The 68,994-nt window shown below is 38.9% G+C and overlaps 3 protein-coding genes and 1 long non-coding RNA gene across 4 annotated transcripts; all 4 read left to right on the top strand.

Annotated features, from left to right (window-relative positions):
* Positions 1–36,090: 36,090 nt before the first annotated feature.
* LOC138868380 (uncharacterized) lies at positions 36,091–38,762 on the top strand. Its single transcript, XM_070145930.1, has 2 exons — positions 36,091–36,243; positions 38,298–38,762. The coding sequence occupies exons 1-2, from the start codon at positions 36,091–36,093 to the stop codon at positions 38,760–38,762; spliced, it is 618 nt and encodes a 205-aa protein (XP_070002031.1).
* A 777-nt stretch (positions 38,763–39,539) lies between these two features.
* LOC138868379 (uncharacterized) lies at positions 39,540–39,848 on the top strand. The gene has a single exon (XM_070145929.1). The coding sequence runs from the start codon at positions 39,540–39,542 to the stop codon at positions 39,846–39,848; it is 309 nt and encodes a 102-aa protein (XP_070002030.1).
* A 7,158-nt stretch (positions 39,849–47,006) lies between these two features.
* Positions 47,007–49,161, top strand: LOC104225759 (pectinesterase-like). Its single transcript, XM_009777623.2, has 2 exons — positions 47,007–48,009; positions 48,386–49,161. Exons 1-2 carry the CDS (start codon positions 47,070–47,072, stop codon positions 49,084–49,086), a joined length of 1,641 nt encoding a protein of 546 aa, XP_009775925.1. The 5' UTR covers positions 47,007–47,069; the 3' UTR covers positions 49,087–49,161.
* A 9,378-nt stretch (positions 49,162–58,539) lies between these two features.
* Positions 58,540–59,824, top strand: LOC104225760 (uncharacterized). The gene is made up of 2 exons (XR_011407520.1): positions 58,540–58,758; positions 59,337–59,824. It is a non-coding gene; the product is annotated as an uncharacterized lncRNA (long non-coding RNA).
* The last annotated feature ends 9,170 nt before the right edge of the window (positions 59,825–68,994 follow it).

Genomic DNA, 68,994 nt, shown 5'->3' with positions numbered 1-68,994 from the left:
ACCTCTCGGTTTCACTTCCAATCCGCTTATATCTAGTCATAATTTACTTAATAACATCAACAAATGCTAAATAAACCAATTCTAATGCATGAATATAGATTTCCCAATGTTTTTCCCAAAAAGTCAAAAATCGACCTCGGGCCTGCTTGGTCAAAACTCGATGTTCGAACAAAACCCGACTAGCCATTTACCCACGAACCCAAATATGCAATTGGTTTTGAAATCCGACCTCAAATTGAGGTCCAAATCCCCAAATTTTGAAATTCCTAATTTCTACCCAAGAACACCCAATTTCCCATGAAAAATCCTAGATTTTGAGACGAAATCATGTAAAAAGATGAAATAGATTGAAGAAAAAGAGTTACGATTCATTTACCTATGATTTGGGGAAGAACTTGCTCTACGAAAATCGCCCCTTGGAGTTTAAGTTTTGAAATTTTGAAGAATGAAGTGAAATCCCGTCTAAAATCTCACTTAACAGGCTGCAGTTTGAATTTACTGCTACCTTCGCATTTGCGACACATATGTCATATTTGCGACTTCTGGGGCCTTCGAAAGTTTCACATTTGCGAGGTTGGCCATCCCAAGTCTTCTTCGCATTTGCGATAATATTGTCGCATTTCCCAGGTCGGCAGACTTCGCATTTGCGAAGCCTGATCTCGCATTTGCGAGATCAAAGTACTGTGCAAAACACCAGATGCACAGCTGAATTTTCTTAAGTTCTAATCACTCCATGGCCTATCCAAAACTCATCGGAGTCCTCGTGACTCCAAACCAAATATGCACGCAAATCTAAAAAATACCATACGGACTTGCTCGTACGATCAAATCATCAAAATAACATCAACAACTACGAATTTAACCTCAAACTCATGATTTTCCTCAAGAACACTTCAAATTTACTATTTTCACAACCGAACGTCCGAATCACGTAAAATCAACTCTGATTCTTACCAAATTCACAGATACGACTTAAATATTATATTAATTCTGTACCGGACTCCGGAACCAAAATATGGGCCCGATACCATCAAGATCACACACAATTTCATTTCCAAAAGTCCTTATATTTCCAGCAAATAATTTTCTTTAAAAATTCTTTTCTCGAGCTAGGAACCTCGAAATTCGATTCCGAGCGTACGCCTAAGTCCCATATTTTATTACGGACCCCACGGGACCGTCAAGTCATGGGTCCGGGTCCGTTTACCAAAAATATTGACCGAAGTCAACTTTAATCAATTTTAAAGGCCAAATTCAATATGTTTCTTAAATTTCACATAAAAGCTTTCCGAAAATGCGTCAGGACTGTACACGGAAATCGAGGAGAAAGAAAAATGAGGTTTTCAAGGCCTCGGAACCTGGATTCGGATTCTAAAATACAAGATGACTCTTTGGGTCATCATAGACAGACAAGTCATTGTGAGCACGTGATTTTTGTTTTAAGAGACAATCGCTCCAAAAGAAATAAAATAATAACAAATGGCCCTGCTGTACAATTTTGGATTTTACATGGTACTTTGTTAATTATTTATGATTTTTGCCCATTTTTATTAAAACAAAATACAAAAAAAGTATGTATCATGCGTAATTTGAACCGTAATCCGGTTGTTAAATGGAAAATCACAAAATACGCATTTTTTGTCCTGATTTGTTGCCTTGTTTAATTTTACCTACTTTTAACATTTTTATGCATGTAATAAATACGTTAAGTGTTAATTAATGGTGTTTAGTTTTATTTAATTAGGTTGTGTGTTTAAAAAAAAATTTAGAAATAAAGAAAAAGAGTTTAAAACTTGTTTCAAATGAATTTGGGCCAATTCCCATTTTTCAAAATCGAAGGCCCAAGTGAACACCCTAAGCCACCAGTCCGAACAGCCCACCCCAGGCCACAAAACGACGTAGTTTAACACCAAAACTACGTCGTTTCAATGTCAATCCATCACGACCGTTCAAACCAAGCTGATCCAATGGTCCGAATCTCTCACCCATAACCCCCATTACCCGACCCGTTACCCGAACCAATTCTGACCCCTACTAAGCCAAACGACAACGTTTTTTTTAAGCCTTCAGATCCAAGCCGTCCATCTCGCCTCATCCAACGGTTGAAATCAATCCACCTATCCCATATAGAAGGTCCATATCATACCCTGCCCCCCTATCCAAGACCCCAGCCTTCGTCCTCATCCCCTTCCTCTCCAAACCCTAGCCGCCCTTGTATTCTTCACCATGAAAGCCGGTGGCATGAACGCCGGTGGCCTTCACCTTAACACCATAGGACCATCTCACCCCCTGAACATGGACCTGTTGACCGTTTAGTTCAAATCATCCTCTAGGTCCTCGAATCTTCATTTGAAGATTCGAGCAAAACTCTATCTACACCGATCTGCTCTAGATTCATACCAGACAATCCCCGGACCCCCCTCGTGACCAAACCATACTTGGTTTGGTCCGAATCTAACCAAGAAAGCCCAAAACCCAAATCTGCCCTCTAGAACCCTATGTTTCCTCGTGCCTGTTCCGTGCCTGTTCGAACCAAGAGATTAGGGTCTAATGGACTTTAGGTGAAGTGTTTCTGATTTGAGAAACACTTCGATTAAATTCCGTTCAACCTTGAGAAGGGTCTGTTCAAACACGAGTTGATTTTTCTGTTTTCAATGTTTTTAAGGTAAGTTTGTTTTCTCTTTGTTATTCAGTACGTGTGTGGTTTAAAGGTCTGTTCGTATGGCTGAATGTCTTATGTAATTTGTGTCTTTGAATTTTTATCAACTGTTGATTGTCCACCTTACCTGAACCTCTATGTTTGATTGAGTCCCTCTTTTATTTTTACTGATAATGTGTATATGTGTGTGTTGTGCAATTAGTCGAACCTCAAATTTTACTGATCAACTGATTCCCCAGTACAATTCTACTTGATCAGTATGATTCGAGTCATGTGTTCGATACTGTTAAATGTCTGATTTTGGCTTCGATGTATGTGTTTTAACTAGTATAGTCGAATCGATATACGTCGTCAATCGGTTTCATGTTAGAATGGTAGCAATTTGACTCAGGCTTTTGTAATTTACTGAAGCATTGTTGAATCAGATTAGTGTTGTTGCCACTCGGTATTAATTTGTTTAGACAAATCAGAAAGACATTTAAAGGATTGATTTATTAGCTAGGTTTCAGATTTTAATAGCATTGTTTACTCATCTCTCAGCCTTGGGAAGCATGTGCATTACAAAGTAATGGACAGCATGTGCTGTCAGAACACACCCCTGCTGTCCATACCCTGCTTTAGTTTAAGAAGTATTAAACCTCACTTAAAAGAGTAAGACTGCCAGGGAATATCATGGGGGGTTTGTTTATACTTAAATAGCTAAGTGGAATCTGAAAAGAGGATAGCACATGGGAGGGGTGTTCTGATTGTCGAACAGGCTGTTAAAGGGTTGATTTTAGGCTTATAAAAGGGAGGGACCTCCATCAGTTTAGGGGGGATTTTTTTTGGGATAACAACACAGAGGGGATAATACACAGAGAGACATTGATAGATACAGAGATTTTGATATACACACACACACACAGATAGACATTGATAATAACAGAGGGAACTGAGAGGGAACATTTGAAGGAGAATTGAGTTCTGAAAAACAGAAAACTGGAAAAGAATTCTTCTGGATAGCCAAAATAGATTTCAAGACTGAAATTGGAGATTGGATTTTGAAAAGAAATAGATAGTAAGAGGGATAAAGATACATAAGTCAGAAACTGGTTTTCTTCCTGCTTTTGTTCAATGTTTAGCCTGCTCAGCCTATTCAGTCAGCTTTCTTCTTTCAAGCATCAGCTAAAAGTGTTAGTTTGGTTTGCCTTGGTTGATTCTCTTGGAATTAGATTGTCTGGATCTCTGTTTCTATACTGCTGGTCATTGATGTCATTCTGTCATTTTTCCATCGGCACTGGTTTCCTTTTGCACTGGGATTTTGTTCAATTGGTCCTGCTGCTATTTATCTGTTACTGCTGCTGTTTCATTTACACTGCTACTCAACTGACCCACCTGCTTTCTTCATTGTAAGCATCTCCTCAGGTACACATTTCGAACCTATTTGATATTGCAATGAAAGTTGAATCGAAAGAACTGAATGAGTTATAATCATCTGTTGCATTGCTCACAAGTTTCCTTTTATATAAATGTTGTTAAGCTGTGTAAGTTCTAGTCTGTGAGCCTAATAGAGATACATTAGTAAGGTTGTATTTAATTAAAGTTTATGCCAATCTGAAACTGTAACATTTGACTCGTTTAGTCGTATCCAGGATGTAAATATAATTAATGAAATGTGCAGCTATTTAATACGATTGTTAACTTAAACTCGCTCTTTTAGCATGCTTTGAATATGTAAGGGCGAATGGTTGTTAAATCTAGCCAAAGTTAATACAGTTTTTGAATTACCCAGTTTCGACTTCTTTAGGCAGTTTATAGGACGAGTTTTGAACATCATCAGTAACATCCTTTAATAAGGAACTCTATTAATCATGCTTAAGCAATTTAATTTAAACTCGACTTAAGGATGTTGTTCGAATTAAGTGTTGCATTTCTTCAATCTCATATGTAATTTCTTTGTCCAACCAAAGCATTTTCGTAAGGTATGACGTCTCTTCACTTTATAAGTAACCAATCAGAAATTGATAAGAATCCGGTTTAGGCCAAAGCATATACTTCAATTAGCATACATTTTTTTTCTATTTCTGGAAACAAACATAATAGAAATGTAGTCGCTTTTGGATATCCTTTTTCTAAAATAATGAGACGAGCCTCGCCAAATAAAAATGCAAATTGCGGGGCCCTCAATAAATAACCATAATAAATATCTAGAATTCAGGACAGGCCGTTTAGCGAATTTTACGGCCTTCCCAAAATAACAATACGCTAGTTGCTTTAGGCGCACCTTTAATAATTTAACCTTCTTAAACACGGGTGCACATTGATGTGACCCAAATCCGAATCTCAACGGAGTCAAAATGTGTCGACGACCACGGGTGCATTGATTGTGACGTGGTTCGAGATGCATTTTCACGACGTTGCAATTCTATAAAAATAAATGATAATAATAAAAGCGGTTTAAACTTAATAAAAGCACATAAGTCACAACATGTATTTAAATCAGATATTTAGCCATTATAACAATTTAAGCGACCGTGCTAGAACCACGGGATTCGAGGGTGCCTAACACCTTCCCTCGGGTCAACAGAATTCCTTACTTAGAATTTCTGGTTCGCAGACTTCATTTGGAAAAGTCGAAATTTCCTCGATTTGGGATTCAAGATAAACCGGTGACTTGGGACACCAAAAGCCAAACCTTTCCCAAGTGGCGACTCTGAATTAAATAAATAATCCCATTTCGAATATTGTCACTTAAATTGGAAAAACTCCCTCGCGCATTTAACCCTTCGGGGCGGGCGCGCAAAAAGGAGGTGTGACAGCTCTGGCGACTCTGCTGGGGAATTAACCCAGAACCACTGGTTCAGGGTTCAAGAATTCGAGCTTAGAATAATTGTTATATTTGGATTTATTATCTGATCTTTATTACATGTTTTTGCATAACGTGCTAAATGTTGTCTTTTACCGCTTTGATATTATCTGAACTGTATATAAACTGTGCCGAAACCCTTCTCTTCTTACCTCCGGGGAGAAGCTCGCTGGTCGAGACTCCCTATTCTGTTAGTGTCAATACCTGAAATAAGAAAGAGGTCGGACAAGTTACAAAGCCGGACGATCTCGCGGGTCCCCGGTACGTAGCCCCCTCCTCGACTCGAGTTGTCCGCTCGGGTACACAGTCTAGAACAAATACCCAGGTTACGAACCTAGAATAACTTGACTTCATGTCGGATCCCTAGTAGGAACGCTTATTTGCATCATGTTGCATTTGACTTAGGGGACTCAACACAGGGGTTGGGTCCGTCTAGGACAGGCAACCTGAAATGAAAAGACCACCATGCTGCATCCTATTTGTTTTGCGCATTTATTTGCTTCGGTTCCGCATGCTGACCGGTTTCTAAAAAAAAGAAGAAAAATAGCAGCGTAGGGAGATAATTACTTCTTTTGGAAAAATAAAACCAATGTCCAAGTAGTGTCAAAACCTCGCCGGAATTTTTCTAAAAAAAAACAGAATAAAACCAAAAGTTGTCTTTTAGTTTGGAAATTCATCATTCAAAAAAATATGTTGTTTCTCTCGTAGTATCTCTTTTATAAATTCAGACTAATAGTCTAAATACTTCCTAAAAAAAATTTTTTTTAGTCTTTATCTCTTTTCGAAAGAAAATAATAAAAAAATATTCTTGCTTTCTGGGTTTAATTGATTTTCTCTATTCATGATGGGCCGAACTACGCCGGTTTGATTCTCACCGGATGTGAGATACGTAGGCAACCCTCGTCGGGTTCAACCCCATTTTTGCTAAAATAGCCAAAATCAATAAATAAATAAAAAGAAAAAAAAGGACGTGTCAAATTTTAAAAGAGTCATAAATAAGTCAGGTGATGCTGTTTTGTCATAAATAGCCGAATGTTCCCGAAAGGGACGCCGGAAGGCTGACTTTGCATAAACAGCCACCTTTGAGTCATTTTTCAAGGTTTGATCCAGTTGACCCACACAGCCTTAAAATCTTCGTCACCGAGGCGTTGAAAGGCCGTGTTGGCAATATTTGAGTTTTCTAATTTGAAAAACTATAAAAAAGTCATAAATAAGTCAGGTGATGCGGTTTGTCATAAATAGCCGAATGTTCCCGAAAGGGACGCAGGAAGGCTGACTTTGCATAAACAGCCACCTTTGGGTCTTGTTTAGTATTTTTGTCCAGTTGACCCACACAGCCTTAAAATCTTCGTCCCCAAAGTGCTTAAAGGCCGTGTTCAAAACTTGATCCCCTTTGTAAAATATTTTTGAGTCAAGTCATTTTGTTAAAATCACCTTAATAAATGTGCAGGATGAGCACGATGCAAAATGAACATTTTTCAATAATGACCAAAATCCCTGTCAAGTTACGGCTATGGTGGAATGATCTAGGTGTTGAAGGACAAAATGAGGTTAAGAAATATCTGAAAGGTCTTGTGGGTCTGTTGGAAATCCAGCCTCGGGGAGATATCATAAGAGCTTTGGTTACCTTACTAGGACTCGGCGCACAATGTTTTCCATTTCTCTGATTTTGAACTCACCCCGACTTTGGAAGAAATGGCTGGGTACATCGGGAATGCTGAACTTCCGTTGAGGCAAAAATACTTGGTCGCCCCAAGAGTTGTCACGGTACATCGGTTCCTAGATTCATTGAAGATACCCAGAACGGTCCACAACCCGGATCTGGCAGCCGGATTTTGTACTCCATGCTTCATATATGATAGGTACGGTCATGAGGGGGATTCAATAATCCAATCAACAAACTGTGCAGCAAAGGTGTTCGTCAGAAGTGGGACAAACACAGACGGGTAGCTTTCATGATGATGTTCCTGGGCCTTCTAGTATTTCCAAGGAAAGACGGAAACATTGATTTGAAGATATCCGGGGTCGTCAGCACTTTACTCACACAAAATGACAGTACTCTTGCACCTATGGTGGTATCTGACATCTTTCGAGCTCTTACAGCTTGTAAAGCTGGGGGAAATTTCTTCGAAGGTTGTAACTTGCTCCTACAAATATGGATGACCGAGCACATCCGCCATCATTCCGAGATTTTGAGCCATGGTTCCCCGGAAAAGACTTGCATAGAAGAATTTTACACGAGAACCAAAAAGATCAGTTTGCCCAAAGGAGTCCTGGCATGGACCTCGTTCTTTCAAGCTCTTACTGCCAGCCGAATACAATGGACGCTAGGATGGTTTCCTGTTGATGAGATCCTATATATGTCGGCAACTAAAACTCATCTCTTACTGATGGGGCTTAAGAGCATTCAACCTTACGCACCCTGCCGAGTTTTGAGACAGTTCGGAAGATGCCAGACAGTACCTTATGAGGAAGATCTTAGCACTCAAGCAGTTGAGATAAGTCCTAACGGACAATTCCCAGAAGCAAAGATTCGCCAAATCTGGAATGAGTGTCAATATTTGAAATCAGATACTTGCGTGCGGGATCGAGCCAAAGGAGAGACGGCGCCAGGTTACCTTGCATGGTATAGAAGGGAACTTGAGCATGAAAGGCCGGCTAAGAGACCCCACATCCGGAATTTCACCGAATCATCGCAAAGGCAGTGGGATTGGTTAGAGAAGGAAAGAGGCTATTGCGCCGAAATCAGCAGGTTAAAGCAACAAGTGGAAAGCTTGAAATATGAGCACAACATGCAAGTTTCTACCAATCTGGGAGAGCGGAACAGGTTAACTCAGGAAAACGAAATGCTTAAAGCCCAGATCAAACGGATAAGGGTGGATGCGGATAAACAGCCAAGGCGTCGATCAGACGAGCAGCTTATAAAAAGGCTAAAAAGTGAAATCAGGGAATGGCAAGATGGTTTGGAGAAATCTGAAAATGTCATAGCCGAGCTCAGGGCACAGTGGGATACAAGAGCAGGTAAGCATCGCCGATACTTGAATCAATTGGAAGGCGACCACGAGAAAACTGTTGCTAAAATGAAGAGAGAGATGGCTACACTTGAGATCAAAGCAGCTAATCAGGCCAAGGATCTCCAAATTGAGAGCAGATACTGGTACGACTTGTTGGCCCGAATGAAGTTAGAAGTACGGCAACTGAAGAATCAGCATATTCAGGATGCTCAGATATTCAAGATGTGCAGCGATCAGATAAAATGCCTACTTATAGAGAAGAAGCAAATCAGAAATAGGATCAAGGCCATTGCCCATGCCATCACCAGACGATGTCTACGATGTGAGAACATGACCAGCGTTACCGTCCTCTCGGCAGTGATGAGTTATGTCAAGCAGACTATGCATGAGCTGGAACAACTCGAGAGGGATCTCACACCTAGGACCGTGGCGAGGCCGAACGATGCCCCGCGGACACCAATTCTCAAAACCATAATGTACTCATAAGTCAAGTCTATATCTTAGCATCTTCTACCTGTTTTTCCGTAAGAGTGATTTTAGTCTGTTTTGAGTCTAGGTTTATTTTCAAAGTTTGTTTTTCCTTTTGCAAAATATAGCTTGTAATAGACCATTTTAACAATAAAAGGTGTGCTGCTTTCTACACTCATTTGTGTGTTTCGAACTACGTAATGATCTGATTCACGTAGGCATCGTGATACGTAGGCAATCCTCATCGGATCCGGTCGCATTTCTTTTACTGCAAAATATAAAAAAAACATAAAAGAAAAACAAAAAAAAGAAGAAAAAGAATAAAAGGGGAAAAATAACTAATAAGAGGAAAAATGTCGGAATGACGCATGCTCTCGTAGCAAACATGTAGTAATCTACTTAACTATATAGGTGCATCATGCCCAACGTGAGATTGACTATCTGCTATTTGCTGCAAATTAACCGTGCGTTTGTCGTTGAGTATTTCAGGGTTTTTGGAAAAGACAGTTGGTTTGGTGAAAGTCTGGCCTCGCACTCATACTTCACGAGGTCAAGAAGAAGTGTTCAACTACCTGTTGTTAGGACCAGAAGCAGTACTCACACTTACTTCACCAGGTCAAAAGGAAGTGTGGAAATGTCTTCAGAAATTCCATTGCAAACAATCCCTGTTTCCGAGGAGAGCTCGATCTCAGCCGTCCTCACACCTGAATCCGCGACTGCGGAGGAAAATAGAATCCTACGGCTCCGCATGTTGGAAATGCTGGACGACTGGAATAATGGGAAAGAGCCGCCAAGTGTCGTCCCCGGATTCCCTGAATTATTCTCCAGGTCAAGTGGGACTTCTAATGTCCCCATAAATTATCCTGCTACCCCATTCGGGTACCCAGCCACCTCAGCCTTCTCTGCTGGATCGCCTTCTGAGCCTCATCCCCGAATGTCATCCACTGATGCAAGCATGAACATCTTTACTGCATCGCCTTGCCCGATTACGGCACAGCCTACCACGTACAGACTCATCCTCTTTTACATTCCAAGCACCATCATTCTCAATGGAACCAACTAGGTTCACTACCAGCACTAATCCTCCACTGCCTCAGTGCGAGCTTGCACCCGGGAAGGATCAGAACCCCAGAATTGCAGAACAAAATGAGATTGCCAAGAGAATGAGAAGCCTTGAACAAAGTTTGAAAAACATGCAAGGATTGAGCGGGCAGAAGAGCGTCTCTTACGCCGACCTATGCATGTTCCCTCACGTGCATCTGCCAGCGGGTTTCAAGACCCCAAAGTTCGAGAAATACGATGGGCACGGTGACCCCATTGCACATCTTAAGAAATACTGCAACCAATTGCGGGGAGCCGGCGGAAAAGAAGAACTGCTAATGGCATATTTTGGGGAAAGTCTAGTAGGGATAGCCTCGGAATGGTATATGGACCAGGAAATGTCTCGATGGCATATATGGGATGATCTCGCCAGAGATTTTGTGAAACAATTCCAGTATAACATCGACATTGCGCCAGACCGAAATTCTCTGTCGAATTTGAAGAAGAAACCTTCAGAAAGCTTCAGAGAATATGCTATTAAGTGGCGTGAACAGGCGTCAAGAGTGAAGCCTCCCATGGATGAAGTGGAAATGGTCACTACCTTTCTCCAGGCTCAAGAGTCTGACTATTTCCAAAACATGATGTCAGCCATGGGTAAGCCATTCGCGGAAGCGATCAAGATTGGAGAGATGGTGGAAAATGGTTTGAAAACAGGTAGGATTCTGAGTCAAGCAGCCATAAGGGCGACCTCCCAGGCCGTCCAAAGCGGGTCCGGAGGAACGACAAGGGGGAAGAAGAAGGAAGAAACGACCATGGCAGCCTCGGAAGCAAGGGAGTATCGTCATCCCAGGCCCCGTTTTCTGGAAAGAACCCCACAACACTACTACCCCCACTCAAATTTGGCATGCGCTCATCAACCTTATATGGTCATGAATGCCCAGCCTTACGCCCATCCACCACAACAAGCCAACCGAGGCCCAGCTCCACCTCCCAGAAATCAGCCTCCTTACCGCAACCACTATAACCCACAACCCCCGCAGAATAACTTCCGCCCTCAGGAGCCACCCCGAAGGCGGACTTTCACGCCCATCGGTGAACCATACTCAACTTTGTTCCCGAAGCTAGTCCAGGTGGGTTTCTTGCAACCAATCCCTCAAACAAAGCAAAACCCGACGTCACCTTCTTACAAAGCTGGAATCAGATGCGCCTATCATTCAGGAGCCGAGGGACATGATACAAATGACTGCTGGTCGTTGAAAAGAGTGGTCAAAAATTTGATAGAGCAAGGGAAAATAGTGCTAAGGGACGAGGAGATCCCGAATGTAACTAACAATCCATTACCTGCTCACAATAATGGGCCACTGATCGGAATGATTTGTGAAGACAAAGAGTTCGACCCTGCTCTGAAAGCCATAATTTCCATTGTCGACACGGGGAAGAGGCCCGAGACAGACCAGAAACCAGAAAAGGGGGAGGAGGCCAAAGCTATAAAGAAAGAGCCTGAAAAGAAGGTGGAGAAGAAAGTGGTACCGGTAAAGGATGGAGTTCTTCACATACCACGAGGTCGAGCTGAGAAGACGCAAAACTTCGGAATCAAAAAGACAAAACCTATGTACGTGCCAAAGGGGCCTATGTGGTCCGGGGGACGATTCAACCACCTCGGCTGAATGAGCCAGTGGTTATCGGACGCGTGCCACAAAAGCCAATGACCAACCCGTACACAGTGCCGTGGAATTATCAAAAGACTTTGGTAATGTACAAAGGTAAAGAGGTCATGGGAGAGCTTCCAGAAAATACTTTCATTGGAAGGTATTCAAATACCCAAGAACTGAACAACGCCACACAAAGGCGCTTCCCGCCAAAGAAGCCCGTAAGCGTTGAAGAAGCGGAAGTGTTCTTCCAACAAATGAAAATGCCGGATTACGAAGTGATAGATCAACTGCGTAAGTACCCCGAGCAAGTGTCCATGCTATCATTGTTGATGAGGTCGGCCGAGCATCAAAAGATCTTACTAAAAACCCTGAATGAAGCATATGTGCCAGTTGAAACCTCGGTTGAACAATTAGAGCAGATGACAGAAAGATTCTTCGCCGTCAACCGAATCTCTTTCAGCAAGAACGATTTACCCCCGGAAGGAGCGGCACACAACAAGGCCTTGCATCTGATAGTTAAATGTGAGGACTATTATGTCAAGCGGGTAATGTTGGATGGGGGTTCAGGTGTTGACATTTGCCCGCTCTCCACGCTGCAAAGAATGGAAATTGGGACCGGAAGAATCCGACCCAACAATGTCTGCGTAAGAGCTTTCGACGGCATCAAGAGAGATACCATGGGGGAAATAGACCTGTTGTTGGTCATAGGACCAGTCGAGTTTGAAGTAACCTTCCAGGTGCTCGACATGGACACATCCTACAATTTCCTCCTCGGCAGACCTTGGATCCATGCGGCATGAGCTGTGCCTTCCACTCTTCACCAAATGGTGAAGTTTGAGTACAAATACCGAGAGATCGTGGTCCATGGAGAAGATGAGCATGCTATCTATCGGGACCCATCCATCCCATATCTTGAACCGAGAGAAGGGAGCGAACATACGGTCTATCAAGCTTTCGAGATTGTACTGGCAGAGCAGCACGAAGAGGGAATACCCTGCCCCCAGCCTTTCTTGTCTAACGCCTCGGTTATGGTGGCCAAAGAGATGATCCGGCACGGATTTAGGCCAGGGAAAGGGCTTGGACGAACCCTTCAGGGAATAACAGAACCCATTACCTTGCCAGTCACCAAGAAACCTTTTGGACTAGGCTTCAAACCCACTCCAGCAGACGAAGAGTGGGCAAAGAAAAAGAAAAATGAGGGTTGGAAGTTACCTCGACCACTGCCGGATTTATATGCAACTTTCATCAAGCCAAGGTACGCCGAAGAAGAAGATGATGAGGTCTTCACAGCTGAGGAGGTCGAGGAGATATGTGGGGCGATGAGAGAGATGCTCTACGAGGTCCACATGGTTCAACCAGGTGAAGGCACAAGCACTGCTGAGATGATGTACGTGGGGCCGAACGCCAAACTTCAAAACTGGGAGGCCACGCCATTCCCGACTAGACGGAAGTCCGGGTAGACCTGTCCTGCCACCTTTCCTGTGTCACAAGTTGTCTCCAGGACATAACTTGAACGTTTTCTTCCTTTCAATTGTTGTTTTGAATTCCTAAGTTGTAAACATTGTTGTCTTCCAACTTTCCAAAGAAAATAGAAAAAAATCATCATTGCTTTCCCATTCTTTCTTTTGTTCTGATTTTTGTTATTTTTCCTTTTATCTTTCCTTTCAGTTATAATAATGCGGCTTTAAATATGACATGCTTGCGGACTTCACGCCCAGATCACAACGAGCTATTTAACTGTGAATTAATGAACCCAGAACCAGAATATGATGAGGAAGAAGCTTTTAGGGAAATAAACCGAGAGTTGGAACATTTTGAGAATAAACCTAAGCCAAATGTGAATGACACCGAACCGGTTAATTTAGGAACTCCTGAAGAAATCCGGGAGACCAAAATAAGCATTCACACGGACAAGAAAACGCGAGATGCGATAATTCAACTTCTTCTGGAATTTAAAGACGTGTTTGCTTGGTCATATGATGACATGCCGGGATTAGGTGTTGATCTGGTGGTTCATAAATTGCCGATTCATCCTGATTGTCCTCCAGTTCAACAAAAGCAACGAAAGTTCAAAACTGAGGTCAGTGACAAGATTAAAGAGGAGATCACCAAACAACTAAAAACGGGAGTGATTCAGGTGGTCCAGTATACGACGTGGTTGGCAAATGTGGTTCCAGTACCGAAAAAGGACGGGAAAACTCGGGTATGTGTAGATTACCAAGATCTGAATAGAGCAAGTCCTAAAGATAATTTCCCACTGCCCAACATCCACATCTTCGTTGATAATTGCGCCAAACACGAAATACAGTCTTTCGTAGATTGTTACGCTGGGTATCATCAGGTATTGATGGATGAAGAGGACGCCGAGAAAACTGCCTTCACCACACCTTGGGGCACCTACTGTTATCGGGTCATGCCGTTTGGTCTGAAGAATGCCGGGGCTACTTACATGAGAGCCATGACTGCCATTTTTCATGACATGATGCATCAGGAAATAGAGGTGTACGTGGACGACGTGATAGTCAAGTCCAGGACGCAGGATAATCACATTCAAGACTTGAGGAAGTTTTTCGAGAGATTAAGGAAATATGACTTGAAGCTGAACCCAGCCAAATGTGCTTTCGGAGTTCCGTCGGGCAAACTTTTGGGCTTCATCGTAAGCAGGAGAGGTATCGAACTAGATCCAACTAAGATAAAATCTATCAGAGATCTACCTCCCCCGAGAACGAAGAAAGACGTGATGAGTTTGTTGGGCAAGTTGAACTACATCAGTCGATTTATTGCCCAGCTGACAAGCATGTGTGAACCCATATTCAAGCTGTTAAGGAAAGACGCGGCGATCAAATGGACAACTGAGTGTCAAGAAGCCTTTGATAAAGTCAAAGAATACCTTTCGAATCCCCCAGTTTTGGTCCCTCCAGAGCCAGGAGACCCCTTTTCTTGTATCTGACAGTCTTGGAGAACTCTTTCGGTTGCGTCCTCGGGCAGCATGACATAACCGGAAAGAAGGAGCAAGCAATCTACTACTTGAGCAAGAAATTCACTGGCTACGAGGCCAAATACACTCTGCTGGAAAGGACATGTTGCGCTCTGACGTGGGTTGCTCAAAAGCTGAGACATTATCTCCAAGACCACACTACTTTCCTCATAAGTAGGCTGGATCCTTTGAAGTATATATTTCAGAAACCGATGCCTACTGGGAGACTGGCCAAGTGGCAAATCTTGCTTACTGAATTCGACATAGTCTATGTCACTCGCACAGCAATGAAAGCCCAGGCGCTAGCAGATCATTTGGCCGAAAATCTGGTCGATGAGGAATACCAACCATTGAGTACCTACTTTCCAGACGAAGAAGTAAACACCGTAGAAGTGGTCTCGGAGGACGCTCATGTTTGGAAGATGTTCTTTGATGGAGCCGTGAATGCCAAAGGTGTAGGGATCGGGGCAATTTTGATCTCGCCTTCCGGTCAGCATTATCCCGCCACAGCTAGACTGCGTTTCTTTTGCACAAACAATACAGCTGAGTATGAAGCCTGTATCATGGGCATGCATATGGAGATCGATCAGGATGTCGAATACTTACTGATTATGGGAGATTCTGACCTGATTATCCGGCAAGTCCAAGGTGAATGGGAAACTCGAGATGTCAAACTTATCCCTTACCGACAGCATGTGGAGGACCTCGGCAAGCGCTTTACATCAATAGAGTTCAGGTATATCCCGAGGTGTCACAATGAACTGGCAGATGCACTTGCTACTCTGGCTTCAATGCTACCCTACCCGGGCAACGCCCACGTCGATCCTTTGGAAATCCAAATCAAGGAAAGACACGGTTACTGCAATGTAATCGAGGCGGGACCAAATATGCAGCCTTGGTACCATGACATCAAGAGGTTCTTGAAGACGCAAGAATACCCCGAGCATGCTACTGGAGATCAAAAGAGAACCATTAGGCGACATGCAAGTGGTTTCTTTCTGAGCGGTGAATTGTTGTACAAGAGAACCCCGGACCTTAACCTATTAAGATGTGTCGACGCCGAGGAGGCGAGGAAGATCATGCACGAAGTACACGCAGGTGTGTGCGGACCTCACATGAATGGGTATGTCTTAGCGAAGAAAATCCTTCGAGCAGGTTATTACTGGATAACCATGGAAAAGGATTGTTTTAGCTTCGTTCGGAAGTGTCATCAGTGTCAGGTGCACGGTGATCTGATTCATGCACCTCCCACAGAACTGCATCCCATGTCTGCGCCTTGGCCATTTGTCGCCTGGGGCATGGATGTCATTGGACCAATCGAACCAAAGGCTTCGAATGGACACAGGTTTATACTGGTTGCCATAGACTACTTCACAAAATGGGTAGAGGTTGTCACTCTCAAGTCGGTCACTAAAAAAGCTGTAGTGGATTTTGTACACTCAAATCTTATCTGTCGTTTTGGTATTCCTGCGACTATCATTACAGATAACGCAGCCAACTTGAACAGTCACTTGATGGGAGATGTATGCGAGCAATTCAAAATAACGCATAGGAATTCTACTCCTTATCGGCAAAAGGCCAATGGCGCTGTAGAAGCGGCAAACAAAAACATCAAGAAGATTTTGAGGAAAACCATCCAAAGTTCCCGACAGTGGCATGAGCAGTTACCATTTGCATTGTTGGGGTATCGCACTACGGTACGCACATCAGTAGGAGCGACTCCTTATCTTCTGGTTTATGGGACCGAGGCTGTAATACCGGCAGAGGTAGAAATTCCTTCGCTTCGAACCATTATCGAAGCAGAAATCGAAGACAGCGAGTGGGTCAAGACTCGGTTAGAGCAATTGACTTTGATTGATGAAAAGCGAATGGCCGCGGTTTGTCACGGACAGTTGTACCAACGAAGAATGGCCCGTGCTTACAACAAGAAAGTCCGACCCAGGAATTTCGAAGTAGGTCAGCTGGTACTGAGGCGTATTCTGCCGCATCATGAGGAAGCAAAAGGGAAGTTTGCTCCAAATTGGAAAGGCCCATACATCATAAGGAAGATATTGCCGAGAGGAGCATTGTATTTAGGTGATATCGAAGGAAATGACCCCGACACAGCAGTAAATGCGGATGCAGTCAAGAGATACTACGTCTGAATTATACTCCAATAGTCTTGACACATTTGAAATGATGAAGGTTTTATTCCCCACTACTCCCCAAACACTGCCCAATTCTCTCTACAAACCTTTGAGCCGCTTACAAAAAAAACAAAAAAAAAACAAAACAAAACATTGATTGAGGCCTGAACTACGTTTGACTTGATTCCGAAAGGATACGTAGGCAGCCTCTCCCTGAGGTTTAGTCATACCAACAATAAAATCCCATTCACCCTGAAATTGAAACCGGGGCATGTCGAGCAGTTTAGAAGTTAGTATCATCTACCTCTCTTTACCAAGCACAAGCCTTCAAATCAATTACCAAAGATAGTGGGAAACCAATAAGCGTCACAAATGGAGACCAGCACACTCTGAATTGAGAGAGATAAAATGAGAGAGTCTCGTCGGTGAAAACCTTCGGGCACCACGAGGCGACGGGAGTAGAGAAACCAAAATGAGAGAGCTTGTTTAGTAAAAACTCACAAAGAGTGCTATCAAGCGATGACAGGAAGAGAAATGAGAGAGGTCAGCCGGCGAAAACCCGCAAAGGGCGCTGTTGGCAAAGTTCCACCGGTTTGGAATCACAGATCCGTTCTGGTTCAGGGAAACGCAAGTTCATGGAAGGTCAGGCGTCCAGTCCAAAGAGCATGTCATGTCATTTAAAGCCAGCGTTATCTTCCTCAGATAAGTCTTTCTCGTCCCAAAAGGGACACTCCCTTCCTGAAATTTGTTTTCTCCTTTCTTTGTTTCTCTTCGAATCCCTTTTATGTTTTAACCCCAAGTTCAGGATACACCGGAAAGGGCAGGTGGCAGGTTTGTTTTCACGGAATTCCGTTTCATGAAGGAAAACACCCCGTTTCGTTGGTACGTCTGTCCAAACTTGATGAATCATGATGTTTGATGGCGTTCGAAGTAAAGAGGAAAAAGAGAAATTTCCCCCAGCAAGTCCGCCTTCGGACGAATCCCCACAGAGTCTCCCCTTGTACAATCCCCCACAGAGTCTCCCCAATATATATATAAAAAAAAATCCCCGTTGGAATTTCCCCAGCACATCCCCAGCGAGTCCCTTTGTAAAAATTCCCCAACAAGCTTACCCCAACAAATCCTAGAAAGCCCGCTTCGAAACAAATCCCCAGCATGCCCCATTGTACAAAAATCCACACAAAGAATCCACTTTGTAAATATTCCCCCACAGAGCTTCTTTTTGTACAAATCCTCACAGAATACCTCCAATAAAATCCCCGTTGAGAATCTCCAAGCAAAACGGGACAAAAAAAAGAGAGAAAAGAAAAAAAGAACCTTACGAGGCAAATCATCACAGAATCTGGAAATAAAAGCCTGAGCAGTCTAAAGGATTTCGACATATGAATCAAATCAATGGCGGGACTTCGCAACAGAAATGAAGACGCAACAAAGCAACTGGGAACGATCAAGGTCACCGAACCGACCGTCATTTCCGAACTAACAATTGTTCTTTGTCTGAAAAGTTGAAACAGGTATGATCCAAGACAACCGTGCAAGAAGCAGGTGTCGCCCAAAGAATAAGGTACATGGGTACAAGAAATATTTCGGCAATAAGGAACTCACTCGAAAGGTAAGTTTCCACGAGACTCCCTTTTATCTTCTACAAAAACAAGAAAATCCAAAAAAAGGGGTTAGCTAGCATTCTCGAACTTTACCCCCAACCAGTCAACATTAGGGTTTTAAACCCTAAACTGAACTTTTTCATTTCAGCCAGCATTAGGGTTTTAAACCCTAAACTGAGCTTTTTCCATGCAGTCAGCATTAGGGTTTTAAACCCTAAAATGAATTTTTCCATTAGTCAGCATTAGGGTTTTAAACCCTAAACTGAACTTTTTCCATTCAGCCAGCATTAGGGTTTTAAACCCTAAACTGAGCTTTTCCATGCAGTCAGCATTAGGGTTTTAAACCCTAAACTGAATTTTCCCTTTAGTCAGCATTAGGGTTTTAAACCCTAAACTGAACTTTTTCCATTCAGCCAGCATTAGGGTTTTAAACCCTAAACTGAGCTTTTCCATGCAGTTAGCATTAGGGTTTTAAACCCTAAACTGAACTTTTTCATTCAGCCAACATTAGGGTTTTAAACCCTAAACTGAGCTTTTCCATGCAGTCAGCATTAGGGTTTTAAACCCTGAACTGAACTTTTTCCTTTAATCAGCCTTAGGGTTTTAAACCCTAAACTGAACTTTTTCCATTCAGCCAGCATTAGGGTTTTAAATCCTAAACTGAGTTTTTTCCATGCATGTCAGCATTAGGGTTTTAAACCCTAAACTGAACTCTTTCCTTTAGTCAGCATTAGGGTTTTAAACCCTGAACTGAACTTTTTTCTTTAATCAGCCTTAGGGTTTTAAACCCTAAACTGAAGTTTTTCCATTCAACCAACATTAGGGTTTTAAACCCTAAACTGAGCTTTTCCTTCCAGTCAGCATTAGGGTTTTAAACCCTAAACTGAACTTTTCCTTTTAGTCAGCATTAGGGTTTTAAACCCTAAACTGAACTTTTCCCTTTCAGTCAGCATTAGGGTTTTAAACCCTAAACTGAACCTTTCCCTTTCAGTCAGCATTAGGGTTTTAAACCCTAAACTGAACTTTTCCTTTCAGTCAGCATTAGGGTTTTAAACCCTAAACTGAACTTTTTCCTTTCAGTCAGCATTAGGGTTTTAAACCCTAAACTGAACCTTTCCCTTTCAGTCAGTATTAGGGTTTTAAACCCTAAACTGAACTTTTTCCTTTAATCAGCATTAGTATTTTAAACCCTAAACTGAACTTTTTCCTTTAATCAGCATTAGGGTTTTAAACCCTAAACTGAATTTTTCCTTCCAGTCAGCATTAGGGTTTTAAACCCTAAACTGAACTTTTCCTTTCAGTCAGCATTAGGGTTTTAAACCCTAAACTGAACTTTTCCCTTTCAGTCAGCATTAGGGTTTTAAACCCTAAACTGAACTTTTTCCTTTAATCAGCATTAGGGTTTTAAACCCTAAACTGAACTTTTCCTTTAGTCAGCATTAGGGTTTTAAACCCTAAACTGAACTTTTTCCTTTCAGTCAGTCTTAGGGTTTTAAACCCTAAACTAAACCTTTTTCCTTCAGTCAGCATTAGGGTTTTAAACCCTGAACTGAACTTTTCCTCTTAATCAGCATTAGGGTTTTAAAACCCTAAGCTGAACTTCACCCTAGTTGTTCGGTATTAGAGTTTCAACTCTAAAACTGAACTTCTCCCCAGCTAGTCGGTATTAGGGCTCCAACCTTGAACTGAGCATTTTTATCTTCCTTCATCAATTTTATGAACTTCCTGGCGAATAATTCACGAAATTTTCCTAGTGAAACCGGGGCAGAAAATTTCGTTCGTCTGTTTGTTTTCTCCCGCAGGTCTAACCTCGAGCCACATGGATCAAAACGACCCACGAAATGAGTCTCACCTCAGAATCAAAGAAGAAAAAGACAAAAAGAAGATGTCCTGAGATATCGGAGTAAACGGAAGGCGGATCGACTCCAACATTTGATTAAGATCCAGAACTCGGCCAGTCACGCCTCGCTCAGCATCCCAGAGAATAACCAAGCACCTACAACTCGCAAGCATCAAGGTTCGGATCAAAGTCTACAAGCAAAATCAGCTAAGACCCAAGATCAAGTCGCAAAAGAATCATAGATAGGGATCTTGTAACTAGCAGTTGACATGCATATAAGTATTTAGTTCAGTTTCAATTTTCCTTTGGTTGTAATAAGGCGGTCAGTAAAGCAACGGTGACAACAGCAACAGCAGTAACAGCAAGCATTGCAGTCCCATGGTAGTCCCAGCTACCAAAACTTCCCGAACTACATTGACCTGATTCCTGTTTAGCCCAGGATATGTAGGAAATCTTTGGAGCAAAGATTCGGTCAAATCTTTCAAAAAACATGCTTCACACGGAGTAGTCCATAGGCAAAAATCACTCATATCCGCTCACTTTATCTTTGCACAAAAACTCTTCGTGTTTCCGAACAAAGAGGGGCAACTGTGAGCACGTGATTTTTGTTTTACGAGACAATCGCTCCAAAAGAAATAAAATAATAACAAATGGCCCTGCTGTACAATTTTGGATTTTACATGGCACTTTGTTAATTATTTATGATTTTTGCCCATTTTTATTAAAACAAAATACAAAAAATGTATGTGTAATGCATAATTTGAACCGTAATCCGGTTGTTAAATGGAAAATCACAAAATACGCATTTTTTGTCTTGATTTGTTGCCTTGTTTAATTTTACCTACTTTTAACATTTTTATGCGTGTAATAAATATGTTAAGTGTTAATTAATGGTGTTTAGTTTTATTTAATTAGGTTGTGTGTTTAAAAAAAAATTTAGAAATAAAGAAAAAGAGTTTAAAACTTGTTTCAAATGAATTTGGGCTAATTCCCATTTTTCAAAATCGAAGGCCCAAGTGAACAGCCCAAGCCACCAGTCCGAACAGCCCACCCCCAGGCCACAAAACGACGTAGTTTAACACCAAAACTATGTCGTTTCAATGCCAATCCATCACGACCGTTCAAACCAAGCTGATCCAACGGTCCGAATCTCTCACCCATAACCCCCATTACCCGACCCGTTACCCGAACCAATTCTGACCCCTACTAAGCCAAACGACGACGTTTCTTTTAAGCCTTCAGATCCAAGCCATCCATCTCGCCTCATCCAACGGTTGAAATCAATCCACCCATCCCATATATAAGGTCCCTATCATACCCTGCCCCCTATCCAAGACCCCAGCCTTCGTCCTCATCCCCTTCTCCTCCAAACCCTAGCCGCCCCTGTATTCTTCATCATGAAAGCCGGCGGCATGAACGCTGGTGGCCTTCACTTAACACCATAGGACCATCTCACCCCCCTGAACATGGACCTGTTGACCGTTTAGTTCGAATCATCCTCTAGGTCCTCGAATCTTCATTTGAAGATTCGAGCAAAACTCGATCTACACCGATCTGCTCTAGATTCATACCAGACAATCCTCGGACCCCCTCGTGACCAAACCATACTTGGTTTGGTCCGAATCTAACCAAGAAAGCCCAAAACCCAAATCTGCCCTCTAGAACCCTAGGTTTCCTCGTGCTTGTTCCGTGCCTGTTCGAACCAAGAGATTAGGGTCTAATGGACTTTAAGCGAAGTGTTTCTCATTTGAGAAACACTTCGATTAAATTCCGTTCAACCTTGAGAAGGGTCTGTTCAAACACGAGTTGATTTTTCTGTTTTCAAAGTTTTTAAGGTAAGTTTGTTTTCTCTTTGTTATTCAGTACGTGTGTGGTTTAAAGGTCTGTTCGTATGGCTGAATGTCTTGTGTAATTTGTGTCTTTGAATTTTTATCAACTGTTGATTGTCCACCTTACCTGAACCTCTGTGTTTGATTGAGTCCCTATTCTATTTTTACTGATAATGTGTATATGTGTGTGTTGTGCAATTAGTCGAACCTCAAATTTGACTGATCAACTGATTCCCCAATACAATTCTGCTTGATCAGTATGATTCGAGTCATGTGTTCGATACTGTTAAATGTCTGATTTTGGCTTCGATTGTATGTGTTTTAACTAGTATAGTCGAATCGATATACGTTGTCAATCGGTTTCATGTTAGAATGGTAGCAATTTGACTCAGGCTTTTGTAATTTACTGAAGCATTGTTGAATCAGATTAGTGTTGTTGCCACTCAGTATTAATTTGTTTAGCCAAATCAGAAAGACATTTAAAGGATTGATTTATTAGCTAGGTTTCAGATTTTAATAGCATTGTTTACTCATCTCTCAGCCTTGGGCAGCATGTGCATTACAAAGTAATGGAGAGCATGTGCTGTCAGAACACACCCCTGCTGTCCATACCCTGCTTTAGTTTAAGAAGTATTAAACCTCACTTAAAAGAGTAAGACTGCCAGGGAATATCATGGGGGGTTTGTTTATACTTAAATAGCTAAGTGGAATCTGAAAAGAGGATAGCACATGGGAGGGGTGTTCTGATTGTTGAACAGGCTGTTAAAGGGTTGATTTTAGGCTTATAAAAGGGAGGGACTTCCATCAGTTTAGGGGGGATTTTTTTTGGGATAACAACACAGAGGGGATAATACACAGATAGACATTGATAGATACAGAGATTTTGATATACACACACACACACACGGATAGACATTGATAATAACAGAGGGAACTGAGAGGGAACATTTGGAGGAGAATTGAGTTCTGAAAAACAGAAAACTGGAAAAGAATTCTTCTGGATAGCCAAAATAGATTTCAAGACTGAAATTGGAGATTGGATTTTGAAAAGAAATAGATAGTAAGAGGGATAAAGATACAGAAGTCAGAAACTGGTTTTCTTCCTGCTTTTGTTCAATGTTTAGCCTGCTCAGCCTATTCAGTCAGCTTTCTTTTCTTTCAAGCATCAGCTAAAAGTGTTAGTTTGGTTTGCCTTGGTTGATTCTCTTGGAATTGGATTGTCTGGATCTCTGTTTCTATACTGCTGGTCATTGCTGTCATTCTGTCATTTTTTCCATCGGCACTGGTTGCCTTTTGCACTGGGATTTTGTTCAATTGGTCCTGCTGCTATTTATCTGTTACTGCTGCTGTTTCATTTACACTGCTACTCAACTGACCCCCTGCTTTCTTCATTGTAAGCATCTCCTCAGGTACACATTTCGAACCTATCTGATATTGCAATGAAAGTTGAATCGAAAGAACTGAAGGAGTTATAATCATCTGTTGCATTGCTCACAAGTTTCCTTTTATATAAATGTTGTTAAGCTGTGTAAGTTCTAGTCTGTGAGCCCAATAGAGATACATTAGTAAGGTTGTATTTAATTAAAGTTTATGCCAATCTGAAACTGTGACATTTGACTCGTTTAGTCGTATCCAGGATGTAAATATAATTAATGAAATGTGCAGCTATTTAATACGATTGTTAACTTAAACTCGCTCTTTTAGCATGTTTTGAATATGTAAGGGCGAATGGTTGTTAAATCTAGCCAAAGTTAATACAGTTTTTGAATTACCCAGTTTCGACTTCTTTAGGCAGTTTATAGGACGAGTTTTGAACATCATCAGTAACATCCTTTAATAAGGAACTCTATTAATCCTGCTTAAGCAATTTAATTTAAACTCGACTTAAGGATGTTGTTCGGATTAAGTGTTGCATTTCTTCAATCTCATATGTAATTTCTTTGTCCAACAAAGCATTTTTGTAAGGTATGACGTCTCTTCACTTTATAAGTAACCAATCAGAAATTGATAAGAATACGTTTTTAGCATGTAATTAATTAAGAGATTTTCTTTTATTTTAGAGACGAACTTAATAGGAAAATATAGTCACTGTAGGTTTATCCTTTTAAATAAAAATGAGACGAGCCTCGACAAACAAAAATGCACAAGCTGCGGGGCCCTCTAAATGTATATATTAAAATACTTAGAATTCGGGACAGGCCGTTTAGCGAATTTTACGGCCTTCCCAAAATAACAATACGCTAGTTGCTTTAGGCGCACCTTTAATAATTTAACCTTCTTAAACACGGGTGCACATTGATGTGACCCAAATCCGAATCTCAACGGAGTCAAAATGTGTCGACGACCACGGGTGCATTGATTGTGACGTGGTTCGAGATGCATTTTCACGACGTTGCAATTCTATAAAAATAAATGATAATAATAAAAGCGGTTTAAACTTAATAAAAGCACATAAGTCACAACATGTATTTAAATCAGATATTTAGCCATTATAACAATTTAAGCGACCGTGCTAGAACCACGGGATTCGAGGGTGCCTAACACCTTCCCTCGGGTCAACAGAATTCCTTACTTAGAATTTCTGGTTCGCAGACTTCATTTGGAAAAGTCGAAAATTTCCTCGATTTGGGATTCAAGATAAACCGGTGACTTGGGACACCAAAAGCCAAACCTTTCCCAAGTGGCGACTCTGAATTAAATAAATAATCCCATTTCGAATATTGTCACTTAAATTGGAAAAACCCTCGCGCATTTAACCCTTCGGGGCGGGCGCGCAAAAAGGAGGTGTGACAGTCATAAATATAGAAATGGACCTGTACCGAGTTCCGTAACCAGAATACGGACCTGGTATTAACAAAGTCAAACATTGGTCAAACCTTTAAACTCTTTAAACCTTTAAATATCAAAATTTCGACAAAAAGCGATAACTCGAACTAGGGACCTCCGAATTCAGATCCGAGCATACGCCCAAGTCCTAAATCACGATACGGACCCACCTTTAGCCATCAAAACACGGATCTGAGGCCAATTTGCTCAAAACGTTGACCGGAGTCAACTTAAATGGATTTTTAAGGTATAATTTCATATTTTATCAATTTTTAACATAAAAGCCTTTCAGAGAAATACTCAGATTGCGCACGCGGGTCGTGGAAGGCTTAAAGAAGCTATTGGAGTCTTCAAAACGCAGAATTATAATTTAAAACTCAAGATGACCTATCGGGTCATCACAAACACAGAGATGATTTGCTTTTGAAAATTGGAATTACGTACCACATGCATCCTCTCGGTGCAAAATACGCCATGAATCCTGGTTTAATTTAATTAGACCAAAATACAGTAATATTGACTAGCTAGCAACAAAAAACTTACCATTCGTGATTCAAGGAAGGATCCAAAATTTAAAAATGTATGAGTTCCTATGTTAATCTCAAATTTATATATACAATAATAATTGAGTTCCAGTTTTATATATATATATATTGTGAATTCCTTAAAAAATATACAGAGTCTATGCAAAAGTTAGTAAGTTTCCGAAACCCATATATAATGCTCTGGATCCGCCACTAATTCTTATCACACTTGTTGATGATTGGGAAGCCTAACTCCATTATTAATGTGGTAAAAGTAAGAATAATCATGGGAAGGTGGTGACAATTACTATTAAAATCAGTATTTTACGTAACATTACTTTTTCAAAGAAATTAAGTAAAAGAAAAGAACAAAAATGATACAGCGTATGTTGCGGTGAATCAGATTCCTTCTGAGCTTCAAACGTTAGTTAATACTCCTTTACTCCAAATTAAAAATAAATTATTTTATCATTAGTGGCGTTAAGCATCTGATTAAATAAGTTGTTCCTAACTTTTCTAATCACCTTCCTATGTACTTTAAACAAAAGGGACAGAGAAAAGTAATTAAATAGTAATCACTTTGTAGCTAATATGGGCGTTCTGTGAATATTGATTTCTAGGGAATATTATGCTTTCTAATATCCTAGGATTGTATCTCCTCCGTCTTTTCCCATAACATGTATTACCGTTAAAATAGCACATGCTAACCAGTTTTCGGACTGGTCATTCAAAAATAGTCAATTCTTATAAAATCATTGAAAAATAGCCATTATTTAACTGCAACAGGGATCGGTCCAGCATAATATACTGGAGATCGGTGCACCGGTGTATGAACTTCCAGCATATTATACTGGACCAATATATTATATTATACTGGAGTTCCAGTATACTTATGCTGGAACTCCATTATAATATGCTGGAGTTCTAGTATACTTATGCTGGAGTATTTTCCGAATTTTGAACAGTATTTTCGTTCAGATTTATCTTTACATGAAAAGTGGCTAAATTTCGAATACTTTTGAAACTGTGATTATTTTTGAATGACCACTTGTAAATCTAGCTATTTTTGAATTTCTCCCTGTATTACTATTATTACAACAACAACGACCTAGTGAAATCTTATAAGTGGGGCATGTATTGCTATTATTATTTTTACATTTTCTTATTTTTCGATTTCTATTATTATTTGTTGTGAAAAATTAGGATTACCAAACGGAATTTTGTTCTTCATCTGCCATGTCACTCTTTGGATTCTGCATTTGTTCTTATCATGTTCTTTGTGACGACCCGAAACCTCGAAATTTTCTTTTTGAGGGAAAAATGGTAATTTGACCGAACCCGTAGGTTCGAGCCGTCATTTACGACTTATCGGGACTGGTCGGATCGATTTCCAAAGGTTCCGGATGAGTTTGTGCGAAACTAGTCACTTAAGTGGTTAAGAAGGGTTCCGACAATCAAAACCGGGCAAACGAGGTCGAAACTGTAATTTGACGACGCATACAGGTTCGTGTCGTCATTTGTGACCCATAGGAACTATGTGGGAATACAAAGTATTTAATTTGTTTTGTTCTTCTTGTTGTTGTTGTAATATCTTAAGATTAGTTTTGATCATATTTATATGACTAGTAATGGATATATCATATGTACTAGTAATTCCACTACTTAGCTAATTTCTTATATGGACAAATATCACAAATTATACGCTCGATTTCATACTACATACAAGTCACCAAGGTATATGATTAATATTTAAGAACATCTCATTTAGATATTTGGGTTATTTGAAGATATGCAAATTGGAGTATATAATTGGAAAAGGGGGATCTTCTGAAAGGGAATATGTTGGATACTTGATCTAAATAAATTTGCAGAAAGTTGGAGAACAATCTGAATTTTCTATGGATGAGGATGCAAATTCAGTAGTATTAAACTGATCTTCCTTCGGTGGGAATAGGACCTTCTTTATTAGAAGCAAACATAAAGAGAAGGCAGCGTGATCTGTATTTGGCATTTTATTTTCCTTTTCCCTTTCCAATTTTCTTGGTTTACTAAATTTTTTGGTTAAAATCTCTTTACTCTTAATTAGAAGTCTCTCAATCAAGTCGTGAGAACAAAATTAGACTTCTTGTAAGGGAATATTTTACCTCGTAATGAGACTTTTCCACGAGAATTCGAATAAGTCTAACTAGTAAGTTCTAAGTTTCGAATACCGGAAAATAAAAGAAGTTAGGAAATATGGGCAGAACAAAACATTGAAAATTTTAGAAAAGTGGACGGGAAGGGAAAAGAATTTCCTTCCAATTTTTACAAGAAGAATTTGAGCATCTAATACAATCTTAGAAAGTCTGGGCAAACCGGAGAATATTGAAGATGACGTCGAATTATCTAGTGGACTCATTCACTCATTCCGAGTCCATGAACGCCCGAGGAATGCATACTAAGGAGTTTCATGATATTTAACAATTGACTAGAAGATGTTTGGAGAGTCACTTGGATGATTCATGCAAAGAATATCATGTTTGGAGTCTTAAGAATTGAAGAATCAAGAACTCAAGCCAAACCTGTGATGCGGTTTCACCAACTGTTGGCTAACAATTCAAGAGGGGCCCGAAGAGTTGAAGAAAATAAGCTTCTGAAATTCGACACTATTCAGCTGTGTATTACGGTTTGGCCTGACGAGTTTTTTTTGGAAAATTAACTTTGAAACTTTTCTCTATTTTACCCATTGGTTATTTATAATAGCTATCCTAAGATTATTTCATTATCCACTTAGCATATTTTGACATAAGAAACTTTTTGAGAGAGATTTGGAACATCTTGGTTCGACTTTGGATTAGTTCTTTTCAAGAATTGGGTTCTTGAAGGTAATCTTCTTCTCCTTTCTTTATATCTAAGGTTCCTAATTTGTCGTTCTTCGGAGGCGATCGGACAATTTTCAATTGTTGCTTGAGAATTCACTTAAGATTCTAGATTTCTTTTACATTTCATTATTCAGATTACCTTTGATTATCTTCATCAAATCTATCATTAGTTTTACTTTAATTATTGTTATTTTTATATTCCGATGTTTAGTTTATCTCCAATCAAATCAGCATCCAATGCAAAATTTTAATACAATATTAGAGTAGTGGCTCAAGGCATTATAGACATTCTTTGAAAATTCTTACAAAATTATGATTAGGGAGAAGTACATCCACCAACACATTCCCGCACATGTAACTATTGTTCGTGAGGTTCACATATGCGGGAGGTATTAGAGAATGTACCTGTTCATGGTCATCGATACAAGGGTTTCTTTTTTGAAAGAGAGAGAGAGAGGAGGAGGCTCAACACGAGAGAGACTAAACTAGAGGGAGACAGATTAGGCTCAACATGCTTATAATATGTGATTAGAGCCATACTAGTGGCTTGATAAATTGGGGGGGGGGGGCAGGGGGGATGGGGAGGGTACACAAAGCAGATGGCTGAGTTGAGAGAGAGAGGAACCCATAGCGATAGCCGATAGGACATACCGAGAGAAGGTAGTTGTGCAATTATGCTTTCCAGGCCAAATGTTTGCTCAGATATTATGTGAAAGAATTTGAGCATCTAACCAAAATTTTAAGACAACAAATGGAGTGACCAGAATATTATAAACCCTTTTAGAAAAACCCTTACACAATCGATGAGGAACAAATGCATTCTTTAACAATATTTTTTTTCTGAAACGACTTTAATTGCTTTTTGTGGTGACTAACTAATTTCTTTTGAAAAATCTTGGGATGACTTTTGCAGTTTACATGACAACTTTATAAAGTCGCTACAATTATTAAAAAGGCATAATTTATAAGTATACTATTTAGGCTAAATACATAATTAAGCAGCACCTACTAATCGCTAATTTTCATCTCGAAACCCGATTTAAGACTGGCCACTCCGACAACATACAAAGTAGCTTTATCGACCATACATATGCAAAAGTATGTGCACAAACTAACTAAAAAGGGACAACTCAGTAATACGCCATAGCTTTTGAATATTTTCTCTTGGAATAATCACAAATAAGAACCCCTCCATGTAACTGCACAACTTCATAACTGTTAATAACTTTCTCTTCAGTTGCAGAAGCTGGTTTTAACTGAACAAGATTAGACTTCTGAGGTTGGTGTTGGTAATAGAAATTTTTATTGGTTGTTTTAAAGCAGCAGAAGGAGGAGAAAAACTAGGGTTTCCTTTACTTCTTCCGTAAATTTGTTCGTCAAGAAGAGCAAAGGCTTCTTGGCCTATTCTGGAAAGGTCTTTTCTTGGTGCCATAAATCTGAGAGTTGGCTGCAAAATCTCTGTGTAAGGAGAGAAGTTGGTTGTGTTTATTGTGAGGACTAATATGGGTAGATCCCCTTTTTTTAGGCATTAGTTAGCCATTAAAAAAAAGCCACCACATTTTTATACAGATTATCTTAAATTAATGTTCCCTATCAACTTTTCTTGATTCATTTCCTTTTTTAATGAAAAGATACTTTCTTACCAAACTGATGGATTATATTGCCTCTTTAGTTTAATCATCCTGTGGTCAGGACATAATTATAATTTATTGGATTCAACTTTTAAGATTTTTGCCATTAAATTCATTGAATTCATTTAATGGTTCAAATTTAATATTTGTCGAGATTTAGTAGATTTTTACATATAAATTTATATTCCGTGTAGAAAGTTATGAATTCAATTGGACTCGTACCCTAAAAGCTATATCCGTCCTTGCTAGCTACGCAATCTTGCTAACTAATATTTGAACTTTAAAAAAATATATTTAATCAAAATTAATATTCATGATCACATCAGAAACCTGAATTAGTTTCTGACTAAACATCCTTCCAATAAATACAACTACGTTGGTTTGTTTCATGTACAAGTTATGCAAAAGATACTACTCCTGGTAACATACAAAGGGTTATGCGATGTACATGTATTTTAATTTCACATTCTATTCTATATTACGTATTAAATTTGTGATGACCCGAAAGGTCATCTATGTTTTAGAACTCAATTTTGCGCTTTTAAGCCTTAAAATTTTCATTTTTTACCCTCCTCGTTTTGTGTCGGCAGTCCAGACGTGTTTCCGGAAAGCTTTTATGTTAAAAGTTGATAAAATAAGAAATTTTGTCTTAAAAGTCAATTTTAGTTGACTCCGGTCAACGTTTTGAGTAAATGGACCTGGACCCGTATTTTGATGGTCCCGGTGGGTCCGTATTAAAATATGAGACCTGGGCATATGCCCGGAATCGAATTCGGAGGTTCCTAGCTCGAGTTATGAATTTTTGTTAAAAATTCAATTGTTTTAAGAATTGATCAATGTTTGGACTTGTTGATACCGGGTCCGTATTTTAGTTCCGGAGCCCGGTACAGGTCCAATATAATAATTATGACATTTTTGTAAAATTTGGTGAGAAACGGAATTGGTTTGACGTGACTCGGACATCCGGTTGAGAAATTAGAAGTTTCAAAGTTTTCTTGAAATTTCATTTGATTTGGTGCTAAATTCAACGTTCTAAGTGTTATTTTGGCTATTTGATCTCCCGAGCAAGTTCGTATGATGTTATAAGACTTGTGTGCATGTTTGGTTTGGAGCCCCGAGGGCTCCGATGAGTTTCGGATAGGCTGCGGGGTGAATTGAACTTAGAAATCATAGCTGGAGTGCTTCAGATCTGCAGACTTTGCATTTGCGAGGCCTGGCTAATGCGAGCGTCGCATTTGCGAAGAAAAAACATATTTGCGAGCAGTGGGGCTGGAAGGGGACCTTTGCAATTGCGAAGTTCAGGATCGCAATTGCGATCATCACAGGCCTTTGCGAACAATTGTTCGCATTTGCGATGACAACAGAGCTGGGGAAGCTTCGCATTTGCGAAGAATTTCTCGCAATTGCAATTGCGAACCCCTGGTCATATTTGCGACATCTGCAGCTGTTAAAACTTAACTTAGACGGGATTTTTCACTCATTTTCAAAACCTAAAACCTTAGAGGCGATTTTTCCTAGACCATTTCTTCCCCAAAATATTGGTAAGTGATTCTAACTCATTTTCCTTCCATCTTTCATTACATTTCACAAATCTTTAACCAAAAATCTAAAGTTTTCATGGTGGAATTGGGAATTTTGGATAGAAATTAGGGATTTAATAAATTGGGGATTTAGACCTCAAATTGAGGTCGAATTCCAAAACCAATTATATATCCGGGTTGGGGGTGAATGACAATTAATTTGCTAGATATTGTTGGTTCGGAGGCTAGTTTGAAAGGCAAAGGCGTGGTTGAGCTTTGAGTGGTCCTTGGAGCAAGGTAAGTGTTGTGTCTAACCTTGACTTGAGGGAAATAGGAACCCTCAGACTAAGTGCTATGTGATTCTCATATGAGCGACATATATGCGAGGTGATGAGTGCTTATACGCCGCCGAATTATCTGTTTCTCCATGATTTACTATTTTTCCTTGATTTTTTACTTTCTTATCTTAACTATTATATGTTTTAAATGCTTTCCATGTTTAACTGCTACCTGTTAGTCAATATCTTCTCCTACTAATGATGCTAGTTTTTTCGTACTTTCACGAATTCATGCTATTTGCTTAACTTGACTTGTTTGCACCTTCTAATTGTAAATTGCTTGATTGGTCTCGTTGTGTAGTGTCACTTGTGTAGATTCTATATTGTGCAAGGTTTCCTTTGGTTCAGTTTGGTATTTATTGATTGTAAAGGCTTTATAATTTGAACTATTGATTTGATTGTGTATAGTGAATGTTCTGTACTGATATGGTAGGATCAGGCTGCACGCCGCAACAGGTGTAATAAGGGTGAATTCATATTGCACAGCGGGATCGGGTTGCACGATGCAGCAGGTGGAATAAGGGTGGATTGATATGGTGAAATAAGGGTGAATTATGATTGTGATATTGACATATAGTGGGATCGGGTTGCATGCCGCAACATATTTATATTATTTAGTGTTGTTGATATTGTTACAGTGAAATAAGGTAGGATTTTGTGATGTCTGGTGGGATTGGGTTGCGCACCGCAACAGTTTATATGTTTTTACTTGATTTGTGTTGGCTTCCATTTTTTATTTGAACTGTTAAGAAATTGGTAATTCTAGTCACTGCTGGTTTATTCTTGAGGCTGTGATTATTATTTCAGTTGGTTGTTTAAATTATGTTTAGCATTCCTATTTCCTGTCATTTTTATATACTGCATGTCACACCTTCTTTTTTACACCCTGAGAGGGTATATAAAGGAGTTTTTTCCAATTTAAGTGACAACCGAAATGGGATTATTTACATCAAATTCAGAGTTTCCACTTGGGATAATTTATGGTGTCCCAAGTCACCAGTTTAAAATCCCGAATCGAGGAAGTTGAGTCTTTGTTATAGTCTGCGAATACAGAAATCCGGGTAAGGAATTGTGTTAACCCGGGAAAAGGTGTTAGGCATTTCCGAGTTCCGTGGTTTTAGCACGGTCGCTTTGATCATACTTGGCTTTAATAAATTATCTAACTACTCATTTTAGAACCTATGTGCATTTGCCTCTTTTAATTAAGGAATTATCTTTAAACGGGTCACGCGCATGTGTACCCATTTATTTGGCGCGTCAAAAATCATGTCACGCGAACGTGTGCACAATTAATAACGCTTTGTTATTATTAAGATCGTTTAATCAAAGTTGCGCGAATTCATAACCCAATTTTATTTTTAAGATCATAATTATGTTACGCGAACGTGTACACAATCACAATTTATATTAAATCGTGCCTAAAGCAAGCCACGAATATTCATGGATTATTTATTCTAAAAACTAGTTTAAGATTATTGTGAGGCCAAATTTATGAACAAGATATTATTGGGGAAAAAAGGCTAGCTAACATGATCTATTACTTGGCTAGATTCCTCATGGTCTGAAACCCACATTATGGTCCATTCTTATTCCTTGCTAAGAACCCAATTAAAAGCATTTATTCAAGAAACAAGACTACATACATCACGATCGAAATAAAATTAATTAAAACAATTTAAATGAAAATTAAAACATGCTACTCAAACAATTTAAAATCACAAATCAGCCAACACGCGCACCGAGCTATCATAACACAATAAAAATGAGAATGAAAATTGAGAAATGGACCTTTTATTGATGAACAAAGCTGAAAATTGCAAATCAATCGGGCTATGTCAATAGCAAACTCGAACAACCACTTCAAAATATATGTTGGACGTTGGACCGGAAAAAACTCGACAGAGGATATGATGCTTGTTCCCCAAGAGATTGACGCGCAAGTGAATGCTCAATGTTTCAAAAAGGAAATGTTCCTGGAAATCAGCATCCATATAACGTGATGGTAACGAGTAGCCACCATTATTGTCCAACGCCAAATATTCTTGGTTGTACACCACTAGCAGACAAATGAGATTCAAGAAAAAGGAAGTCAGATTTTCGCCCCTAACAATCAGGAAAAATGAAGTCAGATTAGGGTGGGGTAGCTGAAATCGGAAAATGAGAGGGAAGCCCGCCGTTCTTAGCTTAGAGTCTAGGTCTATCCATTGAAAACTTAGGGTAGAGTTTCTATAATTGGGTATTTTATATGGAAGTGGGAAGGGATGATGGACATTGGATTAGAAGGAAATAGATGGCTAGGATTATGGGTTAGGAAGAATGGGCTAAGGGTAATTGGGTTGGACCATGTCTTTTTAGGTTTGAACTTAGGCTAAAAAGACTAAATAATATAATGTATCTATAAAAATGTAAAAATCAGTCTAAATTAAAATAAACTAATATAAAACTAAATACTGCGTGTGAACCTAATTTTTTTGCATTTTCAAATGTTATAATACTATAAATATACTAATTGACTTTAACCTAAAGATGAAAATATTTATTTTATTTTTTTGTAATTTCTATTTTTTGTTATAAAATAAAGTAAAAGAGTCAAAACTATTTAAAATAACGATATTAAACCTAAACTAAATATTTTACGCTAAAAATGTGTAAAATCTTGGGGAGGGTCAAAAACCACATGTCTACACTGCGTACAGGTTATAATATAGGTGACCCGCCTTAGTCTCGTCACTACTTCGTCGAGGTTAGGCTTAGCACTTACCAGTACAAGTGTCGGTTGTATTGATACTACACTTTGCACAATGTGCAGATTTTGGAGTCAATCCCAATGGCGGTTATTAGCGTGCCCGTATTGGATATTGGCGGAGACTTGAGGTACGGTTGTTCAAAGCCCGCAGCTCCTAGAGTCCCCATCCTCTTTCTTTTTAGTTGTATAACTTCATTCAGACAACTTTGTACTTATTTCAGACCTTTATATGTATTACTTTAGAAACTCGTGCACTCGTAACACCAGGTTCAGGTATTTGTAATTGGTATTGACTAGTTTAGCTTCCACAAGTTTTTCTTAGAATATTTCAATTGTGTCAATTCTTTATTATATTATCATTTAAACTGTTAAAAGAAGTAAATGGTTATAACGTTGGCTTGCCTAGTAAGTGAAATGTTAGGCGACATCACGGTTCCGATGATGGGAATTCCGGGTGGTGACAAGTTTCTATAGAGCACTAGGTTACATAGGTCTCACGAGTGACGAGTCACGAGCAAACTTAGTATAGTCTGGAGGATCGGTACAGAGACATCTGAACTTATCTTCCAGAGGCTATGAAGTTAGGAACAGTTTCACTTCTATTCTTCTCTGTAGTGCGATTTTATTCAATCATTGCTGATTGAACCCTTCTATTCTGTTCTCTCACATGTGGCGAGAATGTGCACTGCATCATCAGCTGAGCAGCTACCAGAGCCCCCAGTGGCAGCTCCTACGAGAGGCAAAGGTAGAGGCCGAGGCCGAGGCCGTGGGAGGGCTCAGCCTAGAGCTCGAGCAGCAGCACCAGCAGCGGAGTCTCAGTTAGAGTTTGACAAGGAGGTCAAGCCCAAGTAGTTCCTGCCGGACCAGCTCAGGTCCCGGAGGAGTTCATTGCCACCCTAGTGTTTCAGGACGCCTTGGTCCATTTAGTGGGCCTTATGGAGAGTGTGGCACAGGCCGGCACATTTCTTAGGCACCAACCGTCTCTCAATCCAAGGGAGGAGCACAGACTCTCGCTACTCACACTCTAGAGCAGTTGGCTCCCCAGTTTCAGACTGCAGCAACCTAGCCAGTTGGGGTAGTTCAGCCGGGTGTTGTGGCACAGGCCGGTGATGGATCAGCTATGTCTACTATAGATCAGCTATGTCTACTAGGCTTTATGAAGATTGGATAGGTTTACCAAGATTTTCCCAGTTCACTTCAGCGGTGCATCTTCAGAGGATCCCCAGGACTATCTGGACAGCTGCCATGAGGTGCTACAGAATATGGGGATCGTGGAGACCAATGGGGTCGACTTTGCTGCATTTCATTTGTCGGGTTCCGCCAAGAAATGGACCAGACCAGCTGGGTCACCTGTTCTTACTTGGGACCAGTTTTCTCAGTTATTTCTTGAGAAGTTCCTTCCTATCACTCAGAGAGAGGACTATCAGAGGCAGTTCGAGCGTCTTTAGCAGGGCTCCATGTCTTTCACTCAGTGCGAGACTCAATTTGTGGATCTGGCCTGTCATGCTACTGTTCTGCTTCCTACACACACACACACACATACACAGAGGAGCTTTATTTGGGTACTTTCTCAGCCTATCAGATTGCAGATGGCTAAGGAGACTGGGAGTGAGATTTCCTTACAGATAGCTGCTAATGTTGCTAGGCGAGTCGAGATGGTTCTAGATCAGGGGAGTGGTCAGGGATCTGACAAGAGACCTTGCCATTCTGCTGGATTCATGGTGCCTCATCTAGAGGCAGAGGTACTTTTGGTAGAGGCCATCCTCCCAGGCCATATCAGTCAGTACTTCAGGCATCCCACCGTGCTTCAGGGGGACATGGTCCTTATGTGCCTTATTTTTGGAAACCAACCTACAGTGCACCGCAGCTCCTATCAGTGCACCTCTTATTTAGAGTTATTAGCGTGTTAATCCAGCCTATTCGGGTCTGTCTCAGTTTCAGCAGCCATAACACCAGGATGGATGTTTTGAGTGTAGTAGTTTTGGGCACATCAGGAGGACATGTCCGAGATTATTGGGCAGTACACCTCAACAGAGTTCTCGTGCCATGATTCTGGAACCAATCATCGCACGCTTAGCCAGTTAGAGGTAGGGGCCAGGGAGCCAGAGGTAGGGGTTAGACAGTTAGAGGTGGAGGTCAAGTTGTTAGAGGTGGAGGCCAGCTAGACAGGGCTCGTCCTCGAGATGTAGTTCAGAGTGGTGGGGCCCAGCCCCGATGCTGTGCCTTCCTAGCCAAGCCTGAGGTTGAGTCATCTGATGCAGTTATCACAGGTACGATCTCAGTTTGCAGTAGAGATGCCTCAGTTTTTTTTGATTTGGGTTCTACTTATTCCTATGTGTCATCCTATTTTGTTTCATATTTGGTGGTGCCTCGTGATTCTTTGAGTGACCCTTTGTATGTTTCGACCCCTATGGTAGATACTATCATTTTAAATCGCGTTTATCGTTCGTGTGTGGTTACCATTAGGAGTCTTGAGACTCGTGTAGATCTCCTACTTCTCGATATGGTCAATTTTGATGTTATTTTGGGTATTGGTTGGTTGTCACCTTATCATGCTTATTGTATTGTCACGCCAAAACGGTGACCTTAGCCCTGCCGGGGTTTCCTCGATTAGAGTGGAAAGGGACTCCTGTCCATTCTATCAACAGAGTTATTTCTTATGTGAAGGCTCAGCATATGGTCGAGAATGACTGTCTAGCTTATTTGACTTATGTCCGCGATTTTAGTGCGGAGGTTCCTTCCATGGATTCAGTACCAGTTGTTTGTAAGTTTCCAGAGGTGTTTCCTGCAGATCTGTCGGGGATGCCACCCGATAGAGATATTGACTTCTGTATTAATTTGGCTCCGGACACTCAGCCCATTTTTATTTTGCCATATCGTGTGGCCCCACCAGAGTTGAAAGAATTGAAGGAGAAATTGCAAGATTTGCTGGATAAGGGCTTTATTAGACCTAGTGTCTCACCTGGGGTGCGCCCGTATTTTTTGTAAAGAAGAAGGATGGATTGATAAGGATGTGCATAGATTATCGGCGGTTGAACAAAGTCACCATCAAGAACAAGTATCCATTACCAAGGATTGACGACTTATTTGATCAACTTCAGGGTCCCAAGTGTTTTCAAAGATTGATTTGAGGTCTGTCTATCATCAGTTGAGGATTAGGGCATCTGATGTCCCTAAGACATCTTTTCGGACCTTGTATGGGCATTATGAGTTTCTAGTAATATCATTTGGGATAACAAATGCCCCGACAACATTTATGGATTTGATAAACTGGGTGTTCAAGCCGTATTTGGATTCCTTTGTGATTGTGTTTATTAATGATATTTAGATCTACTTCCGTAGTTGAGAGGAGCATGAGCAGCATCTTTAGATTGTTCTTCAGACTCTGAGAGGCAGCCAATTATATGCTAAGTTTTCAAAATGCGAGTTTTGGTTGAGCTCAGTCGCTTTCTTGGGTCATGTTGTATCGGCAGAGGGCATGTAGGTGGATCCTAAGAAGATTGAGACAGTTCAAAACTATCCTAGATCCACATAAGCTACGGAGATCCGGAGTTTTTTTCGATTGGCGGGCTATTACCGTTGATTTGTAGAGGGGTTTTCATCTATAGCATCCCCGTTGACTAGATTAACCCAGAAGGGTTCCCCGTTTAGATGGTCAGACGAGTGTGAGGTGAGCTTTCAGAAGCACAAGACTGCTTTGACTATGGCACCAGTGTTGGTGTTGCCCACATGTTCGGGATCTTACATGGTATATTGCGATGCATCTCGTATTAGACTTGGTGCGGTATTGATGTAGTGTGGCAAGGTGATTGCATATGCATCGCGGCAGTTGAAGGTTCATGAGAAGAATTACCCTGTTCAGAACTTAGATTTGGCAGCCATTGTTCATGTGCTAAAAGTTTGGAGGCACTATCTTTATGGCATGTCGTGTGAGATGTTCACGGATCATCAGAGTTTGCAGTATTTGTTCAAGCAAAAGGAGCTCAACTTGAGGCAGAGAAGTTGGTTGAAACTATTAAAACACTATGATATCATCATCTTGTATCATCCCGGGAAGGCCAATATTGTGCCCGATGCTTTGAGTAGGAAATCAGTGAGTATGGGTAGCCTTGCAATCATTCGAGTCGATGAAAGACTACTTGCATTAGATGTTCAGGCCTTGGCCAATCAGTTCGTGAGGTTGGATGTTTCTACCGCTAGTCGTGTTATAGCTTGTACGGTCACTCAGTCTTCATTGTTTGAGCGTATCAGGGAGCAGTAGTATGATGACCCTCATTTGCTTGTCCTTAGGGACACGATGCGGCACGGTGATGCCAGCAGGTTACGGTTGGAGATGATGGAGTATTGAGGATACAGGGTCGTGTTTGTGTGCCTAATATGGATGGACTTCGTGAGTTGATTCTAGATGAGGCCCATAGTTCTCGGTATTCTATTCATCTGGGTGCCGCCAAGATGTATCAGGACTTGCGGCAGCATTATTGGTTGAGGAGAATGAAGAAAGACATAGTGGCATATGTGGCTCGGTGTCTAAATTATCAACAAGTAAAATACGAGCATTAGAGACCTGGTGGTTTGCTTCAGAAGATAGAGATTGCTGAGTGGAAGTGGGAGCGTATCACTATGGATTTTGTTGTTGGACTCCTACGGACTCAGAGGAAATTCGATGCAGTTTAGGTCATTGTGGATAGACTGACCAAGTCAGCGCATTCATTCATGTAGCAATTGCCTATTCTTCAGAGCGGTTAGCAGAGATTTATGTCCGCAAAATCGTTCGTCTTCACGGTGTGCACGTGTCTATCATTTCTGATCGAGGTACATAGTTCACCTCACATTTATGGAGGGCTGTACAACATGAGTTGGGCCAGCAGGTTGAGTTGAGCACAACATTTCATCCTTAGACGAACGGACAGTTCGAGCGCACTATTCAAATATTCGAGGATATATTTGCGCTTGTGTTATAGAATTCGGAGGCTCTAGTGATCAGTTCTTGCCACTTGCGGAGTTCGCCTACAACAACAGCTATCGGTCAAGCATCTAAATGGCTCCATATGAGGCATTATATGGTAGACGATGTCAATCGCTAGTCAGATCATCTGAACCAAGGGAGGCTCGGTTATTAGGTACAGATTTGGTACAGGATGCCTTGGATAAGGTCCGGATCATTCAGGATAGACTTCGCACAGCTCAGTCCAGGCAGAAGAGTTATGTCGATCGTAAGGTTTGTGATACTGCTTTCATGGTCGGAGATAGAGTGTTGCTTCGTGTGTCACCCATGAAGGGTGTAATGAGGTTTGGAAAGAAGGGCAAGTTGAGCCCTAGGTACATCAGACCTTTTGAGATTCTTTAGAGAGTGGGTGAGGTGGCTTACAGGTTCATATTGCCACCTAGTTTATCTGTAGTTCATCCGGTATTCCACGTGTCCATGCTTCGGAAGTATCACGGCGATTCGTCCCGTATGTTAGATTTCAGTTCTGTCCAGTTGGACAAGGATTTGACCTATGAGGAGGAGTCGGTGACTATTCTAGCCTGGCAGGTTCGCCAGTTGAGATCAAAGAGTTATCCTTCAGTTCGAGTGCAGTGGAGAGGTCAGCCCGACGAGGCAGCTACTTGGGAGTCCGAGTTAGGAATGCATAGTAGATAACCACACCTTTTCCCCAGCTCAGGTACTTTTCCATGTCCATTCGAGGACAAACGGTTGTTTTAGAGGTGGAGAATGTGATGACCTGAAAGGTCATCTTATGTTTTAGAACTCAATTCTACGCTTTTAAGCCTTAAAATTTTCATTTTTTACCCTCCTCATTTTTTGTCGGCAGTCCGGGCGTGTTTCCGAAAAGCTTTTATGTTAAAAGTTGATAAAATAAGAAATTTTACCTTAAAAGTCAATTTTAGTTGACTTCGGTCAATATTTTGAGTAAACGGATCTAGACCCATGTTTTGACGGTCCTTGTGGGTCCGTATTGAAATATGGGACTCGGGCGTATGTCCGGAATTAAATTCGGAGGTCTCTAGCTCGAGTTATGATTTTTTGTTGAAAATTAAAAGTCTGAAAATTCAATGGTTTAAAGATTTGATCAATGTTTGGCTTTGTTGATACCGAGTCCGTATTTTGGTTCCGGAGCTCGGTACATGTCCAATATAATATTTATGACTTGTCTTTGAAATTTGGTGAGAAATGGAATTGGTTTGACGTGATTCGGACGTCCGGTTGAGAAATTAGAAGTTTCATAGTTTTCTTGAAAATTTCATTTCATTTGGTGCTAAATTCGTAGTTCTAAGCGTTATTTTGGTGATTTGATCGCGCGAGCAAGTTCGTATGATATTGTAAGACTTGTGTGCATGTTTGGTTTGGAGCCCCGAGGGCTCGGGTGAGTTTCAGATAGGTTGCAGGATGAATTAAACTTAGAAATTATAGCTGGTATGCTTCAGGTCTGCAAACTTTGCATTTGCGAGGTCTGGCTCACAAATGTGAGCCTCGCATTTGCGATTAGTGGGGCTAAAAGGGGACCTTCACAATTGCGAAGTTCAGGATCGCAATTGCGAACATCACAGGCCGCATTTGAGAACAATTGTTCGCATTTGCGAAGATAGTGGGGCTGGGGAAGCTTCGCATTTGCGAAGAATTTCTCGCATTTGCGAAGAATTTCTCGCAGTTGCGAGGTTCGCAATTGCGATCCGTGGTCGCATTTGCGACACCTCTTGCAGTTGCGGGGTTCGCAATTGCGATCTGTGGTTGCATTTGCGACACCTACAGTTGTGTAAAACTTAAATTAGACGGGATTTTTTACTCATTTTTAAAATTTTCAAAACCTTAAACCTTAGAGGCGATTTTTCCAAGACCATTTCTTCCCCAAAATATTGGTAAGTGATTCTAACTCATTTTCCTTCCATCTTTTATTACATTTCTCAAATCTTTAACCTAAAATCTAAAGTTTTCATGGTGGAATTGGAGATTTTTGGGTAGAAATTATGGATATGATAAATTGGGATTTTAGACCTCAAATTGAGGTCGAATTCCAAAACCAATTATATATCAGGGCTCGGAGGTGAATGGGTAATCGGGTTTTGATCCGAATTTCGAATTTGGACCAAGCGAGCCCGGGTGTTGAGTTTTGTTGGGTTTTTCAATAATGACTTAAATTGAATCTTTTGCAATCGTGGGTGATTCCTAAGCTTATTGTCAAGACTCGAAATCCAACTAGTCGTGCGGGCACCTAACCCATCCCGCTAGGTAAGCCAACTCATCAATTCCAATAAAAATATAACATACTGAGGAAAAATAAATGATCTCTTATACACCTCCCAAGGACTAACAGTACAAATCATGAGCTTCTATGAATAGAATTTACAAAACTGATATGAAGCAAATACATCTTCTATTTGAAAAGTACATAAACAGAGTTAATGATTCTGAGGCTACCATGAACAAGAGGCAGCTACAACAGGGACGTCGGATCATCTTCCAAGTCAGCTCTCATCGAACACGGCAGCATCGGCATCCGAAATCTGCACGCAATGTGCAAGAAGTGTAGTATGACAACCGACCACATGTACTCAATAAGTATAAAACCTAAACTCAGGTTGAAAGCAGTGACGAGCTTGTACCAAGGTTAGGGTCCATACCCACATCCAGTAATACTTCACAACAATATTCATAAGCAACACAAAGAATAAATTAATAATAAAATGCTCAGCTCGTTCACAGTTCAGGAAAAATAAACATTTTCTTTTCAAGTATAACAGTAAAACTCAATTTTTTTCACTAAAATCACCAAAATATGAGTAAGTCTGAAAACTGTGATTTTTCCATAAAACTTTCTTTCAAAATAGGAGATTTCATTTTTCAAATGGCATGAGGAAAGTACATCTCTATGCCTACATGTCAAGATACAGGTAAAATCATGAATGTCACCAAAACCAGGCAACAGAAAGAAATGCAACTCTATGCATATATCTCAAGTACACATGCCAAATGCAATGCCTCTCAGTAATGAACTCATGTATTCACACTCTCAGAGTACTCAATCTCACTGCCTCGCATTATCTTTTACCATGCTCAACACTCAGCACTCTCAATCACTCAGCACTGTACTATACTCGTTGTAGCGTGCAACCCGATCCATATATATATAGCCCGAAGGCTCGTTGCGGCGTGCAACACGATCCATTTATTTATAGTCGACTGCGCTCACTAAGGGTGTGCAGACTCCAGAGGGGCTCCTACAGCCCAAACGCTAAAATCTGCATGGACAACTCACATGCTATAGTATCAATATCAGTATCTACACGGACAACTAACGTGCTATAGTATAAATATCAGTATCTGCATGGACAACTCACGTGCTATAGTATCAATATCAGTATCTTCACGGACAACTCATGTGTTATAGTATCAATATCAGTATCTGCACGGACAACTCACGTGTTATAGTATCAATATCTCACAATCTAGCCCTCGACCTCACTTAGTCATCAATCTCTCCAGTCTCGCTCACGGGCTCATAATATCATGAAAATCAGCCCAAAAATAATGATATAATGTATCAATAATAACAACTGAGACTGAGATATTATGTGAATACATGAATATGACTGAGTACGAAATATCAATAAAATCAGTGAGATGACAGCAAGAAACGGCCACTATGGGTCTTAACAATATTAGCATAAAGCCTAGACATGATATCTAGCATAATGTACAACTCAATTTACTTATCACATGGTGAAAACACAGATATCAAAAAAGTAGGACCATTACACAGTGTCCTGGAAACAACATAGTCATCATTCACAGGGTGCACGCCCACACGCCCGTCACCTAGAATGTGCGTCACCTCAACATCAATCACATAACACATAATTCGGGGTTTATACCCTCAGCACTAAGTTTAAAAGAGTTACTTATCTCAAACCGTGAAGTTCTTTATTACGATATGCACTTGCCTCGTAAATCGGCATCTGAACACCTTGAATCTATCCACAATTAATGTGATTCAGTCAATACAATTTATATAAATTAATTCCATGTAAAAATATTAATTTTTCACAAAAATCCGAAATTTAACTAAAAACCGCCTGTAGGGCCCACATCTCGGAATCCGACGAAACTCACAAAATCCGACAACCCATTCAACTACGAGTCCAACCATACCAAAATTACTAAATTTCGATAACAACTCAGCCACCAAATCTTCAAATCTTATTTTCAAATCCCTAGGTCCAAATCATCAATTTACACCTCAAAATATGTAATCTAGTCGGATTATTATATGATAATTCAATATTATGGAGTAGAAATGATCACAAGTGACTTACCTCAAGATTTCCCATGATTTCTTGCTCAAAAATCGCCCCAGACCGTGTTCTTTCGCCCAAAAATATCAAAATGGGCTAAAAAACCAGAACAGCATTAAAAACACGATTCTGGTGGCTAAAGGCCAAACTCCCGCCGCTACAAGTGTCCAATCTGGTCGCTAAAGGTGCGCACCAGATCCTGTTGCACCAACAGTCTTTAATTTCACTAAAAATGCTCTAACTCCATCATATGAACTCGAAATTTGACGATTCTTGTTCCTATGAGTCACAAATAATAAGACGGACCTATTCCATCAATCAAAACTCAATTTGGAGATCATTTTCTTAGTGCGATACCCATTTTGCTCGTTAAACAATTAACTCATCTTTCACGTCAAAAACCCAATAGCGACTTGACGAAATTAGACCAAACTTTCCATATCGCTCCTATAATTCATTATAAAAAATTTGGAAGTCTCGAAATCAAATTTTGATCTTTAGAACTAAAAATGGACCTTTGGATCGTTACATGTTTATGCTCAAAATACCAATTTCTTCCAAAAACTCATCCGAGCCACATAGGACCCCAACCAAATGTACTAAAAAGTCACATAATATGACACAAACTTAGTCGATATCTCAAATTACATTGAACAATACTAAAACATGAATCACACCCCAATTCAAGCCTATCCAATACTAAGAAATTCTAATTTCTATATTCGATGTCGAAACCTATCAAATCAATTCCGATTGACCTCAAATTTTGCAAACAAGTCATAAATGACATAACGGAGTTGTTCAAATTTTTAGAATCGTATTTCTATCCCGATATCAAAAAGTCAACTCCCCGGTCAAACTTCCAAACTCAAATTTCCTATTTTTGTCATTTCAAGCCTAATTTAACTATAGACTTCCAAAAAGAATTTCGGACATGCTCCTAAGTCCAAAATCACCATACGGAGCCATTGGAATTATTAAAAATCTATTTCAGGATCATTTACACATATTTATCATCCGGTCCAATTATTCAACTTAAGCTTCCAAAACATGAATTATTTTTTCAATTAAATTTTGAATCATCTGAAAATAAAACTTGACCACTCTCGCAAGTCATATTACACAAAATAGCGCTACTCAATACTTCAAATAGCTAAACAAGATGGAAATGCTAAAAATGACAGGTCGGATCGTTACACTTATTTTGAATCATTTGGTTGGTAACTTGCTAGATATTGTTGGTTCGGAGGCTAGTTTGAAAGGCAAAGTCGTGGTTGAGCTTTGAGTGATCCTTGGAGCTAGGTAAGTATTGTGTCTAACTTTGACTTGAGGAAAATAGGAACCCTCAGATTAAGTGCTATGTGATTCTCATGTGAGCGTCGTATATGCGAGATGACGAGTGCTTATACGCTGCCGAATTATCTCTTTCTCCCTGATTTACCATTTTTCCTTAATTGTTTCCTTTCCTATATTAACTGTTATATGTTCTAAATGCTTTCCATACTTAACTGCTACCTGTTAGTCAATATCTTCTCCTGCTAATGATGTTAGTTCTTTTCATAGTTTCACGAATCCCTACTATTTGCTTAACTTGACTTGTTTGAACCTTCTTATTGTAAATTGCTGGATTGGTCTCGATGTGTGGTATCACTTGTATAGATTCTATATTGTGTAAGGTCTCCTTTGGTTCAGTTTGGTATTTTATTGATTCTAAAGGCTTTGTAGTTTGAATTGTTGTCTTGATTGTGTACAGTGAATGTTTGGTACTGATATGGTGGGATCCGGTTGCACGTCGCAACAGGTGTAATAAGGGTGGATTGATATGGTGGAATAAAAGTGAATTCATATTGCACGGTGAGATCGGGCTGCACGCCACAACAAGTAGAATAAGGGTGAATTAATATGGTGAAATAAGGGTGAATTATGATTCTGATATTGACATATGGTGGGATCGGGTTGCGCCGCGCAACATATTTATATTATTTGCTGTTGTTGATATTATTACGGTAAAATAAGAAAGGATGTGTGTTGTCTGGTGGGATTGGGTTGTGCGCCGCAACAATCTATATGTTTACATTACTTGAGTTGTGTTGGCTTATGTTATTTGTTTGAACTCTTAAGAGATTGGTGATTCTGGTCGGTGCTGGTTTATTCTTGAGGCTGTGATTATTATTTCAGTTAGTTGTTTAAATTCTGTTCCGTATTCCTATTTCCTATCATTTTTATATACTGTGTGCAGGTTATAGTAGAGGTGATCCGCCTTAGCCTCGTCACTACTTCGTTGAGGTTAGGCTCGGCACTTACCAATATATGGGGTCAGTTGTACTGATACTACACTCTGCACATTGTGCAGATTTTGGAGTCGATCCCAGCGGCGGTTATTAGCTTGCCTCGATTGGACATCGGCAGAGACTTGATGAGGTACGGCTGCTCCGTGCCCGCAGCTTCTGGAGTCCCTAGCCTCTTTCTTTTTAGATGTATAACTTCATTTAGACAGCTTTGTACTTATTTCAGACATTTATATGTATTACTTTAGAAGCTCGTGCACTCGTGACATCAGATTTAGGGATTTGTAATTGGTATTGATTGGTTTAGCTTCCGCAAGTTTTTCCTAGTATATTTCAATACAATATTTAAGAAAAATTAGGTTCTCTATATTTTTTATTGGAACATAAGTTACTAACAAGACCAAAAGACTCCTATTGACCGATGGAAAAATTAGGTTGATGATTTCCCATTTTGCCTTTTAAGTATAGTCTTAACTCACGGTATTTTTCTCTATGCTTTGAATATTATGTATTCTTCATAGAAAAAAGAAGAATTACTTTTTAATCTAATTAAAAATAACTAAAGTGCTCGACTTTGAGTTAATTAAAAGGGAAAAGATTGTAGTACACAATACTAACAAAATAACATAGGAAAAAGACTTTTTGGACCCAAAAAAAAACATGAATAGAGTTTGTGGCAGACGAAGAAAACAATTGATTAGGCCAAGAAAAAGAGAGAATAAAACAGGAAAATTACATGTAATACTAACATTCTACGTTAAACCTGAATTGCAGCACAACCAAGAAATTAAGGAAAACTTTCTTCCACTAATATTCTGAGATCATTCACATCCTCAAATTCTCAAACAGAAAACTATCAATAATGTCATTCATTTCACTATAAATAGATGCTTTCATTTTTTGCAAAATTTCAAGCCAAAGAGGATCAACAGCCTCTTAAATAATTAGCCCCAAAAAATCATTAATTTCAAATAAAAGAGATAAAAATAATGGGGGTGAAGAAACTAGCTATTGCTAGTGTTGCTTCAATTCTTCTAGTGGCTTGTGTGGTGGCTGCAGCCATCTCATTTACCAAGAAGAATGAAGATAAGTCATCAAATTCTACTGATTCTCGTCTTTCAACTTCTACTAAGTCTGTCCAAGCTATTTGCCAACCCACTGATTACAAAGAAACTTGTGAAAAAAGTCTTGCCAATGCTAAAAACATCAACGATCCGAAAGAACTTATTAAAGTGGCGTTTAACGCCACAATCAACGATCTCTCTGACGTTATAAAAAATTCTGCCTCATTAATCGATGAAGCTAAAAAAGATCCTAGGACAAAAGACGCGTTACAAACGTGCCAAGGTCTTGTTGATGTTGCAATTGATGATCTTACGAGGTCTTTTGACAAATTCGACAAATTTGAGGTCAGTAAAATCAAGGATTATACCGATGACCTAAAAACGTGGCTCAGTAGCGCCATTACTTATCAAGAAACATGTTTGGACGCTTTTGAGAACACGACTGGTGATACTGGTGAGAAAATGAAAAAACTTTTGAAAAATGCAGGGGAACTCACGAGCAATGGTTTAGCTATGGTTTCGAGTTTTGGTGAAGTTGTAGCCAACTTGAATATCCCTGGTGTAAACCGACGATTATTAGACGCCCACGAAAGGATGCTCTCTGATTCCCTTAAGCCAAATGTTGTAGTTGCAATTGATGGAAGTGGACAATATAAGAGTATAAATGAGGCACTTAATGCTGTTCCTAAAATGAATACTCAAAGATATGTCATTTTTATCAAGGCTGGTGTATACAATGAGCATGTTGAAATTCCAAGGAAAATGAACAACATTGTATTTATTGGTGAAGGCCCAACCAAGACTAAAATTACTGGTAGCTTGAACTATGCTGATGGCACTGGCACTTTTAAAACCGCCACATTTGGTAAGTCGTTTCGTTCGTATTAATCTCTCCGTTTCAATTTATATAAAACTTTTTTCCTTTTATGATGCTCTAAAGAGTTTATCATTGTCCCTACATCCGGCCACAAAGTTTCACATTTTCTTCAAATGTTAGTAAGCATGATGCATGAGTCAAACTAACGCATTGAATTCTTTATTCACTCAAATACAATCACATAAAAAGTTTAACATTGTTCCTATATTCGGCCACAAAGTTTTACATTTTCTTCAAATGTTAGTAAATATGATGCATGAGTCGAACTAACGCATTAAATTCTTTATTCAGTCAAACACATCACATAAGACAGGACGATGATAGTACACATATTTGTTCATTCTTGACATTATATTTCATGCAGCTGTCAATGGAGATTATTTCATGGCTAAAGATATCGGATTCGAGAACACAGCAGGACCAGTGAAGCACCAAGCCGTAGCACTTCGTGTCTCAGGCGATATGGCCATTTTCCACAACTGTCAAATCGATGGTTATCAAGACACACTATACGTCCACTCCTATCGCCAATTCTTCCGCGACTGCACCATTACAGGAACCATAGATTTCATCTTTGGTGACGCTGCAGCCGTTTTCCAAAACTGCAAAATGATAGTAAGAAAACCAATGGATAATCAAGCTTGCATGGTAACAGCACAAGGCAGAAAAGATCATCGGGGAGTCGGTGGAATAGTCATGCAAAATTGTCAAATAAAGGCCGAACAAGGTTTTCTTGCTGCTCAACCACCAATTAAAGCATATTTAGGACGACCATGGAAAGAATTTTCAAGAACAATAATTATGCAATCTGAAATTGATGGGTTTATTGCACCAGAAGGATGGTCACCTTGGGTTGGTAATTTTGCACTTGACACTTTGTTTTATGCTGAGTATCAAAATAGAGGTCCAGGATCAATTACATATAGTAGGGTTAATTGGAAAGGTTACCAAAAGACAATTGCACCTCAGGTTGCTGCACAATTTACTCCTGGTGTGTTTATTATGGGTGATGAATGGGTTAAGTTGAGTGGGGTACCATATGAACCTGGCATGATTAGGGTTTAATTTAATTCTATTTTGGATATGATTTGTAATATTTAAGAAAAATTTCTTCTCCAATAAAACATTCATTTTGTTGGACTATTGGACTACCTTTTTGATAGAGTTTTTACTTTTATGTTCGTTTACACTATCATATTACCTAAAATAATAATGCGAGTAATAGTCCATAAATTGCATTTTTGGTAGACAAATTGACAAACTTCCGAAAAGAAAAGGAAAAAAAATTAAACTTTTAGGCAAACTTTTGAAACGTCTGCCTCAATGTGTTGGTGTATATATATATATATATATATATATATATATATATAATTGAGTTCAAAATCAAATATCTATAACAGTGAATTTCATTGCTATAGATATTTGATTTTGAACTCAATTACAATTATTATTGTAATATTTACTTGAGGTCACTATAAAAATCATAAGCTTCAAAATTTGGATCCACCTCCGCTTACCCTAATTCTAAATCCAATTATTGTTTAAAGATAGAAGCTTTTAAATTTGGATGGCGAAAACTTCAGAATCTAGGGAAATTGAGTCCTGAAAATTAATAAGTTTAGTTCCAGTAATGGATAGTGCTATTAATTCTCCCAACTTATGAGCAACAACAATGACTGAAACAAGCAACAACATAGATGATAAGTGGGGTTAATTTCATATGGGAACTAGTTGTACCAATAAAATCACAAAAATGACTAAAACAAGCACGTTTTGACTTTTCACGCTCCTTAAGAAATAATAAATGAAGTGCATAATTTATTATGATACTCATATTAATTAATGCATATTTTATTGGATTTGAGAAAATGATTTGAAATGAGTAATAAATATTGTGGGTATAACAGGAAAAAAAATTTGTCTTCTCTTGATATGCGTAAATTGACAAGTAAAATGAAAATCTATTTTTAGTATACATGTCAAGTAAAAGTGAACGGAGGGAATATCAAGTTTACACCGTTAGAATTTTAAAAAGTCCTTCCCCGTTATCTTCTTGTCTATCTTTTGATCGGATCGTCTCGCTTATTTCTAAACTAGCTTGAAAGGCTTGCTTTCATAAAAGATACTTTCTTTATTAAGAGTCCTTTAAGAAGCTAAGCTACTTCATATATTAAAATTCGCTTAACTTCATACTTTTAAACGCTCCTGAGTCGTGACTATCATCCAAAAGTCACTTTGCTTTCCTTTTAGACTGAAAAAGGAAAACAGAAAAATTTCCGGCAAACATGTAATCACCTAAGTTCTGGCTTTTATATCATTTTCTCTTTAACTCAATCACGTGAATGATCCAAAGATGGAAATTACAGTGAAGCTTTTGTAAGTTAACTACAAAAAGCTCTGCAATTGTCTCTTGTGAAAGTCCTCGTCAGTGAACCCAAAAACATTCAAAAATCCAATCATCCAACCACTTCCCCTGTATTATTATTTTTGTTTTGGCCTCTCTAATCATTTATAAGGACCATATATTTATTTTGTACATTATTACAAATCATGTGAACCTCTGGCAGATGAGGTAGAGGCGGATCTGGGATTGTAAAAACATGGGTGTACCACTATAAAAAAACAAGGAAAAAAAGAATTTAGCAGGAATTGAACCATCTTCCTTTGGTAAAATAATTCTAACATTTAACAGCTTAAATAACTCAATATTTAACCAAGCGTACAATTTAGCCTTTTTGGAATGCACGAGCCATCAAATAATATTAGATCAGTTCTAGGAAATATGTACATAAGATACTTAGTTTGATAGAAAGATCATGAATTCACGCGCACCGTAGTTTGGGTCTAAATCTGCCCCTGAGATGAGGAACACCATTTCATACTCTTTGAATTGTACAAGAAAAAAGAACATTCATCTTTTTATTCTTCTTCTATTGTATAATGCAAATGTTAAAATTGATATACAGTTATATAAGATTAAATATAACCACATTCAATAGAAAATGCAAGTAGTGAGATGACCCGATAGGTCATTTAGAGTTTTAAACCAAAATTCCGTATTTCAAAGCCTTCAATAGTTTCTTTAAGCCTTTCTCGGGTTTCGTGCGCAGTTTGCGTATTTTTCGGAAAGCTTTTATATTAAAAATTGATAAAATATAAAATTTTGCCTTAAAAATTCAATTGAGTTGGCTTGGATCAACGTTTTGAACAAACAAACCCAAATCTGTATTTTGACGTTCCCGATAAATCCGTATCGTAATTTGGGGCTTGACCGTATGCCCGAAATCGAATTCGGAGGTCCCTAGCTCGAGTTATCGCCTTTTGTCGAAATTTGAAGTTTAAAGGTTTAATGAATTTAATGATTTGACCAATGTTTGACTTTGTTGATATCGGGTCCGTATTTTGGTTCCGAAATTCGGTATAGGTCCATTACTATATATATGACTTGTCTGCCAAATTTGGTGAGAAACGGAGTTGGTTTGACGTGATTCGGATGTCTAGTTATTAAAATGGCAATTCTAAAGTTTCTTTGAAAATTTCATTTGATTTGGTGTCCGATTCGTAGTTCTAGATGTTATTTTGGCGATTTGATCGCGCAAATGAGTCTGTATGATGTTTTTGGACTTGGGTGCATGTTTGGTTTGGAGCCTCGAGGGCTCGGATGAGTTTTGGATAGGCCGTAGAATGAATTTAGACTTAAAAGAAATGCTGGTGTTCATCTATTCTGGTGCAGGTCTCTGATCTCGCAATTGCAAGGTAAGTATTCGCAATTGCGAAGGTCCCAAATTCCTGTCATGATCGCAATTGCGAAGTGGGACTGGGTCAACAGAGTTCGCAGTTGCGATCATGACGGTCACAATTGCGAGAAGTCCAAGTTCGCATTTGCGAACAAACCATTGCAATTGCGATGACAGCAGAAGTGTGAAGACTTCGCATTGTAATTGCGACATCTGCGCCTGGACTTAAGCTGAGTTAGATGAGATTTCTCTCATTCTTTCAAATTTTCTAACTTAGAAACCGTAGAGGTGATTTTCCCAAGAGCTCTTCTTCCCTAATTCATTGGTAAGTGATTTTAACATACTTTCTTTCAATTTTCTATTACATTTCATAAGATTTCAACCTAAAATCTAGGAATTTCATAGTAAAAATTGAGGGTTTGGGTAGAACGAGGGATTTTTGGTAAAATTTGAATTTAAACCTCAAATTGAGGTCGGATTTGGAAACAAATTACATAACCGGGCTCGGGGTGAGTGGTTAATTGGGTTTTGGTCCGAATTTCGGGTCTGGATCAAGCGGGTCCGTGAGTTGACTTTTGTTTACTTTTTTAATAATGACCTAAATTGAACCTTTTTCATTCGTGGGTAGTTCCTAAGGCTTATTTTGAATTGTTTGGTTGATAATTTGCTAGATTTGGTTGGTTTGAAGGCTTGTTTGAAAGGAAAAGTCGTGGTTGAGCTTTAAGTTGATCTTTGGAGCGAGGTAAATATCGTGGTTAGCCTTAACTTGAGGGATTAGGACTTGTTTGCCTATTTTCTACTTGATTAAATGTTAGATACGACGTATATGTAAGGTGACGAGTACTTATGTGTTATTTTTGGGTCAAGCATGCGGGTGAGACTTGTTTCTTATAATTTACTTCTTTGTTTGATCGTGATATCCATACTTAGACTAGTTAATTATCAAATTGATCGTTCCTTCTGCATTTATGGGCTATATGTGATAATTGAGTATTGTTTTTGAAGTTGAGGTTGGAATTGTGGAACAATTATTGACGTAAGGTTTGTTCTTGTTTGTTCTATCTTCTTATTGTTATATGTTCATTGTTACATAGTAAGGGGGAGTGTTAAAGCAGGAAGGGTGATGTCGTGCCGTTGTCACACCTCCTTTTTCCGTGCCCGAGGGGCGCAGGGGAGTTTTTTCCAATTAAAGGACAATCGAAACGGGATTTATTTGTTTATTTCAGAGTCGCCACTTGGGAGTTTTAGGGTGTCCCAAGTCACCAATTTTAATCCCGAATCGAGGAAAAGAATGACTCTATATTACAGTCTGCGTACCAGAAATCCGGATAAGGAATTCTGTTAACCCGGGAGAAGGTGTTAGGCATTCCCGAGTTCCGTGGTTCTAGCACGGTCGCTCAACTGTTATATTCGGCTTATTTATCTGATTTTAAATACAATATGAACTTATGTGCAAAAATTAATTTTAAACCGCTTTTATCATTTACTGTTATTTTATAAGACTTGCAACGTTGTGAAAGCATATCTCGAACCACGTTGCATCAATGCACCCGTGATTGTTGACATATTTCGACTTGGTTGGGATTTGGATTTGGGTCACATCAATGTGCACCCGAGTTTAAGGAAATTAAATTATTAAAGGCGCGCCTAAAGCGACTAGCGTATTTATTTTGGGTAGGACCGTGGAATTTTACTAAACGGTCCATCCCGAAGTCTAAACAATTTTTAAAGCAAATATTTACTGAGGGCCCCGCAATTTGTATTTTATTTGGCGAGGCTCATCTCATTCCCTTTTTTTTTTTAATGAAATTGCAACGTCATGGACACGCATCTCGAACCACGTCACAATCAATGTACCCATGATTAGAAATACATTTCGAATCCGTCGAGATTTGGATTTGGGTCACATAAATGTGCACCCGAGTTTAAGAAGGTAAGGTTTATTAAAGTGTGTCCTAAAGAGACTAACGTGTTGTTATTTTAGGAGGGTTGTGAGATTTGCTAAACAACCCGTCCTGAAAACTAAATGCTTCAATAATATACATTTAACAAGGGCCCCGCATCTGCGTGTTTTGTTTATTTTCATCGAGGCTCATCTCGTTCTTATTTTAAAAGGATATCCTATAGCAACTACGTTTCTTGTCGTGTTCGTCTCTATCAATTGAAAACGGTAGATAGTCCTAATTAATTACATGCTTGCAAGTTGTTTGTAATGGAATTCGGAAATGCTTAACAACAAAACAACAAGTCGGGACCGAAGCTGCGTGCACAGTCGGCCAAACAAATAATCCTGGGCCCAAATCCAGCCCACGCGCGGTTGGCCAGACCTGGGCCACTGCTCGCTCGATGCGGGCCTGCCTGATCTGTCCTCGACCTGGGCTCGACCCTTGTGAGGTTGAGGCCGTGAACTTGTTCTGGGTTCTATTGGCGTGGTTTATCAGTTATAAAAGGATCGCCTATTAAAGGGAAAGAAATTAACTAGTAGTGGATAGTTTTCATGCTTGGCCTACATTAAAGAATATACTGCACAGTTAAACTAAGTCTAAGATACAACCTATTACATTGGGAATATTTTCACCTAACAACATACATATATAAACTAACATTCAGCTAATCTACATTGATATATACTGGGCATACAGGCTACTTCCATTATCAAAACAGGAATGAAAATTATTATACAGTACATGATATCTAATGTAACAATCTATGTATAAAAGTCACTCTTCAGGTCTTTTCTTTTGTATTCATGCTCAACTTTCCAATTACATTTGACAGAGTATTAGTCATGTACCTGGTATAGAGAAACAAAAGAAGAAGGAAATGATCAGCTGAGTGGTACGCAGCAAGCACAGCAGCAGCAGATAAATGGCACAACACAGCAACAACCAAACAGCCACAAAGATGAAGTTCACACGTTGGTCGAGCAACAGACTAATAATCCCAGGAAGACAGGATAGGAAACAAAACCAGTCGAGAAAGGAAACAGAATATTTTGTGCTATAGCCACAGAAGTTCAATAACCACCAAGGCTCAGCAAATAACCAGCACAGTTTCGACAATCAAGGAGACTAAAACTCAAACCAACAGCACACAGAAAGCTCAGTGTAGCAACAATCACAGCAGAAGAAACACAGACTTCTCTTAATGGAACAAAGAACAATCCCAGTTAGGATAACCAACTTGGTTTCTTTGTGCAATTCTTGGACAGTGTTCAGTTACAGTATTTCTGGAAATTTCTTTCTGTTTTTTTTCAGTTTTCTTCAACTCACAAGACCTCTCTTCAAGACTAAAATTTCCAGCCTTTTCTCTCTTTTTCTGAAGACTAAAAGTCCAGCCTAAGACTCAAAACTCCAGCCCTCCCTTATGTTCTAAAACAGCTTATTTATAAGCTAATCGACCTAGTGCAGCTAAGCTGCCTGCATCCTCAACTTTGCAGTCTGCCCATCCCTATTAAGCCCATCCTAAGCATCTTTTGATGCCAGCCCTTTTTGTTCCCCACGCCTGGCTTTCTTTAATCAAGAGTTATGGGTTCATTTTAGTATTCATTTTAAATTCCCATGCTCTTATGTCTTGTTCCCCATTGGCATTAATTTAATCCCAAATTAGTACCCTACTTGTCAGCTCATTTAAACTAATCATTTTTGTTCTTTTCAAACCCCAGACTACCCTTGCTAGCCCTTGATTATCACTGCCCTGCCCATTGCAGTATCAGGGCACTTTGGGCTTTAACCATTCGATTTCAGAATTGCCCCAGCCTGGCTTTTTTAATTGTTTACAAGGTAGTTACAAACTAATATTCATAGGCAATGCCCAATTCAAACCACAATACAGGCTCATTAGTCATGCGACATTATTAGTTCGTTCGTTTCATTAGTTATAGAAAACTAATCGACGACATTTATCGAGTCGACTATACTAATTATAGCAGGTAATAATCAACCGCTCACATAAACAATACATTTAGGGACCTAAAGGGCATCAGACAATTTTTGTTCAATTACTGGGGCCTATATGAGTTAACTTATCTGACGATTAAACTAATCGACGATCATGTTTGTCACAGAGTACATTCAGAATCATACACAGAACACAATCGACCAAATAAAAAGGTCTTTACAGAGATGAAAGAAATCCGAATGAAAAAATAACAAAAAATAACAAACAAACATAATGACACATGCTGACCACTTAATCAAAACTATCACAAAAGAAAGGAAAACTTACCGAAAATGTTTAAATCAAACAGACCCCAATCTGATTCAACTTCGAACTTTTGAGGCCGAACAAACTTTAACCAGGGTGTTCTCACATGAGAACACCTTGATTAAGGTCTATTAGACCTCAAACCCTTGTCAAGACTGGCCGGGTTCCCCAGGTGCATGTGTTTCAAGTTCTGGATTTTCAGATCTGGATTTTTAGGAGTTGTGGGTAGATTCGGACCAAACCAAGCTTGGTTTGGTCACGAGGAAGGTCAGGGGGTGTCTGGTATGAAGATGGGGTAACTTGGCATAGGTACGGGTTCGACTCAAATCTTCAAATGAAGATTCGAGACGAACGAAAGTGATTCGAGGCAAATGGATAGTAGATCCATGTTCAGGAGAGGGAGGGGGTCTTAGGTGTTCAGGAGGCGGTCACCGGCGTTCGTGCCGCCGGGTTCTGGTGAAAGGGAAGCTAGGGCGGCTGCTAGGGTTTGGGGGGCTTCAGTGTTTGGATGAAGACGATGAGTGGGGGGTTAGAATAGGGGGCGTGGGGTATGATAGGAGGCTTATATACGGGGAGGCTGATTCAATCCTGGCCGTTGGATTGATTAAAATTGATGGCCAGGATTGGGGAGGCTAGACCATACGGTGCCGTTTGGTTAATCAAGGGGTCGGTCAAAAACGGGAATGGGTCGGGTCATGAGGGCTAATAAGGGCCATCGGATCACTGGAAATGAACGGCTCAGATTAATCATCCCTGAAACGACGTAGTTTTGGTGTTGAACTACGTCGTTTTGATGGCCTGGGGAATGGGTCGCTTGGGCTGCTGATTTGGGCTGCTTTTGGGCTTAGAATATTCAAAACAAATAGGCCCAAGTCCGGTTAATCTTGCACTATTTTCTTTTTGTTCCTTTTTCCTAATTTTAAAATTAAATAAATAGAAATTAAAACAATTATTAATTTAAACCTTTAACACAGTTATCACTCGCATATTGAAATATTCAAGTAGGTTTAAATCACCACCTAGATGCATTTCATATTTTTTGTGGATTTTCTTTTAACGACCGAATTTAATTACCCTGACATACACGCTTTGTATTTTGATCGGTAAGACTAAATGCAAAATGGACAGACCCGCAAATGATTAACAACACATGTAACGGAAAACTTGAAACATTGTATAGCGCAGTCATTTGTCGCTATTTTTTATTTTCTTTTTGGAGCGATTGCCGGTAAAGCAAAAATCACGTGCTTACAGCCGTAATTGAGAGTTAAAAGCACGAAGGGTGATGTCGTGCAGTATTTATTGTTTCATGATAAAATTGAGAGTAAAAGCACGAAGGATGATGCCGTGTCGTAGTTGGAGTAAAAGCACCAAGGGTGTTGTCGTACCATTATTATTGTTTTATGGTGAGGTTGAGAGTAAAAGTACGAAAAATAATGCCATGCAATTTTATTCATTATGTTTATTCGTTTTACTAGTTGGATGTTTATTGACTGTTTCTTATTATCGTTCCCTTATGTAGTTATCGTATCTTGTACCCCTTTCGCATGTGCCCTCCCAATAGTACATGCTTAGCCTTTATTTGTTGTTATGTTGTACGTATATTGTTGTATGCACAGGTTTATTTACGTGGGTGTCCTATCATAATCTCGTCACTACCTCGTCGAGGTTAGGCTCGACACTTACGGAGTACATTGGGTCGGTTGTACTCATACTATACTCTGCACTTCTTGTGCAGATTTTGGTGCTGGTTCCAACTGGCGCATCAGCTCGGATTGGCATTTGGAGACTCGAGGTAGATCTGTTGGCGTTTGTTGACCTTGAAGTCCCCTTCCTCGTTCCTTATTTTACTGTTCATCTCATTCGAAACAGTTATATTTATTTCAGACTTTATATGTAGAACCTCTAGAAGCTCGTGTACACTTGTGGCTCCAGATTCGGGTTGTACTAGATATTAGATTACTACACTAGTTCGTATTTTATTTTGGACTTCGTTTCTGTTTAGTTGGTTAAATTGTTCGAAGTGGTTAAAATTTGTAAAGAATTACTCTAACGTTAGCTTACCTAGCAAGTGAATGTTAGGCGTCATCACGTTCCTTAAGGTGAAAATTTCGGGTCGTGACACTAGCACACATAAAGGCGGATAAAATAACATAATGTCGGTTGAAATGATCTGATCATTTCTTGCTTCAACCTCCGGATTCATTAGCTTATAGCTGAAATTATAGTTATTGAATACGTTAAAAAGGGACGATGTAGACCTATGATCACGTACGTGCAAAGAAATTATCTTGATAGATTGCTGTCTCTTACAAACCATCTGATTTTAACTAAAAGTATGCTGGACGAAAGAAAAAAATCCGTATCATTAAAACAAATTAGTTGGTGTTGATGAGTTTTAATCATGTTAGTACATTTAATTTAAGTCCAAAAAATTAGTTGATGTTGAGTTTTAATGGAGTATTACTAATCTTATATTTTGAAAAACATAAAGAAAGACAAATAGACAAGACCATTAACTAGAGTTGCCCAATACCAACGGCCACTAACTAGCCCCCAAAGGCGCGCTTAATTCATTTATATTTCACTTTTGACTTCCCTTTTCCTCGCTCTTTTCTTCAGCTTCCTTTCCATTCTTCACTTTCCCCTTCCCTTCTACAAACTTAAAAAACCTTTTGCTTCTCAAAGAGGAAAACAATATAAATCAATGTCAAACAAGTCCTCTATTTTCCCCGTTGTAGTACCTCAATACTTCACTGGCAATGGCTTTGATCCTCGAATCGATTATTTTCAGGTAAATACCTTATCTTCATCTGTAACTTTTAACGTAAACTACTGGTCTGAGTTCAAGATCAGTAGTACGAATAACAAAATAACGTCTCAATTCCAATTTAGTTGAGATTGACCAGGGCGAAGCCACATGAATGCAAGGAGGTTTAATTGAATTCCTTTACCAAAATTCATATATAAATTGAATTCATATATAATTCAAATTTTACTTTAGGTCACAGGTATGAGTTCTATTTATAACTGTAAACATATGAATTTCCTTGAATCAAAATCACAGTCAAGTTTAACATATTTTATATTCTATTGGGAAGAATCAGAAGAATATTATAGAGGCCTATTATATTGTATCTTTTATTGTGTCTCGAAATCAAATACTTCAATTTGTTACGTTATTTCATGTATTGATTATTTTTCCTAGACGCAAAATTTTGTTGTTACAGTACCATTATTGCTTCATTTATTTTCTACTCTCTTTGACATAATTCTAACTACTGATATTTATTTTATTTCATTGGAACCGTTTTATTCCAACATTCAATATTTTGGGATATTAATACCATTTATGAATATGACAAAAAACAGATCAAGAAAAACATCCACCGGAAAAGATGGTGGAGAAATGCTCTGTTCATCTTCAAGTGGAATAAAAGGAAGCCTTTAAATGAAAGTACTAACTACGGCAATTTTCACCGTCGGAATGTTGTATTAAGTGGATCAATTTCTGGGCCGGTGTATATTACAGAAAGTAGAACTGGGTCAAACACGCCTCGCCGGAAAACCCGACGGCCGTTCTCCGGTTCACTGGCCGGAAGTTTGATTCCGAGCAAGAAAGGTGATTTGGAGATACCATACGTTAATCTTAAGGAGTTTAACACGGACAGGCAGCAGACAACTTCAGCTAATCCCATCTATTTGGTCACATGATGAAAGTAAATTCAAATCAAGTACTAGACACTGTTAATTACTCATGTAATTTCATTTTAAAATATTCTTAATCAAGTATTGTAACTTGTAATATTTTTTATGTAATTTTTAAATATATAATTTATTTATTTATTTATTTTGAAAAATCTGTATTCAAATTCACATTTAAAATCAAGCTACCCTCACCCTCGTACTTCAAATCTCCCACATGAAATGAGATTTTTTTATAATGATGGTGTTTCGATCAACCGTGGCGGAGCTAGAAGGCTGAACACGGGTTCGGCCAACCCAATAACTTTTGCTCAAATAATGTATTTATGTTAAAAAAAATCACTTCCTCCGTTCCAATTTATGTGAACCTGTTTGACTGGGCACGGAGTTTAAGAAAAAATGAAAACTTTTGAAATTTATGGTCTTAAACAAGTCAAAAAGAGGACCTAGAGTATTTGTGTGGTTATAAAAGCTTCTCATTAAAGATAGAATTGTAAGTTTAAGCTAAATTGTTTTCAAATATAGAAATGCGGCATTCTTTTTGGAACAGACCAAAAAGAAAATAGGTTTACATAAATTGAAACGGAAGGAGTATAAAATATATACAAATATTAAATTTAGAACCTAATTAATAGCTCTTAAAATTGTTGTTCCGAAATCCAACCCATAAAGTTAACTTGTGGCTCCGATTCTGCCGATCAATATGTGCATATTTTTAACTATTTTATCAGACACTTGTCAGTTATACCAGTACGTACGACGACTAAAATGTTGGCCATTAAGTAAAGGAAAGAAATTTTGAAGTGCAAATAATTAAGTAGGGAGATTAGAAAGGAGACCGCTCCATTAACTCCCTCCACTTTATTTTATTTGATATTATTTTTTATTAGTTTCTCTAAAAAAGAATGACTTTTCTATTTATAAATAAAAAAATTTAGTTTAAACTTTCTATTTCACTCTTAGTGATATATTTTTATGGTTATAAATTTCTTTTTTTTCTTAATGATATATTTTCATAGTCATCAATAATCTAATTTTATGTTTAACATTTCAAGTTTTACAAAAAATTATTAAACTAATTACCTAATCAAATTACTTTCAGAAACAAAAGGAGTAATTTTTTATAGTTGGAAAATGTTTTTTGTTTTTGCTCTCTTTGTGTAAAATTAAACTTAAAAAAGTTTTCCTCTTTCCTTGTGAATTTTATGTGTTCTGATCCTTTGGGAGTCCGTAAGGAGTCGTTTGGTTGGAATACGATTTATATCGGAATAAATTATGACGGTATAAGTTATATTGAGATAAGTTATGATGGGATTAGTTATGTGCTGGGATTGTTGTTTATTTATTGTTTGGTATGTTATATTAAGAATGACAATTGCATAATTTCTAAGAATAAGGTATAAGATATACCTGTGCTAATTACCCCACCTTCTATAAGGTATAAGTTATCCCAGTGTTAAAATTAATACCAAGATAACTTATACCTAATTTACTAACCAAACAGAATATTAAGGTGATATTAAATTTTTATATCACCTTTATACCTTCTTGTACCTCGTACCAAACGACCCTAACTGTGTAATGAGCTGGTACAGCTGCTACAGTTTGCGTTTGATTTGACAGAAGCCCTATTCTATGCTCAATTGAACATAGAATAGGGCTTTATTATTGCAATTTTAGTCAAAGGTCGATATCAAAAAATAAAAAGTATATTACTCATGTAACTCTTTTTTTAAAATAAGTATTTAATATTCAAAATGTACTAATTCGATTAATTTAGATTCATATTGTACTTAATATTCAAAATTTACTGATTCGACTAATACATATTCGCATTATACATTATTACTTAAAGTGGAGCTCTCCCCAACATTTATTTATCTATTTCAGCTCTCGAATTCGATATTTCTGGATAAGAGTGGGAGAATCTCATTCACATTTACAACTACAAAACTTGAGCTTACCTCTCCATTTTATAAAGTTGGAACTTTGAGTTTTCAATGATGCGGTATAAAAAAAATGTATTAATAACCATGGTAGATCAGGTTTAGTTCCATTACTAGGGAAAAAGCTTAGATGGTTTTTTCTAATTATCTAAAATTTAGAAGGTAAAGTTATTTGATACTTGTACTAATAAAAGATAATACTATTACACGAACTTATAGGTAACAGGTCCGAGCTGTGTAAGCAACCACTAATATTTGCATTAGAGAAGTCGTCTACATTACACCTTTTAGTGTACGACTCTTTTCCCGACCTTACATAATTGCGGAATATTTTATGCACTGGCTACGCACTGATACAAGATAATATAGATAGTCATTAAAATATTTAACGTACACGCAAATTATTCCAAACATCAAGCTTCGGAGTAGCAAATACTACTTAAGAAGGTATAAGTTCATATGACGGCGGCAATAATATTGAGATCCGTTGGGCGCAAAGTTTGTTAATTGTCTAGTATTTGTGAGTTGGTTACATTAATATGATTCGGACACAGTAGTGGGGAGTACACGTAATATTGTAGCACGATAGTATTAAACAGTGGCGAATCATGTATTTAAATCATATGAGTTCAATTTTTAAAGTTTATAGCATTAACACATTATGTTTTTAAAGTTATAAATTCATATCTATTTTTATAAATTTACCGAATTTTTATATATAAAATTTTACTCCGTACAAAAAAGTATGGGTTGAACCCATAAATACTACGCTACATCCGCCACTGGTATTAAAGTCTTGGTGACCGTTCGTGCATGTGGGGTCGACTTAAGCTCCAAATTTTGGTTTATTATTTTGTAATTGAAAGGAGAAGTCGTTTTCTAGATGGGAAAACCATGCCAATTAGGCAATCCAAACCAAACTTTTATACAGAATACAAATATATAAATAAAGGATTATTAAAATTTAAAAAATATTACTCTCTCCATCCCTAATTTTTGTAATATTTTTCGTTTTTCGAGAGTTAAACCAAAAAATCTTGACTGCGATTTGTTCATTTGCCTCTAAATATTTTAAATTATTAATTATTATTAGTTGTAATACGTTTTAGTAGTTTCTAAATATATAAATTATTTTCAAAAAATTTAAAGATAATATATCTGAATTTACAGTCAAAATAAAAAAAGTAACTCTCAAAATCCGAACTGTGTGATATAAATTAGGATAGAGAGTACTTATTACTTTTGAATCCATAATTTTAAAAAGGTAATAAAAAATCATATATTAAACCCATTAAATTAAGATTCAGAATTCTCAATTAAACTAGGGGTGAAATTCAAAAATAGCCAGATTTACAGGTGGTAATTGAAAAATAGCCAAAGTTTCAAAAGTAATCGAAATTTAGCCACTTTTCGTGTAAAGATAAATCTGAACAAAAACATTGTTTAAAATTCGTTAAATATTCCAGCATAATATATTGGAGTTTCGGTATAATATACTGGACTTCCATCATAATACACTGGAGTTCCAGCATAATATATTGGTCCAACATAAGATGATGGAAGTTCATACACAGGTTCTCCAATCTCCAGTATATTATGCTGGAACTTTCCGTGTATTGGAGTTCCAGCATAATATGCCGAAAGTCAATATAGAGGTGCACTAATCTCTAGTATATTATGCTGGAACTTTCCGTATTACAACAAAATAGTGGCTATTTTACTTTGCAACTGCTAACTATTTTTTAATTTTCAGTCCAAAAACTGATTAGCCCGTGCTATTTTCACCACCTAAATTAGGTCAGAAACGCAATATGGCCAAGTGTATTGCTGCTATTTTCAACCTCACCACTCTTGAAGCAATTTCATAACGTGGTCTGCTCCAGCCAATTTGGAATGGAGAAACGCAAATGTCATGATCCTAATTTTCCTTCGTAGGATGTCGTGACGGCACCTAGTCTTTAAGACTAGGTAAGCCTAAATAAAAATACGGAATAACTGAAATAGTAATTTAAAACTCAAACCTCAACAATTATTTAAAAAAAAAATCTGTAACTCAACATATACATTTTCCAAAACCCGGTAAAATGTAAGTCATAAGCTCCAGATACAGTACTGAAATACTCTGATACATCATTGTCTATAAAGATATAAAGAAATAAGAAAAGAACAAGATAGAATGGGACTCTGAGACCTGCGGATGCGAGTATGTGTACCTTGTAGTCTCCAGAGCAGCAACACAGCACGCTAATACCGAGGCCAATAGCATGTACCTAGTTCTGCACAAAACATGTGCAGAAACGTAGTATGAGTACACCACAACGGTACCCAGTAAGTACCAAGTCTAACCTCGACCGGTAGAGTAGTGACGAGGTCAAGTCAAGGCCTTACTGGAGATAATAAGAACAAGACATGAGATATAATGATATAATAAGAATAACAGGGAAGTGAAACAATAAGGAATTTACGGAAAGTAACCACGAAAATCAAGAAAAAAATACAACACGAAAGGAAAACAACAACCAAACAATACACCAAATAGAGAAGATCAACGTAGGCACTCCTAAGGTACCGCCTCGTAGTCCCAAATTATAAATTAACTCACAATAATTGAGAGTACGCATAATATTGTAGCACGATACTATTAAAGTCTTAGTGACCGTTCGTGCATGTGGGGTCGACTTAAGCTCCAAATTTTGGATTATTGTTAGGAAAGTGAAGGAGAAGATTTCTAAATGGAAAACCATGCCAATTAGGCAACAACCTAACCGGTTCAATCTAATCCAAATTTTTTGATATGGAATACAAATATACATATGTGTGTGAAATTTTTTATCAAAAAATTTCAAAATAATATTACCTTTTGTGTCTAAAACGATAATGAAAGAAAAATTCAAATATTAAACTCAACAAATTAGAATTCAGACATTTAAATTAGGCCAGACACGCAATATGACCAAGCTTACTACAATACACGCAAAAGGTGGAGCAGTGGTTTTTATAAGCCTATCATTTGGTTTAAGATTTTAAACCAGGTTATCCCACAATATATTATTCAGAAATTATAATCAGGATTGAAGAAATTTCACCTTTTATATGGAATAGACTATTCCGTTATTCTGTATAATATTTATCTGCATCAATAATTTATCTCATATTGCTACCTCCCTCTAATGGGTTTCCAGCTTGGTTCTGACATTTCTCACAGTGGACATAGACAACAAAAGATTTAAATTTACCCTAAGCTATCAAATTTGATAGTTTATATGAGTTCACTTAACTATAGAGAGACCGGGTCCTTTTATGAGTTCCCACTGAGAATACTAATAAAACAATAAGTAAATAAGACAGGGAGTTTTACGTGGAAAAATTCCTGCTCAAGGGGATAAAATCACGACTTACACTAGTAGGATTTCAACTTCACTATGAGTAACTTTTAGATTACACCCTATGCAATCTAGGAATTAACTCTTAATCCCTCACTAACTTGTAATACACCTATGACAAGCCACTTCGTAATACACCTATTACAAAGACTTCAACTCATGACTAACTCTAGTCACGACACAAACACTAAGGGTTTATGATTTTACAAAAGGGTTTCTAAGCAACGCTTCTAGCTAAGCAAATTAGGAATTACAATGAAGAACAATTACAAAGTTACAACTCAACTAAAGACAACAAAATACTAGATTTAGGAACTGGTCCGTAGTAGCGTTAAACATTGTTCTTGATGCACTTGAGAATTGAATGCTCGAATATCATATGGCTTGAATGCTTGAAGTGGATTCTCAAGTGTTCAAATGATATTTTGTTGTAATACTCTTGTTAATACAACTTGGATGACATCACTTGAATGATGTAATCACTTGGTTGGTCAAAGGACAAGTGATTGCAGAACTGGTGCTGCACTGTTTCTGTGTACAATACAGGCAGTCACTTTTCAGTTGTACATAGTTGACTTTTCGTACTGCTGTCAGGGAAACACAAAGGATCAAGTCCCTATTTTGGTTCTCTATCTTCTGAAGTTGTAGCAGTTTACATTAGTTGAAGTCCATTGATTAGCAATGTGTACTAAGTGTGTCAAGTTCCCTATCTGATTCTCTGACAGTAAGTTTGTTAGGTCATCATAGCTTTACATTGGAAACCCATCAATTTTCCCCTTTTTGATGATGATAAACTTAGACATTGATAACATATTTTTGGAACAAAAATAACCAGATGAAGCAACAGGAACTTCACAAGTTCCCCCGGACTTTATATTTCCCCCTTAATCAGATCTCCCTATTTCAATTATACTTCCCCCTTTTGGCATCATTAGCAATACACAAGCAAGCAATCAGCATAAAGAAGTCTAGCCGAGCTAAATCATGCCACATATGTGCACACAACATGATAGAAGAGAAAAATAAAGAAACATAAGCATTAGAGAGCAAGAAAGGATAGTTTTTATATATAAAACATATGCCTTTGCTTATACAGCAAATGCAAAGATTGGAATGTTTTCAATGGGAGCAGTACAGGTGCATCCCATCCACGTCACAAAAAAAAGAAACAAAAACATTTGCCAAGTCATCAAAACAAGAACACAAAATCCAGAAATTGGTCACTGAAAAGGCTGCCTAAAGGACACTAAGAGGAGAGGGTTTGGAAGCTACAACAAGGGTTTGAAGAACAAGATCTATTCGGGCATTTGCCGATGTTTGCTCGGTGAGTAGTTTCTCCTTCAGGTTCTCTACTTGTGCCCTAAGATCAGCATTTTCTTTGGTCAAACGAGTTATCTCCTCATTTGACCTTGAGGCCCCTTGGGCCTGCTGACCTTCCAGGATAGCGTTCTGCGCCTTCAACTTTCGAATCTTCTCAGTTGCACTGTTTTGAGAATTGATGAGCTAAGAGATTGTCGAAGTACTGCCTACCCCTCCTTTCTTTTCGATACACTCATATTCCTCCAAAGTTGTTTGAGAGAAGGTCTGCTTCTTGGTTCCCACCTTGCATTGTCCCAGTGGTACTTTGAAGAACATAAAAACGTGTGTAAGAAGAAACCCATATGAAAGACTATGGTTTCCATCCTTAAAAGTCGCCACTTTCTGCATATGCTCAATCATGATGGCAGGCAAGTTCACAGGTGTAAATCTATCTAGTGCCTCTATCGGATACAAGTCGGACCTGGAAGTCATGGACCTCCTCTCATCACGGGGTAGAAGAACCTTGTTCACCAGCTCGAAGAGTAACTGATAAACAAGGAGCAAGGCTTTCTTGTGAACATGTTCCACTTTTTGGTTTGCATTATCCTTCACGATAACATTTCTGAAGTTTGACTTACACACATCCTTCACAGCAGAAATACCAAATGTAGGGACTTTTAGAATATCCCCAAGCAGAGCAACATCAAACACAATATCCACCCCATTAACTAAAGCACAAATATGGTCAGTATGAACAGGAAAGAGGTCGCCATAGAAGCTTTGGACCTCATTCTCATACACCTTGGGCGTATCAATTTGGAATAAATGTCCGCACCATTGAAACTCAACCATCTCAATTACTTGTCTCATGCCAGCCATATCAGAAATTGCTAGGTCAAAAGTGCGACCCAACAGGACCTTTTGGTGCCTTAAACTTTCGGTAGCAGACCTAGTCTCACTTTTCAATTTCTTTGTAGAACCAGGTTCCTTCACATGTTCCAAATTTCTCTTGCCAGACTTCACAACACGTGATTTTTCTTTTCAACTAGATTTGTCCAAAATATCCTCATCAGAAAATGATGGTTCACTCATAACATCTTTCGATTTTCTACTTTTCACAACAGCTTTCAATTTGAATTAGGGGTTGTAACATTTTCCACTAAAGCAGAGTGCTTCTTCTTTTGGGACCTTTTAACCAAGGAACTAGGTTCCTCTGTTGCTTCCTCATCAACTTCCACCACAAGGACGTCCTTGTCACATACTACCTCTCTATTTTTCACCAACCTCTTCTTTTTCTTCTTACTACTCCTTTTGCTCTTTTGTAGGGCAAACTCATAAGCCTCTTTTGCTTGTAACCTAGTAGTAGGTCGCTTGGTAGAAGACTCAAGAGTGATTACTGGCCTTCGCTTGACGATAAATGTATCTAGAGCAATGTTGTCTTGATCTTCCTCATCACTAGACCTCATCTTAAGAACCAGAATTTTCAAGGGCTCAACAACAAAGTGTGGAGAAGGTGCAGGAGCAGAACTGACCTGGGAGGGGGGTCAAGTCCTTCACGAGAAGTCCTAGCAGTTTTTGCTGGTGCAGAGCCTTCAAACAGCACCACGGCTCCTTCTTCCACTAACCCCTATGTCTCATTCCTTTAAGACTTGGGTACACTAGAGACTACCTCATGCACTATTCCATCTGCAGATACAACAAAAATGGTTGCGATGATTTCCTCTTCTAAAGACTCCATGGACACCACAGAATTTGAAGTAAGAATGGCGGAAGGTTGATCAATCCTAGCCCCTGAAACCTCTAAAAATTTGGAGTTTTACCCTATTCTCCACCCTTGCCTTGGTTGGTGAGAATCTCAGTCGATAGAGATGAAGGATTATCGATTTTTGGGGTTTTTGAGTCCTCATCATTTGGAGGGAGAGAGAGGTCTGAGATAATCGCATTAGAATAGGAGGGTGTAGGGAAATCTGGGTTGGAGGTGTTTTCAGTGGTTGAGACTGGAATGGTGACAGATGGTTCATCAGGGACGGAAGACTCATGAGTTTTCTCTGGATTAATTTCTACTGAAGAAGGGATTTTCGAGTGATTGTCGGCCATTACAGAGATAGAGTTGAGAATTTTTGGAGAAGGTCTGATGAGAGGAATATGATCGGTCAAGAGAAGAGAGGGTTTCAATAAGAGAGGATAATTATGAGGGAGAGAGATAGAAACCGGTTCTGAAACGACGGTAGTGTGTGGGATGTTGCAACGTTTCAGAGGGAGATGGAAAGGATTTGAAATGAAAAGACATAACAACAGAGTCTGAAAAGGTGGATGACATAACAGTTGATATTTGTACCTTTTTAAGATGTGTATGAAAGAATGCACATGACTACTAACCTTTGGTACAATAACCAAGTTCTTGACCTATCTTTGAAAATTCCAATCCTTTTTTACCGCCCATGCAATGCATCTACAGCTTCTATAATCATCATGCGTGTTTACCTGCAATGGTATTGAAGTGAGTTAGACTTGGCCGGAAAATACTTTAGCTAATATTACCTGAAGATGACTTTCATAGCTAACTGATGGGAATCAGGTTCTCAATTAGGCTTCAATAGCCCCAGCTTCACCCTATTTCTTTCAAAATTCTCCCTACTCAATGCTTTGGTGAATATATCTGCAATTTGGTCTTCTGTACTGCAGAACTTCATACAG

Source organism: Nicotiana sylvestris, chromosome 5, assembly GCF_000393655.2.
Source record: "Nicotiana sylvestris chromosome 5, ASM39365v2, whole genome shotgun sequence".
NCBI classification, from domain to species: domain Eukaryota; kingdom Viridiplantae; phylum Streptophyta; class Magnoliopsida; order Solanales; family Solanaceae; genus Nicotiana; species Nicotiana sylvestris.
Note: the sequence above shows the minus strand (reverse complement) of the source record. Positions and strands in the feature narration are given on the sequence as shown.

What these genes read in the sequence shown, in the direction of transcription:
- LOC104225759 (XM_009777623.2), top strand. Translation starts at nt 47,070, where the DNA reads ATGGGGGTGAAGAAACTAGCTATTGCTAGTGTTGCTTCAATTCTTCTA. An exon ending in TTTTAAAACCGCCACATTTG is followed by an intron (nt 48,010 to 48,385) that starts GTAAGTCGTTTC and finishes TATTTCATGCAG; the next exon opens with CTGTCAATGGAGATTATTTC.
- LOC138868380 (XM_070145930.1), top strand. Translation starts at nt 36,091, where the DNA reads ATGGCTAAGGAGACTGGGAGTGAGATTTCCTTACAGATAGCTGCTAAT. An exon ending in TGCCTCATCTAGAGGCAGAG is followed by an intron (nt 36,244 to 38,297) that starts GTACTTTTGGTA and finishes GTATTGATGTAG; the next exon opens with TGTGGCAAGGTGATTGCATA.
- LOC138868379 (XM_070145929.1), top strand. Translation starts at nt 39,540, where the DNA reads ATGGCTCCATATGAGGCATTATATGGTAGACGATGTCAATCGCTAGTC.